Source organism: Sapajus apella, unplaced genomic scaffold (assembly GCF_009761245.1).
Source record: "Sapajus apella isolate SASKATOON/1434 unplaced genomic scaffold, GSC_monkey_1.0 scaffold19, whole genome shotgun sequence".
NCBI classification, from domain to species: domain Eukaryota; kingdom Metazoa; phylum Chordata; class Mammalia; order Primates; family Cebidae; genus Sapajus; species Sapajus apella.
The window spans coordinates 7,702,938-7,775,026 of NW_022436959.1; the positions used below are offsets into that span (position 1 = coordinate 7,702,938).

At 40.2% G+C, this 72,089-nt stretch overlaps 1 protein-coding gene and 1 pseudogene across 1 annotated transcript; both read right to left on the bottom strand.

Annotated features, from left to right (window-relative positions):
• Positions 1 to 18,570: 18,570 nt before the first annotated feature.
• Positions 18,571 to 22,070, bottom strand: PRR15 (proline rich 15). The gene is made up of 2 exons (XM_032286905.1): positions 21,498 to 22,070; positions 18,571 to 19,657 (listed from the first exon to the last, which is right to left on the bottom strand). The coding sequence occupies exon 2, from the start codon at positions 19,511 to 19,513 to the stop codon at positions 19,124 to 19,126; it is 390 nt and encodes a 129-aa protein (XP_032142796.1). The 5' UTR covers positions 19,514 to 19,657; positions 21,498 to 22,070; the 3' UTR covers positions 18,571 to 19,123.
• Positions 22,071 to 34,702: 12,632 nt separating this feature from the next.
• On the bottom strand, positions 34,703 to 35,330 carry LOC116557281 (annotated as a pseudogene).
• Between the last annotated feature and the right edge of the window lie 36,759 nt (positions 35,331 to 72,089).

Below are 72,089 nucleotides of genomic sequence, written 5' to 3' on the forward strand. Positions count from 1 at the left end.
TATGTTACTAGGCAAATGACTCAAGTAGGACTGGATATTCTTATCTGTAAAGGTTGAGGTTGAATGGAGTATGCTTTTTTAAAAAAATTTATTGTTATTTTAATATCTTTAGGGGTACAAGTGGTTTTTGATTAGATGGGTAAGTTGTATACTAGTAAAGTTTGGGCTTTTAGTGTACTCATCACCCAAATAGTATGCATTGTACCCAATAGGTGATTTCTTTTTTATCCCTAACCCCCTCTCATCCTTCCCAATTCTGAGTCTTCAATGTACATGATACCATTCAATCTGCCTTTGAATACCCTTAGCTTAGCTCTCACTTATAAGTGAGAACATGTGGTATTTGGTTTTCTAGTCCTTAGTTACTTCACTTAGGATTATGACCTCCAGTTCCATCCAAGTTATTGCAAAAGACATTATTTTGTTCTTTTTCATGGCTGAGTAGTATTCCATGGTGCACACACACACAGATGTATATGCACACACACTACATTTTCTTTGTGCTAAATTAGTCTTTAAAGTCCCTTTTAGGTGAAAAAATTCTCGATTCTATGCTTCTATCTGGACTACTTGGGAAAATCTTGAGGTTTTTCAGGTTCTCTTGACATTAAGATGACTTCTATCTAATATGCTGTAGACCTTGTAAAATTTTTAAAACAATATAATACACATCTTATTGGATCTGGCAATGGTCTCATCCAGTACTATTTGGCTGACGAATATGTTAGTTTTTCTCTGCATCATCCTCAGACGTCTTATATATTGGTAATCTGTTAATTCATGCATTCAGTGAATGTCGCTGAGCCCCTATTATGGTTTAGGCACATCATAAATAAGAGAAGGTCTCTATCCTTAAGCAACTCCAAGATATGTGGGTGCCCTGAGTTAGATAATAATTTAGTTCTCAAAGTAGATGAATAATTTGATATCCTGTGAAATTATAATTGCTGAATATGCTCAACGTTTTTTGAAAAGAGAAAGATGGGCACCAAAGAGATTTTTTTAATGTAACTCAAAGGTATAGAGCTACTTTTTATCAACTATATGAGGAATTGTGTGTGGCAGTCTGAGTTGATTGACATTGTATTTTTTAGATTTATCCTAGAATTGCTTTTAGAGAACATTGAAAACTGCCTCCGTGTAAAGCAGCTACTTCTGGCCCCTACTGTTTAACCTGTCCTGGTGGTTATGGCCTTTTTATTTTTTTTCTTTTCAGTAATAAGCAGGCAAAAGATATCAGAAAGTGTTTATTAAGTAGCTTACTATGATTTTTTTTTTTGCCCTTGGTGGCTAAATATTGATTTTATTCTTTTTGCAATTTATATAAGCTCTTCAACACCTCCCCCTACAAACTCCCACCCTTGTCCCAGCCCGAGACAGAGTTTTGCTCTAGCTGCCCAAGCTGGAACCCGTGTTCAGGTGATTCTCCTGCCTCAGCCTCCTGAGTAGCTGGGGTTATAGGTACCCGCTACCACGCCTGGCTAATTTTTGCATTAGTAGAGACGGGGTTTCACCAGGTTGGTCAGGATGATTTCGGCCCTGGCCACCCAAAGTGCTGGGATTACAGGCATGAACCACTATGCCTGGCCAACACCTTTCTGATACAAGGTGAAAATAAGCTATTAGCTTAATTAACTTTGTGAGGTCTCTATGTTCCAAATTAGCTAAAGTTATTTGTGTCTGTTTGTATTCTGCCCTGAGTAAATTTTGTTTTTGGAGAGGGCAAAGTCTTCTAGACATATAATCTGCTATTTAAAGAATTATGTAATTCCTTTTATTAGATTTTATACCATTTCCTATATAAATCAATGTTTGACAAAGCAAATCAGATTTTCCCATTAGCTTACATTATAATGGTAAAGCATTTTTGTTTACTTATAAATTTATCTACTATTTGGGGGCCTCATCATCTTCATTTTGGGGCCTTTTTCATCAAGTATTCTCTGCACCTGCAAACACTATGATAATACAAAATCCAAGAATATTTTTGGTGAATCTTTTTGTGAGCTAAAGAGTGTTTTGTTAATAAAAAATAATTTCTGTCTCTAAGTGATCTGTTCTGTACATTCAGATTTTTCTTACAGTTTATTAATTTGAGGGCATATCTATAAATATATAGATTTAATAAGTAATGTTTCCTGGGAGTCTTGAAATACAGAAGTTATGATTTCACAATAAAAATATTTTAGTCACTTAGGATACCAGATGTGGAAGAACAAGACCCCATATCTGTATAATCTTGCTTCATGGAATCAAATAAGTAAAATAAAAAATTTTAAAATAGTCAACATGTTATTCTTTTCTTATAAAATAAAACAAATGCATTTTGTATAGAAATAGTGCTTCTTATGACTTATTTTTGTCATTTAGCTTACTGACCTATGGAGTTCACTGTGAATCTACAATCTACAACCCTCCTTAGATCTACTTAAACAGAAGGAAAATGAATATTTCTTCCCAGGTTTTAATCTTCCAAAGAAATTTGTCTTAAGTGTATTTCTAGATTATATTGTGTATTTAAGATTATTTGTCTTAAGTGTATTTCTAGAATTAGTCTAAAGAAAGTAAGATTTTGCTCAACAGTTCAGCTGATTTTTTTTCTGCTTCAGAAAGTCAAGATTTTAAATCAGAAGTCACTTAGTGTGATCTTCCATTATCTTAAAACTCAATTATAATTAACTTGCCTTTCCAAAGAAGAGAGAGCCATTCTTACAAGAGACCTTTGCCATTTAATGCTGTGTTCAAACATAAGTTAGAGAATTAGAAAAGATAAGGATCCCTATTACAAGCTATTCATCAACTAAGAATGTATCTGTTCTTGAGATTGTTAAGGTGCGGTCCAAGTTAAATGATTTGCTCACAGAAAGACATTTTTAAATACATCTGGTAATCTTTGACCTTTACTATATTGAGTCAACTGAGTACAAGAGTAACTTCCATTCACTTTTGTTTTTCTTCTCAAGATAAGTATCAGATAATCTGGGAAGAAAATGTCACTCAGAAGTTTATGTACACATGTGGATGCTAACTATTTTACATTTTTTCTTTTTTACTTGTTATCTTATGATGATAAGTTATCAAAGAGAAGTAGCTGCATTTCACTTTGAGTTTGATTATGTGCTCAGAAATATAAATTTTGGTGAAGAAAATGAGAGAGAATATTAAATAATAAAAACTCCTATTTATTGCTGTCAAGTAGATGCCATGCTTAGCATTTTATGTAAACCATGAATGTATTCAAACACAATGATGGTGATGATAATCATGGTAATAATAGTTAACATTTACTGGGCACCCATTATGCGCCCTATGTGCTAGGGACCTGAGATACAACAGTGAGGAGATAGGACATGGTCCCTGACCTTGTGGAGCTTCAGGCTAGTGGTGAAATGTAGACAAATCGACAATTATATAATGTAATGAGGCAGTGATGAGAGAAGTATGGGGTGCTATAAAAGCATGTTAGGATGATGTCCGGATCTTACAGGGGCAGCAGGACAAGGTGTGTATTACAAAAGGCTTCTTGGATGAATGGATATCAAAATAGAGCTAAAAGGATGAGTTGGCCATACAAAGGGCAAGAGAATTCTCAGAAGAGGAGTGAGCATGAAGAAACATCTAGAAGGTAGAAATAGTATGGCATTTTTAAATAACTGAAGACTTTTCAATATAGTGGGAACAGAGAATGCAAACATGAAACTAATGAGACACAAGCTTGGGAGGAAAGTTGGGGCTGCTCATAAAAGTCACATGTGAGGAGCTGAAACTTGGGGTCACAGAGGATAGTATCATAATCAGATATGGATCTTAGAAAGGTTATACACTGCTACTGTATACATAAAGGCCGAGAGGGGGCAAGATAGGTGGCAACAAAGCAAGTTAGTAAACTTAGAGTCATTTGGCAAAAACCGAAAACAAATCAAAAGGATAATCTTACATTAGAGGTATCACCATGGAAATGGCCAAAATGTGATTTGATTCAAGAGACTTTTAGGATGTGGACATGATAGGACTTGATGTAAATCAAATGTGGATGTGAGGATATATATGGAGGGAAAAAGATATTTGCCAAGTATTTGGCTTGGGTTCCTGGGGAGAAGAAATTGACATTTAATGAAATTTGGAGCAGAGGAAGAGGAACAGGTTTGAGAGTGAGGAAAAATATAGCATTTAGTTTTGATGTGCTGAGTGTTAGGTGGCCATTGGCTGATTAAGTATACCCAGAATTTATACATGAGGAAACCAAAACTTAAGGGGTTTAATAACTTGTTCAAAGTCTCATGGCCAAGATTTGAGACTAGGTGGTCTGGCTCTAGATTTCCTGCTCTTATAGACTACACTATACTGCTCCTCAAATCTCTGAGCAGACTTCTCTCCAAAGAAAGATCTCAAAGATCTGCGTTCTCTCAATATCTCTTTTTATCTGATCTTATACAACAATGTCAGGATTCTGGATTCTAATACAGCTGTGCAAATAACTGCTTGACCCTGGGCAAATCATTAATCTTTCAGGTCACTGTCTCTAAAAGGAAGGAGTTGGAGTAGGTCAGTATTTCTCAAAGGGGCTTTGGGAGTAGGACTGGAAGAGATTAGAAAGAGGTGAGCATGAGCAAATGGGGTTTATTTCAAGAATATAAAACTTGTTCAACATTCAAAAATTAGTCAATGTGGGCTACATTGAAAAAAACACATGATCATATCAATAGATGCACAAAAATTATTTGGCAAATTCAGTATGCCCGTATGTTGAAAACTTTCAAAAAACTAGGAACAGAAGGGAACTTTCTTAATGAGATAAAAGGCATCTACTTAAACTTATAGCTAAATAACACAGTGGTGAAGATTGAACACTTTTTCTTTAAGATTGGAACAGGGTTCAAGATTAGAATAAGATTCCCATCACTCCTATTTAAGAGAATATAAGAAGTCCTAGTCAGTCCAATGAGGCAAGGAAAAGAAATAGAAGATATGCAGATTGAAAAAGAAGTAATAAAACTGTCACTATTTGCAGACAATATGATTTTCTACATAGAAAGTTCAAGTAATGTACCAAAAGAAAACAAAAGCTCCTAAAGCTAATAAGTGAATTCAACAAAGTCACAGGCTACAAGATCAATATTAAAAAACAAATCACGTTTCTATATACTACTAATAAAAAATTAGAGGTTGAAATAAAAAAATACAATTTATAATAACTCCAAAAACAAAATACTTAGGTATAAATATCACAGAATGCTTACAAAATCTGCATGTTGGAACGCTGTTGAATAAACTCAAAGAACTACATGAGAAATATATTGTACTTATGCAATAGAAGGCTAAACATTGTTAAGATGTTAATTCTCCCCAAACTGATCACTTTATTACAATCCCAATAAAAATCCCAGCAGAATTCTTTCATTGTTGACAAAATGATTCTAAAATTTGTATGGAAAGTCAAAGAAACTAGAATAGACAAAATAATTTGAAAAATGAAGCTGGGAGATTCATACTGCCTAACTTAAGACTTATGACGAAGTCACAGTGATCAAGACAGTGTGATATTTGCAAAATGATAGACACATAAATCAATACATAGAATTGAGTCTAGAAGTAGACCTATACAAATGTGTCCAATTTATTTTTTGACAAAGGTGCAAAGATAATTCAATGGAGGAAGCATAGGTTTTTCAACAAATCCTGATAAAACAACTGAATATACGTATAGAAAGTCAATCTATACTTTTACTACATACAAAAATTAACTTAAAATGGTGTGTAGATCTAAGGGTAAATTATAAAATTTAAAAACTGTTGGAAGAAAATGTAAGAGAGTATCTTCAAAATCCTGAGTTTTGCAATGAGTTTTTAGACATGACATCTAAAGTCTAATACATTAAAAAATTGCTAAATTGGAATTTAATTGCAAAATTAAAAACCTTTGCTCTATAGAAGACACTGTGAAGAAAACAACAGGCAAGCTAAAGGCTGGGAGAAAATATCTGCAAATCATATACCTGACAAAAGAATGTCTAGACTATATAAAGAACTTTGAAAATTCAACCAGAAAATGGACTCTAAAATAATGGACAAAAGATTTAGACACTTTACCAAGGAAGACGTATGGATAGTAAATAAGCACACAAAAAGATGCTCAACATTATTAATCACTATGGAAATTAAAGTCACAATGAGATACCTTTATGTATCTCTTAAAATGGTTAATACAAAGACCTCTCATACATTAGTGGTGGAAACACAATATGGTAAAGCCTCCCTGGAAAATATTTTGGCATTTTAAAAGTAATTTAAACATACACTTGTCCTATGCATTTACCATAGAGAATGAAAATTTAAGTTCACACAAAAACGGGTATTCAAGTAATTGTAGCAGCACTATTCATAATTGCAAACACCTGGAAACAACCCAAATGTTGCTCGCTGGGCAGATGGATAAACAAGCGGTGGTACATCCGTTAAATGAAATACTGCTCAACAGCGAAAGGAAACTAATGATACTCTTGACAAAACTGATGCATTATGCTAATCAATGCATTATAAGTGAAAGAAGGCTCAAAATGTTACAGATTGTGAATTCATTTATATGAAATGCTGCAAGAAAGAACCCTATAGGGATGAAAGTAATGTCAGGGGATCAGTGGTTACTAAGACTTACAGGTGGGGGATGATTTGATTAAAAGGGGCAGCTTGGGGGAAATTTTTGGAGAGAGGGAATCATCTGGTCTCCTGATAGGGGTGACTGATATACCAGTCTAAGAATTTGTTCAGACTCATAGAACTGTACACTACAAGGGATTTTATCATATTAAAATTTAAAATAGTTACAAAAATAATGGAATATCACAAACTGGGATATTCTTTAAAAAGGCTTAAAAATCCTCTCTAAAAATGATCAAAAATGCCTAGATGAAAACACAGGTAATTTTTCAAAAGTAGGTGAGAAATTTGTGAACAATGATGAAGTCAATGGGCAGTGGATGGCACTTAGGTCCCCTACATATGGTTTACAGCAAAAACAAAAAAACAACAAAAACAAAACAATAAACAAAAACAAAAAAGTCAACTGCCGTTGCTCCCGCAGCCTCTGCGTCCTTTAGGGGAGCACTCCTGGCAGCGACCACTAGAGGCAGCACAGAGAAGCTTAAAGCCCCCAATTAAACCCAGACGATAATCCCTCAAAATAATCGCAGACTCCTCCTCTGCCTTTGGAAATGTTTCTGAGGACACACTTGGCAGTTCTGGGCCACTTCCTCTGTTTAACTCACTCGGGTTGTGAATTACAGAGCGGAGTCATGTGACAGCAGAAACATTCCAAGTGGGTGCTTGAGGGTACATTTAGGGTATCTGCATGAGCCCAGGAGACCCAGCACTGTGAAGTGGCCCGGGTCCCGAGCCTCTCTTTAGGGTGACTGATGGGATGTGGAGCGGAGCTTTCTGGGCGAGCAAGAGCCTCTGCTCAGGCTTCTTCCCCTCTTCACTGGCGCCTGCAGATTGGAAAGCAGAAAGTGGGATGGGACAGGAAGTCGGAACAGCACAAAAATGAACTTCCTTAGTGTGGCAGGTGCATGGGGGACTGGGAGAGGCTGGGGGAAAGAAGGAAGAGAGGCTGTGTGTGGACAGATGAGGACAAAGAGAAGGTCAAAGGGTCTGAGCAGACGTCAAGCCATTTCTACCTCATTGCTCTTTTTTGTTCATTTTTTTCTTCTTCTCTTCGTTCTTCTCCTCTCTTTGACATTCTCTACCCCACTCCAATCCCGCCTTTTCCCTCTTCTCTTATGCTTTCTGTATCTCCTTCCTTCCTCTCCTCCTCTCACAACAGTTTGCTGAGTAACGTGTACTCACCGGATGTGATAGGGAGGGGACCATAGGAGATAAGGACGATGTTTTCGTTTCTTGTGGCTGCCGAAACAAATGATCACTAACTGGTGGCTTTAAAAGTCACAGTTTATCCTCACAGTTCTGGAGGCCAAAAGTCTGAAATCAAGGAGTTGGCAGGGCCGTGCCACCTCTGGAGGATACAGGGGAAAAGCCTTCCTGGCCTCTTTCAGATGCTGGGACCTCCAGTTGCTGCTGGGGCATCCAGGTTCTCCTGGGGCTCTGGCTCCTAACTCCAGTCCCTGCCCACCCTCTTCACTGGGCCTTCTCCACTTTGCTCCTTCTGTATTTCCTCAGCAATGGCAGTTAGTTGACTGTGTGTATGTGAATGATTCTCCAGGTCCCACCCAGATCCTTAACTTAGTTATAACTGCAAAAACCTTTTTCCCAAATAAGGTCTTATTCATAGGTTCTGGAGGTTAGGATCCATCTTTTTTAGGTCCATTCCATCCATTACAAATGAGATTCCAGTCTCCAGGTAACATTCAGTTCTTCTGTTTTCCTTCATTTAGTAAGACAAAGAAGTAAATATAATTCATTGGTCCTGTACTTAGGGAATTGAAAATCGGGTTGGAGATCCATAATAAATCCTTTAAAACACACACATGCGCACACACACACACACACACACACACACCCCAAAACCATAACATGAGAGTTGAAGAATATAATATTGCAATAATGTCATACATAAATCTGATTAAAAAGCAATCTAGTTGGATAAATAAGACTAGCATATGTCTCGTAATTAATGATTAATTAAACCAATAATGTGGTCAAAAAATGCACAAAGAATATCAAAGGAGTTTACATAAAACGATGTTCCAAGAGATGCTGATGCTCACTCATAATAAAATGTAAATTAAAACTACTGTGAGATATATACCATTTTTTGCCTATTAAATAGTTAAAATCCAAAAGTTTGATAAAACTCTTTGGCAAGGGTGTGAGGAAACAGCTCTTTCATACATTGCTTGTGAATGCTATAAATGAGTACAACCCTTATAGATACAATGTGGCCATATCAATAAAATTTATCTATAAAAAATTGTGGGCCAGGCAAGGTAGCTAATGCCTGTAATCCCAGCACTTTGGGAGGCTGCGGCAGGTGGATCACTTGAGCCCAGGAGTTTGAGACCAGTATGGATTGTGAAGTAGACATGTGAAATCCCATATCTACTAAAAATACTAGGGGTGCAGAGATGGTGGTGGTGTAGTGGTTAGCACAGCTGCCTTCCAAAAAGGACAAAAAGTAACCAGAAATGCTGGTATGCACCCGTAGTCCAGGCTACTCGGGAGGCTGATTTGGGACGATGGATTGAGACTGAGAGGTTGAGACTGCAGTGAGTCGTGATCATGCTACTGCACTCCAGCCTGGGTGACAGAGCAAGACTCTGTCTCAAAAAAATAAAAACAAAAATTGTGAAGTCTATATTCTTGGACCCAGGATGCCTTCTTTCTAGAATTTAATTTTACAGATAAACTTATCAGATGCAAAATCTATGTTCAAACTATTATATCTAGCGTTGCCTTAAAGAGCAGAATATTGGAAATGAGCCAAAGATTTTGCAATAGGAGGCTGGGGTTATGCCTGTTAGTGAAGGCAGAGAGCTCCATGGGCAGGAGTACAAGGGAAGTCTTCTGGAAGCGAGGAGTCCCAGGGCTCAGGAAACTTACCTCATGACAGAAGGCAAAGAGAAAGCAAGACACCTTCTTTACAAGGTGGCAGAAAGGGGAAGGAATGGAGGAAGAACTACCAAACACTTACAAAATCATCAGCTCTCATGAGAACTCACTCATCATCACAAGAACATCATGGGGGAAACTGCCCCCATGATCCAATTACCTCCACCTAGTCTCTCCCTTGACATGTGGGGATTATGGGGATTTAATTCAAGATAAGATTTGGGTGGGGACACAAAGCCTAACCATATCAGACAGCAAGCCTGAATTTTTATAGCTAGAAAATCTTAAAAATAAATATTTCAACAAGTATCTCAGTAAGTTTGAGAACAGGAAGTCTGATGGTCCAATGAACAGAAGAAAGGAAGAATGCAAATCAGATTGGATTTAATGAACTTGTCATCCACACTTACCACTTCCCTGAGAGACTGAGAGGAAAAGCAGGCTGCTGACTCAGGGGTAATCTGTGGCTACAGCCTTGGACTTTTTCCCATTGAAAGAGCTTCCCATGGGTCCTAAATCTGTGCCTGGGTTTACAAGCCGCCTTCTACAATAGACTGACTGCCAGAGGAAGAGAATATTGTCATTTCCCTGGTTATCTCCTGTCCTCACACAGAACTTACAAGCAGAATCCTTAATGATAATTATTATAAAGAGTGGTAATGCTGTAGGAACAGATAGACTGGCCAATTAATGCCTCTGTCCCAACTGAGAACAAGTTAACTTGCACAGCACAGCACATGTCAGCATTCTCCCCCTGGGGATGCTAGACGTGGCCTCTGGCTTTGGGATGGAAGCAACTGGTCCCCAGGAAGTGAATCTGTGTGCCTTGAGAAGTCAAAGAGGTTGAGAAGATGAGAGGGTAAGGAATAGGGCTTGCAGAAGAGAAAAATCCTAGCTTTGGCATGCGTCTAGGAACCCCAGGGAGATGTCCCACCCCATCTAGTGCTGCTTCAGACTCTTTACTGCTCTTGAACTCTAAAAACTTGATGAGTTAAGAGGCAGGGCATCACCCTCTGATGGTGATCTCTCTTACCTTTTGGCTCAGGTGCCTGTTGGCCCAGAAGCAAAGAGGGTGAGTTGCTTAGGATGTGGAGCGTCTTTAATGCTTCCAGGTAAATAACACTACCTGAGATGTAATTAATTAACCAAAATATCCTGAAAGGCTTCAGAATGATCTAACACCAGTCTCCAAATTATTATTGTTCTTATTATGCTGTACTGCAGGGCAAACTTAAGATTCTATTTTCTTTCTGCACCTATAGTTTAATTCATTGCCTAGTACCTAATAGGCACATTGAATAATTGAAAGAATTAATAAACTCAATAAATATTTGATGAATACATAAATAAATGAGTATTTCTTTCTATGCCATTCATTTATATGAATGACATAGCCAGGGCTTAAGCTTATGAAGCATGCGAAGCAATAACATCATCTCTGTCTTCACTTTTGGCTCCAAGACCCTCGTATAAAGGCCTCTGTGTACTATGTACTTAATAAGCAGTTGTTGAATTGCACTGAAATTATAGTGCCTTGAAATTAAATATTATAATACAAAAATATAACAGTGAAGTGTTCCCACAATTAAAGGTACAATGGGTAAAAGTCTACCCTTAACTCCTAAGAAGCCCTAGCTCTGTGTCCCTGTAGAATGAAAAGAACTGACTTTTTCCCTGCAAACAGTCTCTAGTTCCTATAGTCTTGGCTATGCTAGAGTCAGCAGCGGTCACAGCTCCCCTTTTCTGATTATATACAGCAAGGGAGTGTGTGGGATGCCATGTCCTTTCAGAACTCTCCTGCCTTTGGGACCCTCACTAGGCTACATCTCCTGCTCTGTGGTTGCCTAGGATCCCCCTGCCTCAACTTCTCCATGTAATTCCTGAGAACTGTCCTTATTATAAAAGAAACTTAGAATACATCCCAGGGTGAAGATGTGAGCAGCTGCCTTCAACCAAAACACGCTCTTCTGCAAACTCAGCCTGAGACAGACTCTGCAACAGAAAGCCTTGGTCAACCAAGGCACTAGGCTTTAAAACACCCCCAGGGACCTGCCAAGGGGCCACCTGAGGTCTGTCTTAATTTCTCACCCTCATTGCCTCTGTGAAGTCATCCCAAAATAAAGTTCCCACCCACTGTACTAAAGTAAAGAACTTGAGTAAACTGTGTGGATTGTGAAAATGAAGCTGCTTCTTTGTCTTTCTTCTGTTTCTAGGACAAGAAATGCAGGGAGAAGGGTGGTTCTCAGGCCTTTAGAGATTTTATTGCTGAGAAAGTGGTGTTCTTGTAAGTACCCTAAGCCATGCCTAAACATTGCTGAAACTCACTGTTGCATTTCCCCATAAAGCCAAGTGCCTCTTCATTTCTCTATTTCTCCACCTCCTTGGAAACCTGGCAACACTTTAAATGTTCGCTAAACAATCAGGCTCAGGATATATCCTTGGACATAAAGATGACAATGTAGAGTCCTATTCTCCTTTTTTGTTATCTCAGGGACTGAATGTATGGTCCCCTCTTTTCCTCCATCTCCTAGACCTTCTCCTGTGTCACCTGTCCTTGATTTTTTGGAGCAAAGTTCCAAATAATCACAGTTTTCTAAAAAGCAGACCTCTTGAGATTCCTAGGAAGTAGATCCTCCAAATTCTAGATCGTTTTTAAAGGAAAACACTGAAATAATCCTTTCAGGCCAACTTCAACCCATTATTCAACAGTAATAATTTAAACAGCTCTATTATTGAGGAATTTTAGACTGTGTCATTTGTCTTTGAGAAATGTGCTTTTATGTGCACTTAGGTCATGCAAACACCATGAAGTGGTGTTATCACATCCATTTACTAACAAGGGAAACAGAGCCAGAGAGACTAGTTAAGTCTGTTCAATTTCTGTTTATGTATGGTTGCTCAAGCAGCTGAAGCATCCTGAAAAATCACTGGAAGTCTGTGAAGAAAGGGCATATCTCAAGAGGCTCATCAAGCTCCTGAGCTCCTTTAGGAAAACCTAAACCCCAGGAAGGCTTCTAAGTGGTGGAAGGAATGTGTTCTAAGACCTGGAGGTAGAGGAGAGATGATGGTCAATGAACTGAAACGAGCCTACTTTCACTGGAATGGAGAGTGTTTGGGGAGATGGCAGGGATACAGGGAGAGAGGGAGCTGGAGAAGAGTGAGCAGAGGCTGGACCAAGCAGGGCCCTTCAAGAACTGTAAATGATCCTGAATTTCATTTTGAGGGTCTTGTCTCATAAAAGTGTGTTAAATAGAAGAAAGAGATGTCATGAAACTGGTGCAGCCTGGGCTACAGGAATACAAATTTCCTCCCCATACTGTATTAACCTAGTGATATTTCCTATGATGTTTTCATCCATAAGGCTCAAAGCATTTAATGATTAATCCTTTAGGACCTACTGGCATACAGTAACCAGCAACTTTTGCTAGTGGGGTACCATGGTAACTTCTCAACCAAACAGTGGGTCATGGCCATGTCACTTGCAATAAGGTTTGAGGGGTTGGAAGGAAGAGGGGGTCTTCTTTGAACACTCTGTCTCAGCTCTAGGGGTAGTGGCTGCTCGTTGGCATAAGCAATACATTCTTTAGGGTTCCTTTTACTTCTTACCAGCCAATCCCTGTTACTCAAATCCTTGTTACGTGTAATAGTTCTATTAAATATGCCCTGTTCAAATTACTATGTGGCTTCTCTGTTCTGACTGGACTCTGATTCACAACTCCCACACATTTATCTACCTGCCAGACATAATCTGCTTCCCCAGAGGAAAAAGATTGTGGCCCTACTGAGAGCTACATGCTAGGTATTTGTACTATCTGAAGGGTCCACTTCCTCAGAAATTAACCAGGAGTCCATGAAAATTCATAGGGAATGAACATTGCCTCCTGAATTTTCCTTAGCTCCACAACTAAAATGGCAGAGAGACATGAGATCATATTTATATACTAAATACTATTTATATACTATAGTTCCTGCTGGGGGATAACACAGGGTTGAATGTACTACGCATAGATGTGTCTCAACAGAGCGATCAGCTCTGCTTGGGAGAAGGAGGGCCCTGGCAGTTAAATAGAGATTCTTGAGTCTTGAAGGCTGATTGAGGATTTGCCAGGCAGGTGGTGGGGAAAGAACATGCCCAACAGAGGCAACAGGATTGACAGATGTTTGCCGACATGGCAAGGCACAGCCATGCACCAGGGGTTGTCAGTCATGTGGAATAGCCGGACATAGTAAAGGGGTTTGACCTTATCCTGCAGGATTTCAAACAGAGTATGAAGAAGAGTGAAGAAAGGATTGTCTTCAGGCCCCTGTGCCTGGAGAGGATGAATTCCTGACCTTGGACAACATCAATGGGAGTGGAAAAATTGAGTTTAAACAGAGTAGAAAATCAGGGGGTTTGACAGAATTTTGGACGCTGAATAGCTAGTTGTGAGGCACTCAAGTAATACATATGAAAGCACACTTTTTGATGCCAATTGACTATAACAAGATATCTCTTCCACAATTTGGTTCTGAAGATAAGTAATAAGACTTGATGTTCCTAGATAGCAGGATTACCCCAATCATTAGGCTAAATGGCAATACGGTGGTGGTAGCATCCATATTGCAGTTTACGCTTCTCATCCTCCCATCGCCCCACCTAACAATCAGTACTGGACAGCTGGTGCCTTTTGTTTTCAAAGTAAACAATGAACATTTCATGAGTTTACTTTTACAATGAGTTGTTCAGAATAGCAGAATACTAAGCCAGAGTTTTAGAGCTGGAATATAAATGAATTCCCCAGTTTTACAGAAGAGTAGACTAATAACCCTATCATCTAAGACTCACCTAAGAGCAAGTCAGAGAGAGAACTATATTCAGGTGTCTTGAAAACTGCAGTTTGCTGCTGCTATGCTTGTGGGGTATGAATCAAGGAGCATGCTTACTGACTGGCTACTAGAAAGAAACACATAATTCAGGATACTTATAACTCAAGGAAAATCCCTTCTTTTTTTTTTTTTTTTTTTTTGAGATGGAGTTTCACTCTTGTCATCCAGGCTGGAGTACAATGGTGCGATCTTGGCTTACTGCAACCTCTGCTTCCAGGGTTCAAGGGATTCTCCTGCCTCAGCCTCTAAAGTAGCTGGGATTACAGGCATGCGCCACCATGCTCAGCTAAGTTTTGTATTATTAGTAGAGAGGGGGTTTTACCATGTCATCCAGGCTGGTCTCGAACTCCTGACCTCAGGTGATCCACCCACCTTGGCCTCCCAAAGTTCTGGGATTACAGGCATGAGCCACCACACCTGGCCACAGGAAAATCCCTGCTTAAATGACACAGGGAGGTCCATTCCAGCATTGGTCCCATAATGACTACTCAATCAGCAGGTGAATCAGTGGCTGGTTCTTCTTAGGGTTAGGGATCTTCAGTTTCTTTAAACTGAACCTTCCTAATTTTATGGCCAGAGATTTTTATCTCCTGGGTAAACAGTCTTGTTTACCCAGGAGATAAAGAAATAAAGACACTCCATTCATGGATCTTATTATTATAGTTATTATGCCAACAACTTTGATAATTATGAGTCTATCATTTCATCATCTATAGTATAATTTTGTTTGAAAGCACAGCTGAATTCCTCACTGTCTGTCTTATTTACCACGGTCAACAGCTATTGCCATTTCTAAATCAATGGTCAGCTGTCTTCTTCTAAAGCAAGGTCTATATAGTTTCCTTATATCCTATCCGCTTAGTTCGTCTTCTCTCACCATAAACACTATTCACCTCATGTTCCAAATCTGCGTGATCATCTTCTAACAAAGCGATTGGCAACACACTGGGCCTACAGGAGTCTGGGAAGGCCCATGGGGCTCCTGGCAGCCCCTCTTCTGTGTCCTGAGCCTCATGGGAATGCATGTGCAATGGCTTGGAGGCAAGGTAAGAATGGGGTTAAGGAGTACAGAGAACAGGTGAGAAGAAACATGCTGCAATGGGATAGCCAGCCCCTCCGTGACAAGCCTTGCTGTGGGTTCCACATTTGTTTCTAGTCTATGATATTTGTTGTTTGTTTTGTTTTGTTTTATATTTTTGAGACAGGGTCTTGCTCTGTAGCTCAGGTTGGAATGTAGTGGCAAAATCTCAGCTCACTGCAGCCTGACCTCTGGGGCTTAAGCAATTCTCCCACCTAGGCTCCCAAAGTGCTAGGAGTACAGGTATAAGCCATCACACCTATCCTTAGTCTATGGTATTTGTATGTTGACATCCAAATGTATAAAATATCTCTGGTCCCACTTTTTACTTGTCATGGAGATAAACATGAATTTATCTCAGGAAACAATCTCCTACATTTCTGTTATAATGAAACCCTCTAAAAATAAAATAGACTTGACAAAATCAGTTTTCCTTACCATATCATGCTAGCTTTTTCTGTGTTTGTTTGTAGTCTGGTTGACACTGCTCAGCTGGGGAAAAATAATATTCTCTCTCTCTTTTCTCATAAAAGGTCTTTTGGGGTCACTTGATGTTAGTGTCCTTTCACTTTTTTCTTTCAAGTTTATCTTTCATTGGAAATTCTGTCTGCTCAGTATTTCCTTCTTTCAAGGCACCCAAATATGCTTCTGTGCATCTCAGGAAAAGCACCATTTTTGAAAAAACTTTTAGCCAATGCTTATTAGGTTTCTATTTCCTTTCTAAGGACTTGGCAGCACTAGAATTGGTGAGTTCACATAATGTTTCAAAGCAGAAAAAAAAATTCCAGGTGTTATACTAAAGCAGAACATCCTAACTGCATATGTAAAATCGGGTCTGCACTTTTGAAATACAAGTCAGAATAGGCTGAACAATAGAAGTACAGACACAAAGGGACGTTCAGGCGACCTGTAACATGAGTCACTGCCCAGCCACCGATTTTGCAAGGAGAGTTGCTGGGGCAAAAACTACCCTTTGTATATAATTATCGTGGTTACAAAAGTATTCAGCAAATACACTGCTAGAGTTTTGTTCCTTTTTCCCCATCTCTTTAGAAGCATAGTGTTAAAATTTCTGAAATGGCTTCCAAATTTGTGAGTGAAATTTCATTTGTAAGAGAATTTAAAGAAAAGTCTCTGACTCCAAATTTAAGTAACTTTTTTTTATTATAAATTATCTCAAGGTTAAAAATTTAAATCTGTGTATATTTTTGGAATGTAATTAAGTATCTGTAAAGCACATAAATCCCAGAAAGACACGTCATCAAATTCTCTCATCTCCCTTATGATCTTTCTATCCCACCAATTTTGTTTGGTTTCTGATTTCACCCAGTTGGGATTAAATCAGTGTATTCCTTCCACTGCATAATTTAGGACTGCTTTAAAACGATGTAATTACAAACCTCAATGGCAGATTGTGAATTGCATTCATTGTCATAACTGCATTAGCATGGTTTTAAATTCTTTCAGAACAGTGGGGTAGAGATGTCATGTTAATATGTTAATAAGTTTCACTGCTGTATTATATGTCTGTTGATTATCTGCAGCAATTGCAGATTTGGATGGGATCCAAAATGAGACATGGAACCTTAAAACTTGCCAATGTTTTGTTAATCTACAGTAACTTTAAAGAAAAAAGTTATTTAAAACAATAAAACTGGATGAAAGGGTTAGTATAAGATTTTGAAGTTATGTAATTGCAGACTTAATTTTATAAATTGGTATAGTCCTGATCTATTGGTCTTCCGGAAGGAGGGAGACAACATTTTGGGTAATTACCTACTCTAATTTTGATTACTTTCTACAGAGTGAAATTGAAATACTTTTTGAAGGTGTTCCAAAATGTTATTTGACAACATGTGCTATGTTCACTCGCATTGCTCTACCAACCCACAATCCCTTACCATGAATTCCTTTTTTATGCCAAGTCTCAATTTCCTCTTCTTTTTCTAAATCTAGAGATGATAGGCCTATTTAAACCTAGTGTAGTCTTCCTCATCCAGGAAGCCCACCTGGATGCGATTCTGGTCGCATACTTTCCAGTTTGAAGTATACAATGAAAATGTCTTTTCATGCTTAAAAAATCCCTCTCATAGAGTTTCTCTTTTAAGGTGTTCATAACCTCCAGATAAACACTTTTTGTTAGTGTAAGGCCTTTGGTATGCGGAAACTCATGTATCACACCATTCGCTCTATTATTCTGCTGGTACCAAAGCTTGATTCATTCATTTAAATTTGTTTTAGCCACCTTCATCAAATTTGTTAAATTTAACAATTGATGTTTTGCTACCTTATAAATTATAATTTGAGAGAAACAAAAAAATAGCTTGTCTATATATACAAATTGAGAAGCTATAATTAAGTTCCTGCTTGTCATTATCTACAAAGATAGACACTTTGATCAATATAATTTCCCTGCCATGCATTTCTGGGTGTTTACAAATAAACTGAATTGTGGTGGGAAAAGATCCCAGGGCCTCTTAACAACTACAATAACTCTTGTAATTTTCTCAAAGTAAATGGTATTTGTTTACTCTTTTTCTTGAAGTTCATAATAAAGCAAACATTTTTGTTAAGAATCTTCAGGTTGGTAGATCTAAAGGGTCTGAAACTAGATACATGCATACTTTAAAGAAATAAGCTTTTAAAGCAAAGTGTGAGAAAGCCTTCTACCTCTTTAGCTGCACAAACTGAGTTCAGTCCTTTGTTTTTTTAATTTTAGACAATTATTAGTAAGTTTAACAATGGATATGAAAAGGATATATTACTAGCATTGTAACTTACTATAGTCTATGAAAATGCACTGAAGTAAAAGGTGAATTTAGAAATAATGAATTGGTACCTCTTTCCCTTCCTCAAATATGGCTGATAAATAGGGATATCTGGCTAACGGGTTCCAGTCCGGGTGTTGCTGCTTTCCAGAAATGTTCTCCTCCCTGCAGCTTTCCAACAGTCACTGCTATGTTGTATGGCAAATGATTAACTCTGTCAGCTCGGACTTTGCATGCCTGCTAAGTATGATGGGTTTCAGTCTTGGAATGGAAAAAATACAAAAGTCACCTTAAGTCTTACAGTGCAACGGTTTTAATAGTCCACACTAAAATAGGCAGTACAGTTTTATAGTTGAACATTAAAAGCAATCCTGCCTTACTTTAAAATGCTTCTACTAAGAATGCTTCTTCCTCCCCCACTCCTTCACTTAAGGTGTAAGTCTAAGGAGGTACCCCTAAAGGGCATTTCTCAGGCATTAAAAATAGCACTGTGATTTGCTTTCCAATCCTAAATAACAGCCACCTTCCTCATTTGAGAGGCTACAGCATGACCTAGGGGCCAGGGCCCCAGAATAGCTTTTTGAAAAAAATTATGCCAACCTCCTCAGCGGCAGGTATCTTCTCTTACCACAAATAAATATTTAATGCATCCTTGAGTCATGAAATATTGACAACCCAATTGACACTTCAATTTCCAGAAAAATAAAATGAAGGCATTGTGTGAATATTCTGAATTTGGTAGAATTAGACAACATGTAAGAGGGCAGGCCTGAAGTCTCGGGTTTGAAACTGGGGGTTTAGGGGTAGTGCTGGGTAAAGAGACAGTCCTGGAGCGCGCAGGCTACTGAGGCTATTGCTTGTCTTCGTGGGGGTCACCAGGGAAACCCGCCTCCTCCGGGGACCTGCCCCCCTCTGGGAGCAGTGTGGCACGCACTTTCCTCTTCTCTTTAAAGCGGCCGGAGCGCGAGATCTTCAAATTGCGGCGGCTGTTGCCGGATTTGTCCCCGTACAACTTGTCTGGCCTGGGGGGCTCGCCGGTGCCCCCAAGGAGATTGGGGTGCTGGTTCTCCCGGGAGCTGCTGGTCCAGTCCGGGCTGGGCGGCGCAGGTGGCGTGGGCTCCCCGGGAGCAGGCTGGGCCGGAGGCTGCATCCCCACCGCGGCTTCCTTGCTTTTCTTCCTGCTGTTCGTGAGCGATTTCCACCAGGGGCCGGAGCTGCCCGCACCGCCGCTGTCAGCCATGGCCGGAGGGCCTAGGGGCTCCGGGCACCCGGATGGAAGGGCCAAAGCGGCCAGTCTCTCCACGTGGTCTCCGCAGTTCACTCCGCCCCTTCCCCGGCTTGTCCCAGGTGGGCTGCTGGGTGGGTGCCCAGGGAGCGGCCTGTACTGGGGGAAGGAAACAAAACTTGGTTACTGGGTTGAAGTCACGTGTCCCCGGGTCCCATTTCCTCCCTTGTGCTCCGTCTGGCACTGGATCGGCTGGGGTTGGAGTGACCCAACCCCCGAGCCACGAAGCCCACAGTAGGCTCCACTGCGCCCCAGAGGGTGCTGGCGAAGGTGTCTTCCAGGGCGCCACCACCTGGTCTCCAGGCTGAGCCTTGAACTCTTTGGCTTCAACCTTCGCCTTGCCTTCAGGGGAAGTGCAGTGCAGTGGTCAGCGTGCGCGGGGAGGGGGTGGGGGGGACCTAGGGGACGTTCCCGGCCATCTGGATCAACCCGTCTAGAGGGAAAATGACTCGCTCTGTCCACACTGCTTGACTGTAGATGGACGCCCAAAGGTGACCCATTCGCCCCAGAGTGTCCTCCCTTTGGATGTGCACCTGGGAGGAGGGCGCTGGGAACCAAGTACGTCCTCTCTACAGATGAGCAGTGAGGCTTAATTAGTCTATGGCAAACAGTCACGAAACTTCCCTCCAAGATTTGTCCCCACAGACTTTCATCTCAGCAGCCTTTTCGATGAGATACTTCGGAGAATTTATATTCCAGTAGGAGAGAAGAACAAGCTTTTGATATTTTTGTTTTGCATCATTTAAATTCTGCTTTTAACCACTTCTGCCTTGTGACTTTCAAAGAAGCATGTCTAGACTTAACTTCCCTTGAAAACCGCCATCCTAATTCTTCATTTTGTTACCCAGAGCCCAATCTTGCGTCTTTTTGAAGTCACCACCGGCAGACGGTTGAGATGAAGCCAAGTATCAAATGGCCTCTTCCCTTAGTTTTGTATTAAAAATATGCACCTAGTCTGTATGACACAACTCTGCACTCTGGAGAATTTCAGTTACAAATTAAAGGCTTCTCTTTTTTTCCTTGTGCATTTCCCTCCTCTCAAGGAGAAAAAACGCAACCAGAAACTCCGCAACAATGAGCTTCTTCCCCGAGCTTCTAAGACACCCCCACCCCCTGCGGAGCGCAAGGCCCCTTCTGAGCTCTTAGGTGCTGGTGCTGCAAACGAGACTCTCAGCCCACTTTCCGTGCGGGGTCTCTTGGGCGCTGCCACCAGCAACGCGCAGGATTCGCCTGCGCCGCGGCTCACTTCCAGGTTTCCGCTCGGCTCCTTCCCAGCCCACGCGCCGGGCGCTCCTGGGATTGGCGAACGCGCTGGCGAGGGAAACTTCGGCGGTGTTTGTTGTAGGAGGTTCTCCTCCCGGAACCGCCAGGGAGAGGAAGTCTGATCGCCTACGGGAGGCGGGGAGGCGGCAAGGCAGCGGAGCGGCCTGGGCTGCGCCCCGAAACAGCGGCACCCGCTCCTCCCCAGGATGCCCTGAGGACACTCTCCGGCACCGACTTGAAAACAATACAAGAAAAAAAAAAACGCTCAAAAGTTCCTTCGGTACAAAAGGCACCCACACCCTCAGGCACAATTACGTACTGCGTCTGCGAACATCCCATTCCCTCCTACTTTGCAGATCGGAAAAGCAACCCTATCTCCAAGTCATTTAGTAACAATGGTGGTTGGGTGTCCTGATGCTGCTTTCTGGCCTCTGACCTGCATTTTCTTCTTCACAATTAACTTTGTGAGCGCGGAAGGGCTTTGTACGAATTGCGCAAGGAAAAGATGGCAAATTACGCAAAAGCACAGAAAACGCAGTCCTGGAGCGTCAGTGGTTTGCAGCCTCTCTTAGCGCGCAGGGAGGCGGGGACCTGGGAGGCACCGGGCAGCACCCCGGGGTGACCCCCGGCGCCAGGCCTTGTCTCAGCGGACGCAGAACCACCCCCAGTAGCTCACCTGCTTGGACTTCACACGACCTAGAGTCCCTGCGCGGTAAACGCGGCCGAGAGCACGAAGGGGGCGCGCTAGGGTCAACCTGGAAGCCGGGGCTCCAGTCCCTCCCTGGGCTCGGACTTGGAGAGATCAGGCTTCTGGAAAGTGTGCGGGTCGGAATGCCTGCAGCCCAGCTAAATCAAGTGCTGCTGCTCGTCTCCTCTGGCACTTCCAATTTCTGCGCGCTGCGGCGGAAGCCCGGGGCTCGCAGCGTTGTCTGTTCTGGTCGGAGGGGGCGGCGGCGAGGGGCTGCCAGACTTGCTGCCCCCGGTGAAGGTCCAGGCCGGCTTTCGCAGCTAGTGGTGTTTCATTCTCCGGCGCGTCCCTCTTCCCTGCTAGCACCGCCTGGGAGTCAGCTGAGAGATGGGACCCTGGCTGTTCACTCTGGCTCATCGAACTTGCCTACGCGTTGGTAGGAATGCGAAAAAGACATCTGCCTACCTGCTCGTTATTCGCCAAGTGATTCGGGAAACCAGAACCCTGGGGCAGGTTGGGGAGAGAAAAAAAAATAACCCAGGAGGCGGTCACCGCTGCCACAGGTGCAGGTAGGAACTTCGCGTTCCCGCCCTCCGGGGGAGGAGATTGGATCAGGTCGCAGACGTGGCGCCAGCCTTGAGGTGTTTGATTGGAGAAAAGCTGTGCCGCGCCGCTCCCCGGATCGGCTCCTCGAAATGAAACGGGGGAGACCTGAGACCGGGAGGCCAAGACTGTAGCTGGGCTCCGCTGGGTAAAAGTTGCCCCAGCAGCTTTCCCTTGGCCTCATCCCCGATTTCTTTTCCCTCTTGCGGGTCCGGGGATCCCAAGTTTTGTAACTCACGGGAGCGAATCCACACCTGGGCAAAATGTTTGCGAGTTTCAGGTGCCCTTAGTTGAAAGGCTGTAACGTTATTGACAAGTTCGCTGTGTGCCAGCCAGGCGCCGTTACAGACGCCTTCTGTGGATTGTCTCTTCTCACAGCAACCCTGGGAGGTAGGTATTATTATATTATACTCACTCGACAGGCGAGGAAATCCGCGCACGAGAAAGTTAAATGGTTGCTCAGGGTTGCCTGTCTGGTACGTGGCAGAGCAGGGTTGGAACCCAGGAGGTCTGCCTCTAGCTTCCACGGTTTTAACCACCACAGCCTGCCAGTCTGGGACTTTTAATTAACATGACTCAGTGAGGATATGAATTTCCTTCTTTCTGGCCTAGAAGTCCATGGACAGCCACTCCACTAGGGCAGCGTAAATCCAGCCCTGAGCCACTGCAGGAAGCGAACCAGGGGATTGTACTCCTGGTCGCGCAGGGGTACTTTTTATTCGTTTGAAGTAAAGATACTGGCAAAGGGCATTTTCACTAATGAAGGCAGAGGTGCAGCTTGCTTCGTCTTCCAGGATGCTCTTCTTTTTCAAAAACTATTTTGATGTTCCTTGAGCTCATATACAAGCACAAGCATAACTCCTCTGAAGGACTGGGTATGGAGCAACTGAGCATCTTTGTTGTGAAAACTCTTTGCAGTATAAAAGCAGTGAAAGACAGTGGGACGAGATGGCTTAAGCCTGTAACCCTAGCACTTTGGTGGGGTCAGTGGGGGGATCACATGAGGCCAGTCGTTTGAGACCAGCCTGGTCAATATGACAAAACCCTGTCTCTACTAGGGAAAAAAAGCAAGAAAACAAACAAACATTAGGCGGGCGTGGTGGTGCACGTGGTGGTGCGTGGTGGTGGTGGTTTCTTGAGTAGTCCCAGCTGAGGAGAGATTAGCTGAGATGCAGAATGGGTGAGCATTTCAGATAGAGGAAGTAGCATGTGGAACAACTTGGAGGTGTAAAGAAATTGAGGTTTTTTGAGTAGTGCAGCTACTGGGGAGGCTGGGACATGAGAATCACTTGAACCTGGGAGGCGGAGGTTGCGGTGAGCCGTAATCCTGCCACTGCACTCCAGCCTGGGCCACAGAGCGAGAGACTGTCTTAAAAAAAAAAAAAGTAGTGAAAGACATATTGCCTAACTCAAGTAATTTGCAATATAGAATTAGTAGAAAAATTTTTATAGAATATTTCAATTTGTGAAAGATAAAAATATGAATATATGATTTACTTTTTAGTTTGGGATTCTTTGAATTTTTATGATATGCACACACAGGGTATTTGAAAGTCATGCATTTTTATATATTTCTTGGGATTAATTTTAGAACATAAACATTCCATCACAGCACCAGGATTGAATAAAGGCAGGCCACCAACTTTGAGGGGAGAATGGGACAATGTATCATAGTGCCATTACTTTACAGATGACATTGAATCATGGAGGAATGCTCTTGTCTGAGGCATCATCACCAGTAGGAAGCTATGGAGCTGGGTTTTTACATTGTTTGTTGAGCATATGGGTGAAAGAACAAAAAATTTTGGAAAAGAAAATAAGTTCTGCCAATTGGCTCCTCAAGTGTGATTTTAACAAAAGGGTCAATGTTTTACTAATAAATAAACCTCTATTAACTGCTGAAATTTAAAAAAAGATTATTCAGCCACTTCGAACTTAATGACAACATCTTATGAACCCTTGCATACTGGGAGGACATTTAAGGGGAGATGCAGAACAGGTGAGCATTTCAGATGGAGGAAGTAGCATGGGCAACAACTTGGAGGTGTGAAGAAATTGAGGTTTCTTGAGAGGCAAAGAGCAGGTGATCTGAGTGAGGAGAGGGAGCTGAAGCTGGAGAGGTGGGTGTGGCCAAACCGTTAGGGACCACAATCCACTGAAGAGGAGTAACATGGTAAGATTCGCAGTTAAATGTCGAGCAATGGTGTGTAAAGAATGAATGGGGCAGGCACAGTAGCTCATGTCTGTAATCCCAGCACTTTGGGAGGCTGAGGTGGAAGGATTGCTTGAGCCTAGGTATTTGAGACCTGCCTGTGCAACGTGGTGAAACCCCAATCTCTACAAAAAATACAAGAAATTAGCTAGGTGTGGTGGTGTGCACCTGTAGTCCCAGCTGCTTGGGAGGTGAGGCGGAAGGATCACTTGGGCCCAGGAGTTCCAGGCTGCAGTGAGCTATGACTGCACCACTGCACTCCAGCCTGGGCAACAAAGAAAGACCCTGTCTTAAATAAATAAATAAATCAGAGTGGATGGTAGAAGGGACAAAATGGGGCAATCAGGAAACCAGTTAGGAACTGTTGGAAGACTTCAGGTGGGATACACTGAAGCCTGTAGTACAGTGGTGGCATTTGATGGGGGGAGGGGTGGGGGTGAAGATAATTGGATAGATGCAATAGGGATATTGATCAATAGGGCACTATTTCATTTAATTCCTACAAATGAGATTGAGTTTGACTAGAAGGTGAAAAGGGAAATACTTTCACATCCTTCCCTGTGACTAGGAGTGGCCATGTGATTCAGTTTTGGCCTACAGGACTGTAAGGAAGATTTCTGGAGCTGTTGCTTCTCCAGATAAAGGACAGAACCTTCTGAGAGAACACCTTTTGCCATACCCTTGATGCTTGCATTTAAGCACAGCGTGAGGATGTGACATCTGGTGTGGCAGCAGCCAGTGAGGCACCAGGCATGTGAATAGAAGACAGCATGCTAAGGATGATGGCATGGGAGTGTGGAAGTGTCTGGGTCCCGATGACGCCATCCATTCCCTGAAGGAACCCTGGAACCACCTACCTGTGGACTTTTAGTTCAGCGAAATCATACATATCCCTGTGGTTTAACCACAGATTTAAACACAATTTTCTGTTGCCTGCAGTCAAACCCATTCCTACCTGGTAGGGACTATTTTAGAGACAACATTGTCCAAAAGGGAAAAAAGGTAATATCGTCACATTTTTTTGGACTAATATGAAAAGTATTTCCCAAAAGAAGGAGGATTTAGTGAAATGTTAAAGTGATGGGCAAGTTTTTAGAGGCTGAGAATGTATCTGTAAAATTTTGAGTTAAGGGAATGAGTAGATAAAAGCATATGTGTAGTGTATGGATGTGTAAACTAGGGGTAAGACCAAAAGGTGAGGTTCATCAGATTATCTGAGATATTAATATAATTTGACTTTTAAAGAGTGTTAAACATTAAAAGACTTATTTTTCCCCATTTTTGAATCTAGAACTGTTTTGATCTCTTGCTGCCCACCCCCTCCCCCCACAGTTAGTGCTACAAATATAGTTGTGTTCTGTAACTATTGATCCAGGAATCATATTGTTTGGTTCTATAAAAAGGACATGGGTTGAGCTAGACATCATACAGGATAGATGCATTTAAAAGTTGATTTATCTCCCAAAATCGGATGTCAAGAAGAAAAAAAAAAAAGTTGATTATTTAGTTAATAGTAGATGACTTTTAATGTTACAGTATTGATATATGCTTTAACTGGACAATGCTTATGTTTCTTAATAATTTATCTTGTCATTATTTTTCAAAAATGTGTTGATTTGGGTAAGGACATGTTTTTTCTTTTAAAAAATTAAATTGCTTCTTAGGTGAACTTTTAATGGTAATATTTATACTCAAAGACACTAGAGAATGAATTCTTAGAGGGCAAGCATTGCACTAGCAATTAAAATCAGAATTCTTTTTTCTTTTTTTAATTGCATTTTAGGTTTTGGGGTACATTTCGAAGAACATGCAAGATATTTGCATAGGTACACACATGGCAGTGTGATTTGCTGCCTTCCTCCCCTTTACCTATATCTGGCATTTCTCCCCATGCTATCTCTCCCCAACTCCCCACCCCCCCGTCCCTCCCCTATTTCCCCCAAACAGACCCTAGTGTGTAGTGCTCCCCTCCCTGTGTCCATGTGTTCTCATTGTTCAACACCCGCCTATGAGTGAGAACATGCAGTGTTTAATTTTCTGCTCTTGTGTCAGTTTGCTGAGAATGATGGTTTTCAGGTTCATCCATGTCCCTACAAAGGACACAAACTCATCGTTTTTGATGGCTGCATAATATTCCATGGTGTATATGTGCCACATTTTCCCTGTCCAGTCTATCATTGATGGGCATTTGGGTTGGTTCCAGGTCTTTGCTATTGTAAACAGTGCTACAATGAACATTCGTGTGCATGTGTTCTTATAGTAGAACGATTTATAATCCTTTGGATATATACCCAGTAATGGGGTTGCTGGGTCAAATGGAATTTCTATTTCTAGGTCCTTAAGGAATCGCCACACTGTCTTCCACAATGATTGAACTAATTTACACTCCCACCAACAGTGTAAAAGTTCCTCTTTCTCCACATCCTCTCTGTCATCTGTTGTCTCTAGATTTTTTAATGAAAATCAGAATTTAAAAGGTTAAACATGGCAACTGCTATCCTAGCATACCGTTGTATGGTAGATTAAGAAATGTGTTATCTTCCTTTAAGCGTCTGTATTAGGAACTGGGCAAAGAGGAAAACAAGATGAGAAATTTAGAGAAATATAGAAATGCAGCTAATCAAAATGAAGAAAATAAGAATCACCTATATTCTTTTCATTCAAGGATGACCCTGGCTAATGTTTTGGTATTGGTCCTTCTGAGGTTTTTACCACTTATTTTCATGTTTACTCTTTTTTTTTCCCCTTTCCCTTCCTTTCTTTCTTTCTTTTTTGGACTCCTTCATCATTTGGAAATTAGACATGTATCTCTCCTGTCCTTTTCCTTTATAGTCATCAATGTATGGATAGTTTATGATTTTTTTTCTCCCTTCTGTGTATTTACATCAGTGTTGTGGATTTAGAGAGTGGGGATTTTACCCATGCATGAAATTGGAATCCACTTTTTATAGCATCTCATCCTGTACCTTGTCAGGTTAACACAAATGCACATCTAGAAGTTCAAAAATTATAGTCACAAAACACTAATTATTTCAGTTCTATACATTTTCCCTGAGTACTACGTGAGCCAAGCAAGGCTGATTTATTTGCCCAATGCCACCTTTCTCTGCAATTCATCAACACCGGCTGACTCTTCCTGAACCCACTCCTAGTCCCTGTGTCTCACGAGTCCGTTCCCTGAATCATAGGTCTGCAAGTCATCAGCCTCTCTGTTCACCTGTCTTAAAAAATGGTCATCCAGTGTCTGTGTGAACAGGGCTGGGAATGAGGAACTCATGGTCTGCTGAGTCAGCCGTTCCACAGGAGAACAGTGGGAGATACCTGTCGGAGCCTCTTTCTTGAGTAACAGCCTCCCTTGGCCCTCCTTCCCCTTCTCCGTAGGAACCTATTGATATTTTCATTCTCCCTTTGTTAGTCCAACTCCCAGATGTGGCTTCTATACTTGCTGTCTCCATTTTCTCCCCCTAACTCCATTCTGGCATCTGCACCCCTATCCCTCTAACAGAGTTTCTCTAAGGTCCCTGGGTTTAGAGGACATTTATCAGTCCTCATCTTTTTGACCTATCTGCAACATCAGCACTACTGACTCTTCCTGAAGACATTCACTGTTCTGTCTGGTCTTCTTTTTCTCTCTGGCTGCTGCTTTGTCTCCTTCCCTAGTCTGTCCTCTCCTTTCCTGTCATATTATGAATAGAGCTAAGCTTAGGAGCTGTTACCATGAGACAGATGCCATGCTAGGTGCTCTCCATGTATTATCGCATATAATCCTCATAACAACCACTAACTGTTTTACAGAGGATGCCCGTGGTACTCAGGCAAAACAGCCTGCGGTTAGTAGAGCCAGGATCCAATGTCAGGCAACCTGACTGACTGCAGAGCTCCAGCTTCTCAACACTTCAGGATGTTAGAATTCTTGAGGTTCAGTCCTAAGTCCTCTTCTGGTCATTGTTGCTATGCCTGTGGCTTCAAGTGTCATTTCTGTGAAGTTGACTCTTGAATTTATATCTTTAGCTTGGGTTTCTCTGAATTCCAGGTCTAAGTATTTAACCAGTTCTTCATCATTTCTGCTTGAGTGTCTTAAAGTCATATCAAGCTAAATAAGTGTAATAAGTGTAAAATAGGATCTCCCAACATTGTCTCCTACTTCTGCTATCTGCCTTTATTGCAGGTCTAAGTGACTGGCACCCCATCTAGGCAGTAATGCAAACCATTAAGGTGTCTGTCTTGTCCATTTGGGCTGTTATAGCAAAATACCAAACTGTCTGAGTGGTTTATCAACAACAGAAATTTGTTTCTTACAGTTCTGGGGGCTGGGAATTAAGGCACCACTAGATTTGGTGTTGAGTGAGGGCCCATGTTCTGATTCATAGATGGCTGTCTTCTTGCTTTGTCTTTACATAGTGAAAAGGGTGAGGGAGCTCTCTGGGGTCTCCTTTATAAAGATACTAATGCCATTCATGAAGGCTCAGCTTTCATGATCTAATCCCCTCCCAAAGGCTTTGCCTCTGAATACCATTGCATTGGGGATTAGGTTTCAACATAGGAATTTTGGGTGGACATAAACGTTCAGTCTGCAGCAGTGTCTTTCTTGGTTTTTCCCTCTGCAGAGTCTCACATCCAATGTTTCCTAAAGCCTGTCAACTCGATTTCTTCGCCATCTTTTTTTTTTTTTTTTTTTTGGAGTATCAATCTGTCACCACGCTGAAGTGCAGTGGCGTGATCTTCGCTCATTGCAACCTCTGCCTCCAAGGTTCAAGTGATTTCCTGTCACAGCCTCCCGAGTAGCTGGGACTACAGGTGCACACCACCATGCCCAGCTAATTTTTGTATATTTTTAGTAGAGATGGGGTTTCACTATGTTGGCCAGGATGGTCTCAATCTCTTGACCTCATGATCTGCCTGCCTTAGCCTCCCAAAGTGCTGGGATTACAAGTGTGAGCCACCGCGTCTGGCCAACTCTATTTCTTAAATGCCTTTTGCGTCCAACTACCACCTTCCATTTCCATTGGTCCTCTGTAATCTAAACTATCATTGTCTCTCAATTGCAACCACAAAAGAAAAAAAGCAACCTAACTTGAAACCCTCTATCCACTTTTGCCCTGCTTCATCCTTATGGTACCCAGAATAACCATTTAAAATTATCTCCCTGCTTATAACCCCACAACAGTGCCCCCTTGCATGTGGGCTAAAATACTGACATGACTCACGAAGCGCTATGTAATTATATATGACCTATATAACCTAATTCTTCAGTCCCACCTCATTCTTCTCTTCCCCTCCAGCCACACTGACTTCTGTCACTCTCAGCAAAACGTTCCTTGATAATTACCTCACCCCCAGCCAAACTATATGGCACTTCTTTTTTTTTTTTTTTTTTTTTGGGATGGAGTTTCACTTTTGTTACCCAGGCTGGAGTGCAATGGCGTGATCTCGGCTCACCGCAACCTCCGCCTCCTGGGTTCAGGCAATTCTCCTGCCTCAGCCTCCTGAGTAGCTGGGATTACAAGCACGCGCCACCATGCCCAGCTAATTTTTTGTATTTTTAGTAGAGACGGGGTTTCACCATGTTGACCAGGATGGTCTCAATCTCTTGACCTCGTGATCCACCCGCCTCGGCCTCCCAAAGTGCTGGGATTACAGGCTTGAGCCACCACGCCCGGCCCCCTATATGGCACTTCTGTCGTGTTATTATTTAATGGAGATTGCTGTTCTTTATTTGGTGGTTTACATTTATTCTATTTTTGCTGTTTATTCCTTCTTGTATCTCACAATTTCTATCTGAGACTACTTCTCTCTGGAATACATCCTTCAGATTTTCTTTAAGTGAGGATCGGCTGTTGGTAAGCTCTTTTTAGCTGTTGTCTGCTATTTTGTAATTCCGGTATGATATTTTTGTTGTGTATAGAATTTTAGGTTGGCAGTTATTTTAGTACATTGAACATACATCATTTCACTGTCTTTAGGCTTACATTATTTCTGCTGAGAGGTCAGCTGTCAATCTGTTCCTTTTTTGAAGGTGACTGGTACTTTTTTTTTTTTTTTTTTCCCTCTGCTGCTATTAAGATTTTTTTATCTCCTTGACTTGGGTTTTCTTTAGTATCACTGTAATGTATCCAAGTATGGATTTCTTTTTATTTTTATACTGTTCAGGATTATATGCTGCTTTTTTTTCTCTTCAGAATTTAAGACTTTATTTTCTTGTTCAACTTAAAGTAGAAGTACATTGTAGTATAGATCAGTTTCTTTTGCAAAATTACAGATTTCAAGAATCTTCCACTTCTTCATACTTTGTTTTTTAAAAAAAAACATAGACACACCTGTAATCCCAGCACTTTGGGAGGCCGAGGTGGGTGGATTACAAGGTCAGGAGATCGAGACCATCCTGGCCAACATAGTGAAACCCCGTCTCTACTAAAATATAAAAATTAGCTGGGCGTGGTGGCACGCGTCTGTAGTCCCAGCTACTCGGGAGGCTGAGGCAGGAGAATTGCTTGAACCTGGGAGGCGGAGGTTGCAGTGAGCCGAGATTGCGCCACTGTACTCTAGCCTGGCACCTGGTGACAGAGCGAGACTCTGTCTCAAAAAAAAAAAAAAAAAAAGCATAAAGACAGGTGTCTTACTGTGTTGTCCAACTGGTCTTGAACTCCTGGCTTCAAGCAATCCTCCCGCCTTGGCCTCTCAAACTGTTGGGATTACAGGGATGAGCTACTGTACCTGGTCTACTTTTTAATATTTTTCATGTTTTTACAAACACATATGTAACAATTAGGATTAAGTTTGGCTATTACAGAGTGACTTAAACAAGAGAGTAGGTCATATCTCCCTCATATAAAAGGTCAGAGGTAAGCAGTGGCAATGGCTTTTCTGCCTGAGCAGCAGCAGTAGTCACAGATTTAGAACGACAGTGCCACTCACAGGACCCAGTCAGCCTTGTGGAATCCAATCTGATACCCTGTTCACTTAGCAAGATACAGAACAAGAAATAGCACAACAACATGGCAGCATGAGGCTTATTTCAGCAAGAGGCTTTAAGTGTCCAGCCTGCCAAGTGTCAGCTCAGGTATAAGGAAACAAGATTGTCCAGGTGGGTGCAGAAGCCACCTGGCTTGGAAGCTTCATGCTTCATGAGAACTAATACCTGTTGAGGCAGCCCATGACTGTAACTTCCAGGAATCTTTGCAATAAAGAACACTACACGTAAGGATCCCCAAACTCACTTTTTTCAATGGGCACTTATAGTATGTGTCACAGTCCAGATACAGTTTATCAATAAGGGATCTTCTTTAATCATAAACAGTATTGCCTAGTATCACAGTTGACATTCCGTTATTACCTTGCCTAGCAGGCTTCCAGAGAAATGATGAAAGGTAAACTCAAGGTCCTTTTACCGGGGAAGAGAAAGGGTTTTGTTAACCATTTACTCAGAGCAGTCCAGGGCAGTCTCACAGAATCAGGACCCAATCTTCCATCCTGCTGCTCTGCCACCCAAGGCTTTATTTCCAAGGTTGCTTTAAAGTCCAAGAATCCTGCTGGATTTGCAGCCACCACATGCATGTTCTAGCAGGAAGAAAGAGAAGATGAGCCTACCTGCTTCCTCTTATGCCTTTAAGTTTAAGGAAACTTTCTGGAAGCATCACTCAACACTTCTTATTTTTTTATTTTTACATTTTTTGAGGCAGAGTCTCACTCTGTTGCCCAGGCTGGAGTGCAGTGGTACGATCACAGCTTACTGCAGCCTCAACCTGCCAGGCTCAAGCAATCCTCCTACCTCAGCCTCCAGAAAAGCTGGAACTACAGGCATACACTACCATGCCTGGCTATGGTTTGTACATTTTTGTAGAGACAGAGTTTTGCCATGTTGCCTAGGCTGGTCTTGAACTTCTGAGCTCAAGTGATCCATTCATCTTGACCTCTCAAAGTGTTGAGATTACAGGTGTGAGCCACCGGGCCTGGCCCGACACTTCTAATTCCATGTCAATGGCCAGAACTTAGTCATAAGGCCACATGGATCTATGGGGAAAGCTGAGCACATTGCTAATCTGAATAAGTTCTGGCATTCTGCTACAAAGAGGAAAAGAACAGATAATCAGGCAGTTAGCAGTCTCTCCTATGCATATATATGGTGGGAACAATAGATTTTTATTAAATGCTGACATTAGACTGGGCATAGTCGTTCAAGCTTGTAATCCCAGAGCTTTGGGAGGCTGAGGTGGGAGGATTGTTTGAGGTGAGGAGTTCAAGACCAGCTTGGGCAACATAGTAAAACCCTGTCTCTACAGAAAAAAAAGAGAAAAAAAAGAAAAAATTAGCTAGCATGATGGCATGTACCTGTAGTTCCCAGCTACTTGAGAGGCCAAAGCAGGAAGACTGCTTGAATCCAAGAGATTAAGGCTCCAGAGAACTACGATGGCACCACTGCACTCCAGCCTAGATGACACAGTGAGACCATCTCTCTCTCAAAAATAAATAAATAAATAAGTAAAATGTTGATATAGTTTGTCTGTGTCCCCACCCAAATCTCATCTTGAATTTTAGCTCCTATAATCCCCACGTGTCATGGGAAGGACCTGGTGGGAGGTAATTGAATTGCAGTGGGTTTTTCCTGTGCTGTCCTTAAGATTGTGAATAAGCCTCATGGGAGGTGATGGTTTTATAAAGGACAGTTCCTCTGCACACACTCTCTTGCCTGCTGCCATTTAAGATGTGCCTTTGCTCTTCTTTCACCTTCCACCATGATTGTGAGGCCTCGCCAGCCATGTGGAACTGTGAGTCCATCAAACCTCCTCTTCTTTATAAATTACCCAGTCTCAGGTATTATCTTTATTAGTAGTGTGAGAATAGAGTAATACAAAGCTGAGACTAAAAAAGTCATATAAAAACTGGGAAGAGATATGTGCTTATGATTTGAAAATGCTTTTTATCAAGGTAAGTTGTTTTCCAATTAAATACAGAACTTTTTGAAGAAAATAATTTCTTCTCCAGCACATTAGTTCTCTAACCTGTTAAATGAGTTACATCTCCATTAATTGTGAGATGTAATTAACGTAAGGTGTGTTTTAACTATTAATTTCACCTAGACTAAACTAGGTGAAATTGCTGTGTTTTATAGTCAGATACAAATAGTGACAATTTCATACAGCTCAACCTATAATAAAGTATATTTGTGAGTAATTTACTTAAAAAATACAAATGATGACAGATTTAGGTTACTTCCCCTAATGAAATCATGATTACAGTTGAATTCCAGCCATCTTTCTCAAGTGGAAAAAGAGAGAATTGACAGCTGAACTATTAGGAATTGTACCTTTAAGTACTTCAAAATTCTTTTTCTGTTTCTAGATAAAATACATTGTGTAGTAGACTAAAAAATGGTCTCTCAAAAGATTCCTATGCCTCACTCCCTAGTTTTATGCTTGTATATGTTAAATTATATAGCAAAAGAAACTTTACAGATGGAAATAAGGTTATAAACCTTAAAATAGATTATCCAAGTGAGCCCAATATAATCATAATCAAATGCACCTTTAAAAGTGGAATGGAAGACAAAAGGTAGGTCAGAGAGAGGTATGATGAGGAAGTAATGGGAAAGGGGACATGACCCACCATTGCTAGCTCTGAAGAGAAGGGGACCAAAAGCCAAGGAATGTGGGCAGCCTCCGGAAGCTAGAATTGGCCCTCATCTGGCACACAGCAAGGAAACAGGACTTTGATTCCTCAACTGCAAATAATTGAATTCTGCCAACAACTGAGTAAGCAAGGAAATGGATTTATGTTCCCTACCCTGCCCCCAGCCTCCATAAAGGAATGCAGCCCTGTCATCACCTTGAATTTAGCTCAGGTAAGACCCATGTCAGATTTCCAGCCTTCAAAACTATGATGATACATTTTGTTGTTTTCAGCCACGAAGTTTATGGTCATTTGTAACCGTTACAATAGGAAACTTAGGTACTTACCTTAGTAAAACCTTGAATTTAAAGGACTCTTCAGAGAAGTGTCCCTAAAGTCATTTAAGATGAATTTTTAAAAATTCAATTCATGTCTGGTCCTGAGTTAACAAGCCGTGATGAGACTGGATATGTGTGTATAGCTAACCACAATAAAATAGTGAACAATTGAAAGCTATACAGCTGGAATGCAGTGGCGTTATCTCAGCTCACTGCAGCCCTGGGTTCAAGCGATTCTCCTGCAAGTAGCTGGGACTACAGGTGTATGCCACCATGCCCAGGTAATTTTTGTATTTTCAGTAGAGACAGAGTTTCACCATGTTGGCCAGGATAGCCTCGATCCTTTGACCCTACGATCTGCCTGCCTTGGCCTCCCAAAGTGCTCGGATGACAGGCATGAGCCACTGTACCTAGCCCTCATCTAGGAGTGATTTCTAAGGCAACATCTTGAGTTTCTGTAAACACAGAACCTCTGTCTCAGAAGGGATGTCATGAAGAGGACCAGAATCCTCTATGTCCACGTGCAGCGACTTCTCCTGTTCACAACTCAGGTTTGAACTGTCTTTCATTTGAATCTTTCTTCCAATGCCAAAGGTTTATCTGAGGCTGAAGCTACTACTTCTTCATTTTTATATAGAAAGCTACAAATTATGTCGGGTCTAGAGGAGAAATCCTTATCCTCGATTTGCAGCCATTCCCCCCCATCTGCTCTCTCCTCCCTCCTCCTCTGTCAGAAGAGTTCTTGCCGTGCTGACTTCTTCCCCGCATGGCACTTGTATTTTAGCACTGTGTTCTATCTTGCCCTCTGTATCCACATGTTCAACATTTTCTTCAAATATAACACAGGTCCCAAGAGTGTCTTCTTACTCCCCAGCCAAGACATATCTGTCCACTTGGAGAAAGGGCTGCTTGATGTCTATCCTCAAAATTTTGCATTTATTTTCACATTTTGAAAGAAAGTTTGAATCAGTAATTTCTGACCATTCCATGGGAACCAACTGTTTTCCTTTCTTTTTCCTCCTCTTCTCCATCCTCCGGATTCTGTTCCTCTGCTGCTGCCATGGTCCCACAGCTGTGGATTATATGCTTCTTATTTAAGTTTGAGAAAATTCTCAGCTATTATCTCTTCAAACATACTCTCTGCCCCATTCTGTTCTATTTTTTTGAGACCGAGTCCCACTCTTTCACCCAGACTAGAGTGTAGTGGCGCTATCATGGCTCACTGCAGCCTCGACCTCCTGGGCTCGGGCGATCTTCCCACCTCAGCTTCATGAGTAGCTGGGACTACAGGCACAAGCCACCATGCCTGGCTAGTTTTTTGTACTTTTTGTAGAGACCGGGTTTTGCCATGTTGCCCAGACTGGTCTTGATCTCCTGGGATCAAGGGATCTGTTAGCCTTGGTCTCCCAGAGTGTTGGGATTACAGGCGTGAGCCACCCAGCCTGGCCCTCTTTCTTTTCTCTTTCTGGAGTCCCAATTAGACATTTGTTATACCTTCTCAGTCTACCCCACCTTGCTTCTTAACCTACTCTTTTTCATTTTTTGCCTTCTCTGAGGCATTCTAGAGAATTCTTTCTGTTCTATGTGACAATTCATTAATTCTCTGTTCTGCTGCATCTGAATGTCTGTTAAATCCTTTCATTAATTCATACATTGTAACTTTTCTAAATGTTCTATCTAGTTTTATTTCAAATATATTAGGACACTATACTTTTCCTTGAAAATATTTTTAAACTTGAAATATACTGAACGCAGTTGTTTTATAATCTTTGGCTGATAATTCAAAAATCTCAAGTCTTTGAAGGTGTTTCTTCGGTCTGTTTTTTTTTTTTTTTTTCCTGCCAGTTTCCACTCAGAGGGTCTTGTTTCTTGATATTCCTGGATGCTATTGTGTGTTCCTCATTCTACCTTAAAAATTATTTTTGGAAAATGTAAGGCCTAAGACAGAGGTGACTTAGGTTTTTATAGCTTAAGTCTAGAAAGAATTTTCAAGAGGTCAGGGGAGTTACCAGACATGAACAGACTAAGTTCATGGCTTGACATTTCTTGGAAGAAACAACCAATCTATAGGAGCACTGCTAGCCCATAGTCACACTCTCCCAGGGATCAGTCCATTCATTTTTCCCTCCCTGACAACCTCCAGATCTTTTTTGTGCCAAAGTAACTTAACTGTCCATGCAGTCCTGTGGGAGGATATAGGTATGGTTTACTTCTGGTTTGCCCGTACCCTGATTTAGGAGAATCTCCTATTAATCTAGTTTTGGTTAACTTTGGGTTTGGCTTGGTCCCTTTACCTCCAGTGACTGTCAAAACTGGAGTTGTTTCTGTGCCCAATTGTTTTCAGCAGGATAATTCATCCACATAACCTAGCCGACCACTGACAGAAATGAGTGTGTTTTAATTATATCGTAAATGGTTTTCTTGGCTTGTCCTATTGACTATAATCTTATTCATTTACTATTTATTATGAGACTCCCTCACTAGGAAGTGAGTTTCATTTTATTTAATGATCATTTACATGATGCTTCCTATGTATCAAGTACAGCTCCATGATAAACTGTAAACATAATAAAACATAACGTAAATATTAACTCATTTAATTTTCCTAAAAACCCTATGAAACAGACACTACTATTATAATAGATGAGGAAACTGAGAATCAAGAACGAACTTTACGTTCCTAAGATCACACAGCTGGGAAGCTTCAGGACCAGCATTTGACCCCAGAAAGACTGGCTTCCGAATCCAGGGACCTAACTAATCAGTGTGCTGTGTGTTTCTCCATGAGTGCTAAGACATCTCACTAATGAATCTTTAGCACCTGGTGTGGTACCCAGCAATAATGGTTTTCAGTATTGTTGAATGAGTTACCATATAATGCATATAGGTGAATGATTCGTTGATTATAACACTACTAAATTGTAAAAGGAAATGTAATTAAAATGGCAATGACATACAATTCCAATTTGCATTACCTGTAATAATAGCTTGATTTTCTTTAATTTTGAAATGTGAGTATAGCACATAGACTAAAGTATCAGATACGTTTTTGTTTTTGTTTTTAACCACATTGGAAGAACATTATCATATTGTAATGCCTTTGAAGGAGATAAAGTTGGGTGGTAGGGTACAGACGGGGCAGAATAATGAAATATCAGAGAATGGCTATGGAGATTTTCTTAAATATTATACTTAGGTAATCAATGAATGATTTGGAGGGTTTCACAACATATCCAGACTCTCTCAGAAAACAAAGATAATTCAGCTTTGTTAGTTGCTAGAAAATCACTGATGTGAGTAGAAGTCATGTGTTACCCTTTAAGGCAATGTTCCCTAGCCGGTCACCTGGTTCCAGGTCAGAGCTGGGATAACCTAGCTCTTTTAGAAGGTGACCTGCTATCTGCTGTTGTTAATATCCCTTTTCAAAGCACTGATTTGGTTATGCTCTGTTTGCCAGGTCTTATTTTCTCTCTTGTGGTTTGTCGATGTGTCAGCACATTACGTCACGTGCACAGGTAGAAGGTTGATATCTGATGGAAGTGTAACATGATGCAGGAAGTGAATCTTTTGGTTTCCTAACCTGTATCAAGGCCAATGTCAGATGGACATAGTTGGCAAGCCTTAAAACATGGCTGCTTTCCTAAGTCACAGGCTGTCAGGGGAGGCTCAGCAAAGTTTTGGGAGCTCATCTTTGCTCAGTGCTACCACACCTGAATCTCTTACTGTGCACTCTCACCTAGCCTCAGGCTCATACATTTGGAGTAATTGTGCTTACATAAGGAGAGGAGATGCTTTAGCTGCACGGATAGACCTTTGATTATAATATTACATTTTGAATTCTTTTGATGGGCTTCCCATTTTAGTGGCCAGAGATACCATGAGAAATAGGAACTGCCAGTACTACTATTTTATCTGTGAACATTGAAGCGATTTGTTTACAGTTAAAGGACCAGAAGAGGTGGAGTTATGTTGGTTAGGTTTGCATTACTCTGCCCCGATATGGTGTTCTTCTAATATGGATATTTAAATTTCATGCTGTCTTTAGCTCTTCACCAGATTAATAAACGTTTGTTAATATAAATGCTATTACATCAAAAGAAATAGTAGTATTTTCAAAATTCTAGTAGGTCATTGTCTTCTAAATTTCTCACTGAAAATAATGCTAAGTCATATGTGGCTGATTAAGTATTAAGCCCTATAGAATCCTAGGGCACCCAAAACAAAGCTCAAATTAACTCTAGGAATTGTAATTACATACTTTTTTTTGTGTGTGAAAAGACTAGATGGTTGGTTTGAATTACTAGCTGTGTGGCTTTGGGAAAATTACTTAATATCTTCAGGCTCTGGTTTCCTTATCTGTAAAGTGGGTATGATACCATCTACTTTTCTGGGTGGTTGCCGGGATTGAAGTACATAATGCATTTATTAAAGTCCCTAGCACAGTACCTGACACATAATATGCAACAGTAAATGTCCATTCTCTTTGACTATGTCTTTCGTTGGGTGTGTGGGAAAATTATGTGAACAAACTCTACAAATCAATCCATTCTAAGTGCTCTTTGAAGGAATGGTAGAAAGTCTTACAGAACAGTCATTATTGCAATTTGGGCTAGTTTCCCCAACCTCCAAGAACATAATGTTAAAATGTACTGTAATATTTAATATACAACAATTTGCTATGAATCTGTTTTCAACAACACAACAATTAAATCAAGCAGAAGTTTTCTGTATGTGATTAAAGAATGCTCTTTATACTTTCAGCACAAAAATTGCATTACCTGTAGTTACAGAAGGAAGTGTGCTCAGTCAAGCTTGAAAGCAATGTTACAAGAAAAGGATTAACAAATTGCAAGACAAAATCCTTAGAAGTAAGGTCACCACCAGACTGTAGCTGGGGCACAAGCTGGGGAATATGTTTAATATGCACTGCTCCATTAGTTCCTGGAATCTCAGAATATAACTTGCCTCACTGAATCATACCAGAAGGAGGAAAGCAACAGGAGCGTCGTGTCTGCTTTTTCAGACAACATAGCGTTGTTTTATTTAAAAAAAAAAGTTTTTTTAAATTATGCATATACATTTAAGAGTCAAACGTTATTGAAGGGCTTAGAGCAAATTATAGGGGTTTCTCCTCATCCTTACCCTCAGTCTTCTTCTGCCATTACTTCCAACAATTTTAGCTTTTTATTTCTGGCATTTCCATATTTGCATATTTCTAAATTACTTGTGTGCCATGCTTTCTTTTGATTTACAATATTAGCCATTCTGTAAACATTCTTTAACGATATTTAAGAATTTAGTCTTCTCATCCCACCACGACTTCTGCCTCCCTTCTCCCATAATCCCAATAGAGAATATTATAACCTTTGCTTAATTGACAATTCTATGTTTATATTGCTGTGCCCATGTAAATACTGCTCAGCCTAAGCACCATAGTATGTAGATGTGTGTTTACTTTTTTTTCTTTTTTTGAAGTTAATGATGTCCTTTTTTTTTCCTTTCAGTTTACTTATCTTTGTCCCTATTTCTAATTCTTTCACAACTTAGAATGGCTTCTTGGTATTTTTTTTCCTACAAGTTCAATCACATCAATAATATACATGCAGCATTTTGGTTTCCTTGGAAGCATCACCCTCAAATACCTTTCTCTGGCCTGCTGCACAGCCTTCTCCTGGGAATTCCTTGAGCTGGGTTCTTTTTTTCCTGGATTTTGAGTGTTGCTTGGTGGGCTTGCTTGTTCTGGTGGAGCATGTCATCAGATGATACGGCAGCAGAAGACATGATGGTGGCATCCTCAGTATCTGTCTCTAATCACACAGTGACCAGGCTGGACTATTCGCCCTCCATGCTTAATACACAATTACCCTCCTGGGATCTCCTTTTACCCTCATTCTCAAAAGTCTCTCTGTTTCCTTCCTAATTTTGAGTTTCTTTCTTTGCTTCTCACATCTCACACCTTCCTGGTTTGCTCCCTTTGTTAGAATCTCTGTCTTGCTTTCTGGTTCATTCTCTCAGATTTACCTCTTCAGTAAAGGCCCATTTCTGTCTAATCAGGTCATTCAATATTTAATTTAACTGGCTTTAAAAAAATATGCTCATTTTCAACTTCATCTGTTTTATCATGTTTTTATTCTTTTGTTATAGTTTCTATTCTTTTGTCTCTTTAACCATTTTGAATGTATTCATCTTATATTTTAGATTATTGTTCATAGCCTTCACTTAGTTTAGGGCTAATTCTGTATTTACTACATTTCCTGTATCTGCTTATTCTCGCTCATTTTATTTTTATTTTTACAACTGATTTACATTTTTTTATTTGTAACTTTTGTGGGTACATAGTAGGTATACATATTATTTTGTTGCTGTTTTATTGTACTGTAGATTCTGGGGCACATGTGCAGGTCATGCAAGATTGTTGCACAGGTACATTCATGGCAAGGTACTTTGTTGCCACCATTTTCCCATCACCTATACCTGACATTTCTCCCCATGTTATCCCTCCCCCACCCGTCCTCTCACTATCCCTCCCATAGCCACCCCCGACGGACCCCAGTGTGTGATGCTCCCCTCTTTGTGTCCAAGTGTTCTCATTGTTAAACACCCGTCTATGAGTGAGAACACGCGGTGTTTGATTTTCTGCTCTTGTGTCAGTTTGCTGAGAATGATGGTTTCCAAGTTCACCCATGCCCTTACAAAGGACACTAACTCATCGTTTTTTATGGCTACATAGTACTCCATGGTGTATATGTGCCACATTTTCATTGTCCAGTCTATCATTGATGGGCATTTGGGTTGGTTCCTGGTCTTTGATATTGTAAACAGTGCCGCGATGAACATTCATGTGCATGTGTCTTTATAATAGAACAATTTATAGTCCTTTGGGTGTATACCCAGTAATGGGATTGCTGGGTCAAATGGAATTTCTATTTCTAGGTCCTTAAGGAATCGCCACACTGTCTTCCACAATGGTTGAACTAATTTACACTCCCACCAACAGTGTAAAAGTGATCCTATTTCTCCACATCCTCTCCAGCATCTGTTGTCTCCAGATTTTTTAATGATCACCATTTGAACTGGTGTGAGATGGTATCTCAATGTGGTTTTGATTTGCATTACTCTAGTAACCAGTGATGATGAGCATTTTTTCATATGTTTGTTGGCCTCATATATATATTCTTTTGAAAAGTGTCTGTTCATATCCTTTGCCCACTTTTGAATGTTTTTTTTTTTTTTCTTGTAAATCTGTTGCAGTTCTTTGTAGGTTCTGGATATTAGCCCTTTGTCAGATGGGTAGATTGCAAAAATTTTTTCCCATTATGTTGGTTGCTGGTTCACTCTAATGATTGTTTCTTTTGCTGTACAGAATTTCTGGAGTTTAATAATATCCCATGTGTCTATTTTGGCTTTTTTTTTTTTTTTTTTAGGGGATCTCGCGCTTGTTACCCAGGCTGGAGTGCAATGGCGCGATCTCGGCTCACCGCAACCTCCGCCTCCTGGGTTCAGGCAATTCTCCTGCCTCAGCCTCCTGAGTAGCTGGGATTACAGGCACGCACCACCATGCCCAGCTAATTTTTTGTATTTTTAATAGAGACAGGGTTTCACCATGTTGACCAGGATGGTCTCGATCTCTTGACCTCGTGATCCACCCGCCTCGGCCTCCCAAAGTGTTGGGATTACAGGCTTGAGCCACCGCGCCCGGCTATTTTGGCTTTTGTTGCCATTGCTTTTGGTGTTTTAGTCATGAAGTCCTTGCCTATGCCTATGTCCTGGATGGTTTTGCCTAGGTTTTCTTCTAGGGTTTTTATGGTGTTAGGTCTTATGTTTAAGTCCTTAATCCATCTGGACTTAAATTTAGTGTAAGGTGTCAGGAAGGGGTCCAGTTTTTGTTTTCTGCACGTTGCTAGCCAGTTTTCCCAACAACATTTATTAAACAGGAAATCCTTTCCCCATTGCTTGTTTTTGTCAGGTTTGTCAGAGATCAGATGGTTGTAGATGTGTGGTGTGTGCCCCTGTGGCCTCTGTTCTGTTCCAGTGATCTATGTCTCTGTTTTGATACCAGTACCATGCTGTTTTGATTACTGTTGCCTCGTAGTATAGCTTGAAGTCTGGCAGCGTGATGCCGCCAGCTTTGTTCATTTTGCTTAGGATTGTCTTGGCTATGTGGGCTCTCTTTTGGTTCCATAAGAAGTTTGAAGTGGTTTTTTCCAGTTCTGTGAATAAGGTCATTGTTAGCTTGATGGGGATAATGTTAAATCTATAAATTACTTTGTGCAATATGGCCATTTTTACGATATTGATTCTTCCTAACCATGAGCATGGAATGTTCTTCCATCTGTTTGTGTCTTCTCTTATTTCCTTGAGCAGTGCTTTGTAATTATCCTTGAAGAGGTCCTTTACATCCTTTGTTAGTTGTATTCCTAGGTATTTTATTCCCTTTGTAGCAATTGTGAATGGAAGTTCGCTTTTGATTTGGCTCTCTGTCTGTTATTGGTGTATAGGAATGCTTGTGATTTCTGTGTATCCTGAAACTTTGCTGAAGTTGCTTATCAGCTTAAGGAGAGTTTGGGCTGAGGCGATGGGGTCTTCTAAATATGCAGTCATGTCTTCTGCAAATAGAGACAATTTGACTTCTTCCTTTCCTAATTGAATACCCTTTATTTCTTTTTCTTGCCTGATTCCTCTGGCTAAAACAACCAATATTATATTGAATAGGAGTGGTGAGAGAGGGCATCCTTGCCTAGTGCCAGATTTCAAAGGGAATTGCTTCCAGTTTTTGCCCATTCAGTATAATATTGGTAGTGGATTTGTCATAAATAGCTTTTATTATTTTGTGATAGGTTCCATCGATACCTAGTTTATTGAGAGTTTTTAGCATAAAGGACTGTTGAATATTGTCAAAGACCTTCTCTGCATCTATTGAGATAATCATGTGGTTTTTGTCTTTGGTTCTATTTATGTGATGGATTACATTTATGGACTTGCATATGTTGAACCAGCCTTGCATCCCTGGGATGAAGGCTTCTTGATTGTGATGGATAAGCTTTTTGATGTGCTGTTGCAATCAATTTGCCAGTATTTTATTGAAGATTTTTGCATCTATGTTCATCATGGAGATTGGCCTGAAGTTTTCTTTTTTTGTTGAGTCTCTGCTGGGTTTTGGTTATCAGGATGATGTTGGTCTCATAAAATGATTTGGGAAGGATTCCCTCTTTTTGGATTATTTGGAATAGTTTCTGAAGGAATGGTACCAGCTCCTCTTTGTATGTCTGGTAGAATTCGGCTGTGAACCCATCTGGACCTGGGCTGCTTTTGGTTGGTAGGCTCTGAATTGCTGCCTCAACGTCAGCCCTTATTATTGGTCTATTCAGGGTTTCAACTTCTTCCTGGTTTAGGCTTGGGAGGAGGCAAGTGTCCAGGAATTTATCCATTTCTTCCAGGTTTACTAGTTTATGTGCATAGAGTTGTTTGTAATAATCTCTGATGATGGTTTGAATTTCTGTGGAATCTGTGGTGATATCCCCTTTATCATTTTTTATTGCATCTATTTGGTTATTCTCTCTTTTCTTTTTTATTAATCTGGCTAGTGGTCTATTTTGTTGATCTTTTCGAAAAACCAGCTCCTGGATTTATTGATATTTTGAAGGGTTTTTTGTGTCTCTATCTCCTTCGGTTCTGCTCTGATCTTAGTTATTTCTTGTCTTCTGCTAGCTTTTGAGTTTTTTTTTATCTTGCTCCTCTAGCTCTTTCAATTTTGACGATAGGGTGTTGATTTTAGATCTCTCCTTGCTTCTCATGTGGGCATTTATTGCTATGTATTTTCCTCTAGAGACTGCTTTAAATGTGTCCCAGAGATTCTGGTATGTTGTGTCTTTGTTCTCGTTGGTTTTGAAGAACATCTTTATTTCTGCCTTCATTTCATTGTTTATCCAGTCAACATTCAAGAGCCAGTTGTTCAATTTCCATGAAGCTGTGCGGTTCTGAGTTAGTTTATGAATTCTGAGTTCTAACTTGATTGCACTGTGGTCTGAGAGACTATTTGTTATGATTTCCATTCTTTTGCATTTGCTGAGGAGTGATTTACTTCCAATTATGTGGTCAATTTTAGAGTAGGTGTGATCTGGTGCTGAGAAGAATGTATATTCTGTGGATTTGTCGTGGAGAGTTCTGTAAATGTCTATTAGGTTTGCTTGTTCCAGCTCTGAGTTCAAGTCTTGGATATCCTTGTTAATTTTCTGTCTGGTTGATCTGTTTAATATTGACAATGGGGTGTTAAAGTCTCCCACTATTATTGTGTGGGAGTCTAAGTCTCTTTGTAAGTCATAAAGAACTTGCCTTATATACCTGGGTGCTCCTGCATTGGGTGCGTATATATTTAGGATTGTTAGCTCTTCTTGTTGCGTTGATCCTTTTACCATTACGTAATGTCCTTCTTTGTCTCTTTTGATCTTTGTTGCATTAAAGTCTATTTTATCAGAGACGAGAATTACAATTCCTGCTTTTTTTTGCTCTCCATTTGCTTGGTAAATCTTCCTCCATCTCTTTATTTTGAGCCTTTGTGTATCCTCGCATGTGAGATGGGTTTCCTGGATACAGCACACCAATGGGTTTTGGCTTTTTATCCAATTTGCCAGTCTGTGTCTTTTGATTGGGGCATTTAGTCCTTTTACATTTAGGGTTAATATTGTTATGTGTGAATTTGATCCTGCCATTTTGATGCTAGCTGGCTGTTTTGCCCATTAGTTGATGCAGATTCTTCATTGTGTTGATGCTCTTTACCATTTGGTATGTTTTTGGAGTGGCTGGTACTGGTTGTTCCTTTCTATGTGTAGAGCCTCTTTCAGGAGCTCTTGTAAAGCAGGCCTGGGCGTGATGAAATCTCTGAGTACTTGCTTGTTCGCAAAGGATTTTATTTTTCCTCCACTTATGAAGCTTAATTTGGCTGAATATGAAATTCTGGGTTTAAAGTTCTTTTCTTTAAGGATGTTGAATATTGGCCCCCACTCTCTTCTGGCTTGTTGGGTTTCTGCTGAGAGATCTGCTGTGAGTCTGATGGGCTTCCCTTTGTGGGTAACCGGACCTTTCTCTCTGGCTGCCCTTAGCATTTTTTCCTTCATTTCCACCCTGGTGAATCTGACAATTATGTGCCTTGGGGCTGCTCTTATTGAGGGAATATCTTTTTGGTGATCTTTGTATTTCCTGGACTTGAATGGTGGCCTGCCTTGCTAGGTTGGGGAAGTTTTCCTGGAAAATACCCTGAAGAGTATTTTCCAGCTTGGATTCATTCTCTCCATCACATTCAGCTACACCTGTAAAACATAGATTAGGTCTTTTCACATAATCCCAATACAAAAAGCTATTATTTGGAATAGTTTCAGAATGATTGTACCAGCTCCTCTTTGTACATCTGGTAGTATTCGGCTCTGAACCCATCTGGACCTGGACTTTTTTTGGTTGGTAGGCTGTTAATTGCTCCCTCAACTTCAGCCCTTGTTTTTGGTCTATTCAGGGTTTCAACTTCTTCCTGGTTTAGTTTTGGTAAGGTGTAAGTGTTCATTAATTTATCCATTTCTTCCAGGTTTGCTGGTTTATGTGTATAGAGTTGTTTGTAGTGATCTCTGATGGTAGTTTGTATTTCTGTGGGATTGGTGGTGATATCCCCTTTATTGTTTTTTATTGCAACTATTTGATTGTTTTATCTTTTCTTTTTTATTAATCTGGCTAGTGGTCTATTTTGTTGATCTTTTTGAAAAATCAGCTCCTGGATTTATTGATTTTTTTGTAGTGTTTTCTATGTCTCTATCTCCTTCATTTCTTCTCTGAAGTTAGTTATTTCTTCTGCTAGCTTTTGAGTTTTTTTGATTTTGCTCTTCTAGCTCTTTCAATTTTGACAATAGGGTGTTGATTTTAGATCTTTCCTCATTTCTCATGTAGTCATTTATTGCTATAAATTTCCTTCTAGACACTGCTTTAAATGTGTCCCAGAGAATCTGGTACATTGTGTCCTCATTCTTGTTGGTTTCAGAGAACATCTTTATTTCTGCCTTCATTTCATTGTTTATCCAGTCAACATTCAGGAGCCAGTTGTTCAGTCTCCATGAAGTTGTGCGGTTTTGAGTTAGTTTCTTAATCCTGAGAACTAATTTGATTGCACTGTGGTCTCAGAGACTGTTTGTTATGATTTTTGTTCTTTTGCATTTGATGAGGAGTGATTTGCTTCCAACTATGTGGTCAATTTTAGAGTCAATGCGATGTGGTGCTGAGAAGAATGTATATTCTGTGGATTTAGGATGGAGATTTCTGTAGTTGTCTACTAGGTCCGCTTGTTCCAGTTCTGCGTTCAAGTCCTGTATATCCTTGTTGATTTTCTGTCTCATTGATCTGTCTAATGTTGACAGTGGAGTGTTAAAATCTCCCACTATTATTGTGCAGGAGTCCAAGTCTCTTTGTAGGTCATTAAGAACTTGCTTTCTATATCTGGGTGGGTGCATATATATTTGGGATAGTTATCTCTTCTTGTTGTATTGATCCTTCCACCATTATGTAGTGTCCTTTATTGTCTCTTCTGATCTTTGTTGGTTTAAAGTTGATTTTATCAGAGACTAAAATTGCAAACCCTGGTTTTATTTGCTCCCCAATTGCTTGGTAGATCTTCTTCCATCCCTTTTTTTTTTTGAGTCTATGTGTATCTTTATGTGTGAGATGAGTTTCCTGAATGCAGCACACCAATGGGTTTTGACTTTTAACCTTGTTTGTCAGTCTATGTCTTTTGATTGGAGCATTTAGGCCATTTACATTTAATGTTAATATTGTTATGTGTTAATTTGATCCTACTAATTTGTTACTGATTGTTTTGCCCATTGGTTGATGCAGTTTCCTCATTGCGTTGTTGGTCTTTACCATTTGGTTCATTTTTGCAGTAGCTGGTACTGGATGTTTTTTTCGGTGTTTAGTGCTTCCTTCAGGAAGGTAGGGCAGGTCTGGTGGCAACAAAATCTCTCAGTAATTGCTTGTCCATAAGTATTTTCTTTCTTCTTCGCTTATGAAGCTTAGTTTGGCTGGATAAGAGATTGTGGGTTGAAAGTTCTTTTTTTTAAGGATCTTGAATATTGGTCCCCACTCTCTTCTGGCTTGCAGGGTTTCTGCCAAGAGATCTGCTGTGAGTCTGATGGTCTTTCCTTTGTGGGTGACCCAAACTTTCTCTCTGGCTGCCCTTAGCATTTTTTCCTTCATTTCAACCCTGGTGAATCTGATGATTATGTGCCTTGGGGTTGCTCGTCTTGAGGAGTATCTCTGTGGTATTCTTTGTATTTCCTGTATTTGAATGTTGGCCTGCTTTGCTAGGTTGGAGAAGTTCTCCTGGATAATATTTTGAAGAGTGTTTTCCAGCTTGGATTCATTTTCTGTGTCCTCTTCAGGTACGCTAATCAAGTGTAGATTAGGTCTTTTCACATAATCCCATATTTCTTGGAGGCTTTGTTAATTTCTTTTCACTCTTTTTTCTCTTTTCTTGCCTTCTCTTTTTATTTCATTGGGTTGATCTTTGATCTCTGATATCCTTTCTTCTGCTTGATTAGGCTATTGAAACTTGTATATGCTTCATGAAGTTCTCGTGCTGTGTTTTTCACCTCCCTCAAGTCATTTATGTTCTTCTCAAGGCTGGTTATTCTAGTTAGCATTTCATCTAATCTTTTTTCAAGGCTCTTAGTTTCTTTGCATTGGGTTAAAACATGTTCTTTTACCTCAGAGAAGTTTGTTATTACCCATCTTCTGAAGCCTGCTTCTGTCAGCTCATCAAAATCATTTTCTGACCTGTTTTGTTGCCATGCTGGTGAGTCACTGTTATCTCTCTGGAAAGGAGAGGCATTCTGGACTTTGATGTTTTCATCCTTTTTGCGTTGGTTTCTTCCCATCTTCTCTGAGTGGACATCCTCTGTTAAAGGTTGGGTTATTTCTCCTGTATTAGGCTTTTTTTTTTTTTAATGCAAGTGTCAGTGTGCCACTTGAGACAGTCTGTCTGTTGTCTGCCTGTAGAGGCACTGCTGGGCTGCCTCGGTCTCAGCCAAGCTGTTGTTTATTCTTCATCTGGTTTCCGTACTGGTGGGGTTAGCCCCACCTTCCCAAAGGTGGGCTTTTTCCCTCTGCCAAGCCCTCTGTTCCTGGATGGAGGATGTGTTAACTGTGAAACTCCTGGGAGAGGGACTCTGGTTGCTGGATCTTGTTGGGGAGGGGCCTGTCTGGTTTTATCACCCTCCCTGCTTTCTACTCTCCCTTCTGTGGAATGGGCAGTTCCTTTTTGCAAGGTTTCTCAGTATTAGCCCAAATCTCCGCCCTGGTCTGCACTAACAAGGCACTGGTTTGGCCAGGGCTGCCAGCCTGGGCTGTCGCACGGGTCTGCACCTCCAGGTGATTCTCAGCAAGGTGGTGTTTTCCTGATCTGTTTGCTGCCGAAGTCTTGGAGTGAATTGTTGTATCTGATTCAGAGAACCGAGGCAGCGATGCCCTCACCCCCGATCCTCCATGCCTGATACACTTTCCAGGTGGGGCAGTGCCCCTCCTTGCCTTGGCTGGATGCCTTTGGGCTGCTTTCACTGCCTTTTTGGGGGGTTAACCCCACTGTTCAACCAGTACCTTTAAAACACAACTGATAACTCACTCGGAGATGCAGATATCACTCTGGTTCTGTCTCAGTGGTAGCTGTACTCCAGAGTAGCTTCCTTTCAGCCATCTTCCCCACTTCTAGTAGGTATATATATTTATGCGATATATGAGATGTTTTGATACAGGCATGCAATATGTAATAATCACATCATGGAGAATGGGGTGATTCCCTCAAGTATTTATGTGTTACAGATAATCCAATTACATTCTTTTATACTTATTTTTAAATGTACATTCAAGTTATTATTGACTATAGTCACCTTGTTGTGTTATCAAAAGCAGGTCTTATTCTAACTATTTTTTTGTGCCCATTTACCATTCTCACCTCCCTCCTCAACCCCCACCCACGACTACCCCTCCCATCCTCTGGCAACCTTCCTCTCTAAGCCCATGAGTTCAATTGATTTGATTTTTAAATCCCACAAATAAATGAGAACCTGTGATATTTGTCTTTCTGTGCCCGACCTGTTTTACTTAAAATGCCCTCCATTTCCCTCCATGTTGTTGCAAATGACTCAATCTCATTCTTTTTTATGGCCCAATAGTACTCCACTGTGCGTAAGTACCACATTAAAAAAAATTATTTTTATTTTTTAAATTTTACTTTAGGTGTATACTATATCTAGCATTTCTCCCCATGTTATCCCTCCCCACCCCCCCTGTCCCTCCCCTACCCCCTACAGCTGCCCCCAGTGTGTGATGTTCCTCTCCCTGAGTCCAGTTGTTCTCATTGTTCAGCACCCACCTTTGAGTGAGAACATGGAGTGTTTGGTTTTCTGTTCTTGTGTCAGTTTGCTGAGAATGATGGCTTCCAGATTCATCCAAGTCCCTACAAAGGACATGAACTCATCGTTTTTATGGCTGCGTAGTATCCCATGGTGTATATGTACCACATTCTTTGTCCAGACCATCATTGATGGGCGTTTGGGTTGGTTCCAGGTCTTTGCTATTGTACACAGGGCTGCAATGAACATACAAATTCATGTGTCTTTATAGTAGAACGATTTATAGTTCTTTGGGTATATACCCAGTAATGGGATTGCTGGGTCAAATGGTATTTCTATTTCTAGATCGTTGAGAAATTGCCACACTGTCTTTCACAATGGTTGAACTAATTTACATTCCCACCAATTGTGTAGGAGTGTTCCTATTTCTCCACATCCTCTCCAGCATCTGTTGTCTCCAGATTTTTTAATGATCGCCATTCTAACTGGCATGAGATGGTATCTCAATGTGGTTTTGATTTGCATTTCTCTACTGACCAGTGATGATGAGCATTTTTTCATATGTTTGTTGACCTCATATATGTCTTCTTTTGAAAAGTGTCTTTTCATATCCTTCACCCACTTTTGAATGGGGTTGTTTGTTTTTTTCTTGTCAATCTGTTTTAGTTCTTTATAGATTCTGGATATTAGCCCTTTGTCGGATGGGTAGACTGCAAAAGTATTTTCCCATTCTGTTGGTTGCCGGTTCACTCTAATGATGGTTTCTTTTGCTGTACAGAAGCTCTGAATTTTAATTAGATCCCATTTGTCTATCTCAGCTTTTGTTGCCATTGCTTTTGGTGTTTTGGTCATGAAATCCTTGCCTATGCCTATGTCCTGGATGGTTTTGCCTAGGTTTTCTTCTAGGGTTTTTATGGTGTTAGGTTTTATGTTTAAATTTTTAATCCATCTGGAGTTAATTTTAGTGTAAGGTGTGAGGAAGAGGTCCAGTTTCTGCTTTCTGTGCACTGCTAGCCAGTTTTCCTAACACCATTTGTTAAACATGGAGTCCTTCCCCCATTGCTTGTTTTTGTCAGGTTTGTCAAAGATCAGATGGTTGTAGATGTGTGGTGTTGCTTCTGGGGCCTCTGTTCTGTTCTATTGGTCTACATCTCTGTTTTGGTACCAGTACCATGCTGTTTTGATTACTGTAGCCTTGTAGTATAGTTTGAAGTCTGGCAGTGTGATGCCTTCTGCTTTGTTATTTTTGCTTAGGATTATCTTGGCATGTGGGCTCTCGTGATTCCATATGAAGTTTAAAGTGGCTTTTTCCAGTTCTGTGAAGAAGGTCATTGGTAGCTTGATGGGGATAGCATTGAATCTATAGATTACTTTAGGCAGTATTGCCATTTTCATTATATTAATTCTTCCTAACCATGAGCATGGAATGTGTTTCCATCTGTTTGTGTCCTCTCTTATTTTGTTGAGCCGTGCTTTGTAGTTCTCCTTGAAGAGATCTTTTACATCTTTTGTTAGTTGTATTCCTAGGTATTTTATTCTCTTTGTAGCAATTATGAGTGGGAGTTCACTCTTGATTTGGCTTTCTGTTTGTCTGTTATTGGTTTACAGGAATGCTTGTGATTTCTGCACATTGATTTTGTATCCTGAGACTTTGATGAAGTTGCTTATCAGTTTGAGAAGATTTAGGGTGAGGCAATGGGGTCTTTTAAATGTACAATCATGTCGTCTGCAAATAGAGACAGTTTGAATTCTTTCTTTCCTATTTGAATACCCTTTATTTCTTTTTCTTGCCTGATTCCTCTGGCTAGAACTTCCAATACTATATTGAATAGGAGTGGTGAGAGAGGGCATCCTTGTCTAGTGCCTGATTTCAAAGGGAATTCTTCCAGCCTTTGCCCATTCAGTATGATGTTGGCTGTAGGTTTGCCATAAATGGCTTTTATTATTTTATGATACATTCTGTCGATACCTAGTTTATTGAGAGTTTTTAGCATGAAGGGCTGTAGAAATTTGTCAAATGCCTTCTCTGCATCTATTGAGATAATCATGTGGTTTTGGTCTTTGGCTCCGTTTATGTGATGAATTGCATTTGTGGAAGCCTTGCTTCCCCGGGATGAAGTCTTTCTGATGATGATGGATAAGCTTTTTGATTTGCTGTTGCAATCGGTTTGCCTGTATTTTATTGAAGATTTTTGTGTCAATGTTCATCATGGATATTGTCCTGAAGTTTTCTTTTTTAGTTGAGTCTCTGCCTGGTTTTGGTATCAGGATGATGTTGGTCTCATAAAATGTGGTGAGGGAGGATTTGCTCCTTTTGTATTGTTTGATACAGTTTTAGAAGGAATGGAACCAGCTCCTTTTTGTATGTCTGGTAGAATTCGGCTGTGAACCCATCTGGACCTGGACTTTTTTTTCGTTGGCAGGCTATTGATTGCTGCCTTTACTTCGGTCCTTGTTAGTGGTTTATTCAGGGTTTCAACTTCCTCCTGGTTTAGTCTTGGTAGAGTACAAGTGTCCAGGAATTTATTCATTTCTTCCTGGTTTACTGATTTTTGTGCATAGAGCTGTTTATAGTAATCTCTGATGGTAGTTTGTATTTCTGTGGGCATGAGTACCACGTTTTCTTTATCCATTCATCATGGATGGTTACGTTGCTTCCAAATCTTGGCTAGTGTGAACAGTGCTGCAGTAAACATGGGAGTGCAGAATAGCTCTTCAATATGCTCATTTCCTTTTTTTTGGGTATATACTCAGCAGTGGGATTGCTGGATCAACTTTTAGTTCTTTAAGGTATCTCCATGGTGGTTATATTAATTTACATTCCCACCAAAAGTGTACAAGAATTCCCTTTCCTCCACATCCTTGCCAGCATTTGTTATTGTGTGTCTTTGGGATAAAAATCATTTTAACTGGGGTGAAATGATACCTCATTGTAATTTTCATTTGCATTTCTCTGATGATCAGTGATGTTGACCACCTTTTTATATGCCTGTTTGCCATTTGTATGTCTTCTTTTGAAAAATGTCTATACAAATTTTTGCCCATTTAAATCAGATTATTAGATTTTTATAGAGTTGTTTGAGCTCCTTATATAGTCTGGGTATTAATTCCTTGTCAGATGGATAGTTTGCAAATATTTTCTCCCATTCTGTGGGTTGTCTCTTCACTTTGTTGATGGTTTCCTTTGCTGTGCAGATGTTTTTAAAACTTGATGCAATCCATTTTTGCTTTGGTTGCCTGTGCTTGTAGGGTACTCAAGAAATTTTTTCCCAGAACAATGTCCTGGAGATTTTTCCCAAAGTTTTCTTGTACTAGTTGCATAGTTTGAGGTCTTACATTTAAGTCGTTAATCAATTTTGATTTGATTTTTGTATATGGCTAGAGATAGAGGTCTAGTTTCATGCTTCTGCATGTAGTTACTCAGTTACCCAGTTTTCCTAGCATCATTTATTGAAAAGACTATCTTTTCCACAGTGTGTGTTATTGTCACTTTTGTGAAAAATGAGTTCACTGTAGGTGTATGGTTTTGTTTCTGGGTTCTCTATTGTGCTCAATTGATCTATGTGTCTGTTTTTATGCCAGAACCATACTTTTTTTTTGGTGACTGTAGCTCTGTAGTATAATTGGAAGTGTGATTACTTCAGTTTTGTTTTTTATTTTTGCTTAGGGTAGATTTGGCCATTCTGGGTCTTTTGTGGCTCTATATAAATTTTGAGACTTTTTTTTTCTATTTCTGTGAAGAATGTCATTGTTATTTTGATAGGGGTTGCATCGAATCTGTAGATTGCTTTGGATAGTATGAACATTTAAACAATATTGATTCCTCTAATCCAAGACCACGGAATATCTTTCCATTTTTTGTTGTTCTCTTTATTTCCTTCATTAGTGTTTCATAGCTTTCATTATAAAGACCTTTCACTTCTTTTGTTGGTTCCTAATATTTCACTTTATTTGTGGCTATTGTAAATTGGATTACATTTTTTGATTTCCAGATTGTTCACTGGTGGCATACAGAAATGCTAATGATTTTTGTATTTCCATTTTTTATCCTGCAACTTTACTGAGTTTATCAGTTCTAATAGTTTTTTTTTTAATTGAGTCTTTCAGTTTTTCCAAATAGGCCAGATCATCTGCAAACAAGGATAATTTGACTTTTTCCTTTCCAATTCCCTGCCCTTTATTCATTTCTTTTGTCTGATTGCTCTATCTAGGACTTACGGTACTATGTTGAATAACAGTAGTGAAAGCGGGCATCCTTGTCATATTTCAAATCATAGAGGAAAGATTTTCAGTTTTTCCTCATTCAGTATGATAGTGTCTGTAGGTCTGTTTTATATGGCTTATATTATGTTGAGGCATGTTCTTTCTATACACAAGTTTTTCAGGGCTTTTTTTTTTTTATCATGAAGGAATGTTGAATGTTGTCAAATGCTTTTCTAGCATCAATTGAAATGATCATATGGTTTTTGTCTTCATTCTGTTCATATGATGTACTACATTGATTGATTTGCATATGTTGAATTATCCTTGCAACCCAGGGATAAATCCCACTTGATCATGATGAATAATCTTTTTATATATTGTTAAATTCAATTTGCTAGTATTTTGTTGAGGATTTTTGCATCAATATTCATAAGAGATACTGGCTTGCAGGTTTTTTTTTTTTTTTTTTTTTTTATGTGTTTGATTTTGCTATCAGGGCAACCCTGTCCTTTTTGAACGTGTTTGGAAGTATTCCTTTCCCCTCCATTTTTTGGAATAGTTTGAGTAAGATTGGTGTTAGTTCTTTAAATGATTGGTAGGATTCAGCAATGAAGCCATCAGGTCCTGGGCTTTTCTTTACTGGGAGACTTTATTACAGCTTCAATCTCATTACTTGTTATTGGTCTTTTCAGGTTTTGGATTTCTTCCTGGTTCAATCTTGGCAGGTTGTGTATGTCTAGGAATTTGTCCATTTCTTCTGAATTTTTCAATTTATTGGCAAATTAGCCAATAAATTTGTTGTTCCAATTTATTGTTCATAGCAGCCACTAATGATCCTTGCATTTCTGCAGTATCAGTTGTAATGTCTTGTTTTTCATCTCTGATTTTATTTATTTGGATCTTCTCTCTTTTTTTCTTAGTCTGGCTAAAGGTTTGTCAATCTTGTTTAGTTTTTCAAGAAACCAACTTTTTGTTTCATTGATCTTTTGTATTCAATTTCATTTATTTGTTCTCTAATTTTTATTCTATTTTCAGTTTGGTTTGCTCTTGCTTTTCTAATTCTTTTTTTAATTTTAAAAAGAGAGGAGATTTTATTTCTTATAAAGCATCACAGCCTGCATGATGATTTTCTAGTTATTTAAGATGCATTATTAGCTTATTTGAAGTTTTTCTTCTTTTTTGATGTAGACACTTATAGATACAAACTTTCCTCTTAGTACTGCTTTTACTGTATCCCATAGGTTTTGATTTGTTGTGTTGTTATTATCATTTATTTTAATAAATTTTTCATTTTCCTTCTTAATTTCTTTATTGACCCACTGGTCATTCCAGAGCATATTGTTTAATCTTAATGTACTTGTATAGTTTCCAAAATTTCTCTTGTTACTGATTTCTAGTTTTACTCCACTGTGGTCAGAGAAGATATTTAATATTATTTCAATTTTTGTTTGGAATGTTTTAAGACATATTTTGTGATCTAATGTATGATTTATCTTTGAGATTGATCCATGTGCTGAGGAAGAGAATATGTATTCTGTAGCCATTGGATGTAATTTTTTGTAGGTATCTATTCTATCCACTTGATCTGTAGTGCAGATTAAATTAAATATTTCTTTGTTGATTTTCTGTCTGGAAGATCTGTCCAATACTCAAAGTGGTATATAGAAGTCTCCAGTTATAGCTGTACTGGAGTCTCTCTCTCTCTTTAGCTCAATAATATTTGCTTTGTATATCTGGGTGCCCCAGTGTTGAATGCATATACCTTTAAAATTGTGACATTTTCTTGATAAATTTACCCCTTTATCATTAGTGACATTTTCTGTCTTTTGTAGTTTTTGTCTTGAAATCTATTTTGGCTGATATAAGTATAGATACTCCTGTTTTTTCTTTGTTTCCATTGGCTTGGAATATCTTTTTCCATCCCTTTATTTTCAGTCTGTGTGTCTTTATAGGTGAAATGAGTTTCCTGTGGGCAACAGATAAATGGGTCTTGTTTTTTTAAATTAATTCAGCCACTCTTGTCTTTTGATTGGAGAATGTGATCCTTTTCATTCAATGTTATTATTGATAAATAAGGATGACGTTCTGCCATTTTGTTTGTTTTCTGATTGTTTTGTGATCTTCTTTCTTCTTCCTCTTTTAGTGAAGGTGACCTTCTCTGGTGATATGGTTTAGTTTCTTGCTTTTTATTTTTTGTGTATCTGTTAAATGTTTTTTGGTTTGAGGTTACCATAAGGCTTGCAAATGCTATCTTATAACTCATTATTTTAATCCGATAACAAGTTAACACTGTTTGTATAAACAAATAAGAAAAAAAAAAGAATAAAAACTCTATACCTTAACTTTGTCCCCTCACTTTTAACTTTTTGTTGTTTCTGTTTATACCTTGTTGTACTGTCTCTGCCTTGAAAAGCTGTTGTAGTTATTTTTGATTGGTTCATCATTTAGTCTCTCTACTTAGTATAAGAGTAGCTTGCACACCACAGTTAGTGTTATACTGTTCTGTGTTTTTCTGTGTACTTGCTATTACCAGTGGGTTTTGAACCTTCAGGTAATTACTTATTGCTCATTAATGTCCTTTTCTTTATGATTGAAGTACTCTGTTTGGCATTTCTTGTAGGACAGGTCTGTTGTTGATGAAATTCCTCAGCTTTTGTTTGTTAGGAAGTCTTTATTTCTCTTTTGTGTTTTAAGGATATAAAAATATATATACATATACATTTAAGGATATATGTATATGTATTAACCAGATATACAATTCTAGAGTAAAAGTTTTTTGCCTTTATCACTTTAGATATGTCATGCCACTCTGTCTGGGCCTGTAAGGTTTCCACTGAAAAGTCTGCTGCTGGACATATTGGAGTTCATTGGGTGTCACTTGTTTCTTTTCTCTTGCTGCTCTTAGGATCTTTTCTATATCCTTGATCTTTAGGAGTTGATTATTAAATGCCTTGAGATTGTCTTCTTTGGGTTAAATCTGCTTGGTGTTCTATAACCTTCTTCTACTTGGATGTTGGTATCTTCCTTTAGGTTTGGAAGGTTATCTGTTATAATTCCTTTGAGAAAACATTCCATCCCTGTCTTTTTCTCTACATCCTCTTTGAGGCCAATAACTTTTAGAGTTACCATTTTGATGCTATTTTCTAGATCCTGTAGGCATGATTCATTGTTTTCTTATCTTTCTTCTGTCTCCTCTGACTATGTATTTTCAAATAGCCTGTCTTCAACCTCATTAATCCTTTCTTTTCTTTGATCATTCCTGCTATTAAAAGACTCTGATGCATTTTTCAGTGTGCCAATTTAATTTTTGTCTGCAGAATTTCTGCTTTTTTTTTTCTCTCTCTTTTTTATTATTATACTTTATGTTTTGGGGTATATGTGCAGGTTTGTTACATAGGAATACATGTACCAGGTTGGTTTGCTGCACTCATCAACCTGTCATCTATATTAGGTATTTCTCCTAATGCAATCCCATCCCTAGCCCCTTACCCCCAAACAGGCCCCAGTGTGTGATGTTCCCCTCCCTGTGTCCATGTGTTTTCATTGTTAAACTACCACTTGTGAGTGAGAACATGCAGTGTTTGCCTTTCTGTTTTTCATTAGTTTGCTGAGAATGATGGTTTCCAGCTTCATCCATGTCCCTGCAAAGGACATGAGTTCATTCTTTTTTGTGGCTGCATAGTATTCCATGGCATATGTGTGCCATATTTTCTTTATCTAGTCTATCATTGATGGGCACTGGGTTGATTCTAAGTCTTTGCTATTGTGAACAGTGCCACAATAAACTTATATGTGCATGTGTCTTTATAGTAGAATGATTTATAATTCTTTGAGTATATACCCAGTAATGGGATTGCTGGGTCAAATGGTATTTCTGGTTCTAGATCCTTGAGGAATCATCACACTGTGTTCCACAATGGTTGAACTAATTTACACTCCCACCAACAGTGTAAAAGTGTTCCTGTTTCTCCACGTCCTCTCCGGCATCTGTTGTCTCCTGACTTTTTAATGATTGCCATTCTAACTGGCATGAGATGGTATCTCATTATGGTTTTGATTTGCATTTCTCTAATGACCAGCGAGGATGAGCTTTTGTTCGTATGTTTGTTGGCTGCATAAATGTCTTCTTTTGAGAAGTGTCTGTTCATATCCTTTGCCCACTTTTTGATGGGGTTGTTTGTTTTTTTCTCTTGTAAATTTAAGTTCTTTGTAGATTCTGGATATTAGCCCTTTGTCAGATAGAGAGATTGCAAAAATTTTTCCCCATTCTGTGGGTTGCCTGTTCACTCTGATGATACATTCTTTTGCTGTGCAGAAGCTCTTTAGTTTAATTAGATCCCATTTGTCAATTTTGGCTTTTGTTGCCATTGCTTTTGATGTTTTAGTCATGAAGTCTTTGCCCGTGCCTATGTCTTCAATAGTATTGCCTAGGTTTTCTTCCAGGGTTTTAATGGTTTTAGGTCTTACATTTAAGTCTTTAATCCATCTTGACTTAATTTTTGTATAAGGTATAAGGAAGGGATCCAGTTTCAGTTTTCAGCAGATGGCTAGGCAGTTTTCCTGACACCGTTTATTAAATAGGGAATCCTTTCCCAATTGTTTTTTGTGTGTGTGTGTGTCAGATTTGTCAAAGATCAGAGGGTTGTAGATGTGTGGTGTTAATTCTGAAGCCTCTGTTCTGTTCCATTGGTCTATATATCTGTTTTGATATCAGTAGCATGATGTTTTGGTTACTGTAGCCTTGTAGTATAGTTTGAAGGCAGGTATCATGATGCTGCCAGCTTTGTTCTTTTTGCTTAGGATTGTCTTGGCTATGTGAGCTCATTTTTGGTTCCATATAAAAATTAAAGTAGTTATTTCCAGTTCTGTGAAGAAGGTCAGTGGTAGCTTGATGGGGATAACATTGAATCTGTAAATTGCTTTGGGTAGTATGGTCATTTTCATGATATTGATTCTTCCTATCTGTAAGCATGGAATGTTTTTCCATTTGTTGTGTCCTCTCTTATTTCCTTGAGCAGTGGTTTGTAGTTCTCTTTGAAGACATCCTTCACATCCCTTATAAGTTGTATTCCTAGGTATTTTATTCTCTTTGTAGCAGTTGTGAATGGGAGTTCGCTCATGATTTGGCTGTCTGTCTATTATTGATGTACAGCTTGTGATCTTTGCACATTGATTTTGTATCCTGAGACTTTGCTGATGTTGCTTATCAGCTTAAGGAGATTTGGGGCTGAGACAATGGATTTTCTAAATATACAATCATGTCATCTGCAAACAGAGACAATTTGACTTCCTCTCTTCCTTTTTGAATACTGTTTATTTCTTTCTCTTGCCTGATTGCCCTGGCCAGAACTTCCAATACTATGTTGAATGGGAGTGGTGAGAGAGGGCATCCTTTTCTTATTTCTTGTTATTATATCTATCCTATATCTTATTATTTTAACATACATTCCATCAATATCTAGTTTATTGAGAGTTTCTAGCATAAAGTGGTGTTGAATTTTATCGAAGGCCTTTTCTGCATCTATTGAGATAATCACGTAGTTTTTGTTATTGGTTCTGTTTATGTGATGGATTATGTTTACTGATTTGCGGATGTTGAACCAGCCTTGCATTCCCAGGGATGAAGCCTACTTAATCATGGTGGACAAGCTTTTTGATGTACTGCTGGATTCTGTTTGCCAGTATTTTATTGAGGATTTTCTCATTGATGTTTATCAGGGATATTGGCCTGATTTTCCTTTTTTGTTGTGTCTCTGCCAGGTTTTCCTATCAGGATGATGCTGTCCTCGTAAAATCGAGTTAGTGAGGATTCCCTCTTTTTCTCTTGTTTGGAATAGTTTCAGAAGGAATGGTAACAGCTCCTCTTTGTACTTCTGGTAGAATTCGGCTGTGAATCCATCTGGTCCTGGGCTTTTTTTGGTTGGTAGGCTATTAATAACTGCCTCAGTTTCAGAACTTTTTATTGGTCTATTCAGGGATTTGACTTCTCCCTGGTTTAGACTTTGGAGGGCGTATGTGTCCAGGAATTTATCCATTTCTTCTAGATATTCTAGTTTATTTGCATAGAGATGTTTATAGTATTCTCTGATGATAGTTTGTGTATCTGTGGGATCAGTGGTGATATTCCCTTTATCACTTTTCATGTGCCTATTTGATTCTTCTCTCTTTTCTTCATTAGTCTGGCTAGCAGTCTATCTATTTTGTTGATATTTTCAAAACACCACCTCCTGGATTCACTCATTTTTTTGAAGGGTTTTTCGTGTCTCTATTTCCTTTAGTTCAGCTCTGATCTTAGTTATTTCTTATCTTCTGCTAGCTTTTGAATTTGTTTGCTCTTGCTTCTTTAGTTCTTTTAATTGTGATGTTAGGATGTTGATTTTAGATATTTCCTGCTTTCTCTTGTGGACATTTAGTGTTATAAATTACCCTCTAAACACTGCTTTAGCTGTGTCCCAGAGATTCTGGTACATTGTGTCTTTGTTCTAATTGGTTTCAAAGAACTTTTTAATTTCTGCCTTAATTTCATTATTTACCCAGGAGTCATTCAGGAGCAGGTTGTTCAGTTGCCATGTAGCTGTGTGGTTTTGAGTGAATTTCTTAATTCTTAGTTCCAATTTGAGTGCACTGTAGTCTGAGGGACTGTTAATGATTTCTGTTCTTTTGCATTTGCTGAGGAGTGTTTTACTTCCAATTATGTGGTCAATTTTAGAATAAGTGCAATGTGATGCTGAGAAGAATGTATACTCTGTTGATTTGAGGTGGAGAATTCTGTAGTTGTCTATTAGGTCCACTCAGTCCAGAGCTGAGGTCAAGTCCTGAATATCCTTGTTAATTTTCTGTCTCATTGATCTGTCTAATATTGACAGTGGGGTGTTAAAGTCTCCCACTATTATTGTGTGAGAGTCTAAGTCTCTGCGTAGGTCTCTAAGAACTTGCTTGATGATTCTGGGTGCTCCTGTATTGGGTGCATATATATTTAGGATAGTTAGCTCTTCTTGTTGCATTGATCCCTTTACCATTATGTAATGCCCTTCTTTGTTGTTGTTGTTGTTTTGATCTTTGTTGGTTTAAAGTCTGTTTTATCAGAGACTATTATTGCAACCCCTGCTTTTTTTGGCTTTCCATTCTTGGTAAATATTCCACCATTCCTTTATTTTGAGCCTCTGTGTGTCTTTGCATGTGAGCTAGGTCTCCTGAATACAGCACACTGATGGATCTTGACTCTTTATCCAATTTGCCAGGCTGTGTCTTTTAATTGGGCCATATAGCCCATTTACATTTAAGGTTAATATTGTCATGTGTGAACTGGATTCTGTCATTATGATGCTAGCTGTTTATTTTGCCCATTAGTTGATGCCATTTCTTCATAATGTCCATGGTCTTTACAATTTGGCATGTTTTTTCAGTGGCTGCGATTGGTTGTTCCTTTCCATGTTTAGTGTTTTTTTCAGGAACTCTCTTAAGGCGGGCCTAGTGGCGACAAAATCTCTCAGCATTTGCCTGTCTGTAAAGGATTATATTTCTCCTTCATTTATGAAGCTTAGTGTGGTTGAATATGAAATTCTGCGTTGACATTTTTTTTTTGTTTAAGAATGCTGAATATTGGGAACCACTCTCTTCTAGCTTGTAAGGTTTCTGCAGAGAAATCCGCTGTTAGTCTGATGGGCTTCCCTTTATGGGTAACCTGACCTTTCTCTCTGGCTGCCCTTAATATTTTTTCCTTCATTTCAGCCTTGGTGAATCTGATGATTATGTGTCTTGGGGTTGCTCTTCTCAGGGAGTATCTTTGTGATGTTCTCTGTATTTCCTGAATATGAATGTTGGCCTGTTGAGGAAGGCTCCTGGATAATATCCTGAAGAGTGTTTTCCAACTTGGTTCCATGTTCCCCACCACTTTCAGGTGCACCAATCAAACGTAGGTTTGGTCTTTTCACATAGTTCCGTATTTCCTGGAGGCTTTGTTTATCCCTTTTCACTCTTTTTTTCTCTAATCTTATCTTCTTTGCTTTATTTCATTGAGTTGATCTTCAATCATTGATATCCTTTCTTCTGCTTGATCAGTTCAGCTATTGATACTTGTGTATGCTTCATGAAATTCTTGTGCTGTATTTTTCAGCTCCATCAGGTCATATACATTCTAATCTAAACTGGTTATTCTAGTTATTAATTTGCCTAACCTTTTTCCAAGGTTCCTAGCTTCCTTGCATTGGGTTAGAACATGCTCTTTTAGCTAGTACGAGTTTGTTATTACCCACCTTCTGAAGCCTACTTCTGTCAGCTCATCAAACTCATTCTCTAGTTTTGTTCCCTTGCTGGCAAAGAGTTGTGATTCTTTGGAGAAGAGGCATTCTGATTTTTGGAATTTTCAGACTTTTTGCACTGGTTTCTGCTCATCTTAGTGAAATTATCTACCTTTAGTCTTTGATGTTAGCGACCTTCAGATGGGGCCTCTGAGTGGATATTCTTTTTTGTTGACATTGATACTATTCCTTTCTGTTTGTTAGTTTTCCTTCTAACAGGCCCTTCTGCTGCAGGTCTGCCGGAGGGCCGCTCCAGACCTGGTTTGCCTGGGTATTACCAGCAGAGGCTGCAGAATAGCAAAGAGTGCTGCCTGTTCCTTCCTCTGGAAGCTTTGTCCCAGGGGAGCGCCCACCAGATGCCAGCCAGAGCTCTCCTCTGTGTGGTGTCTGTCGGGCCCTATTGGGAGGTGTCTCCCAGTCAGGATACACAGGGATCAGGAACCCACTTGAGGAGGCAGTTTGTCCCTTATCAGAGTTTGAATGTTGTGCTGGGAAACCTGCTGCTCTCTTCAGAGCTATCAGGCAGGGATGTTTAAGTCTGCTGAAGCTGTCCCCACAGCCACCCCTTCCCCCAGGTGCTCTGTCCCAGGGAGATGGGGGTTTTATCTATAAGTCCCTGACTGGGGCTGCTGCCTTCTTTTCAGAAATGCCCAGCCAGGACAGGAGGAATCTAGAGAGGCATTCTGGGCACAGTGGCCTTGCTGAGCAAAGGTGGGCTCTGCCCAGTTCAAACTTCCTGGCAGCTTTGTTTATGATGTGAGGGGAAAACTGCCTAGTCCAACCTCAGCAATGGCAGATGCCCCTCCCCTCACCAAACTTGAGTGTCCCAGGTTGACCTCAGACTGCTGTGCTGCTTGAACTCAGCTCTGGACTGAGCGAGAATTTCAAGTCAGTGGATCTTGGCTGGTGGTAGAATCCACTGAGCTAGACCACTTGGCTCCCTGGTTTGAGCCCCCTTTTCCAGGGGAGTGAATGGTTCTGTCTTGCTGGTGTTCCAGGTGCCAGTGGGGTATGAAAAACTCCTGCAGCTAGCTCAGTGTCTGCCCAAATGTCCACCCAGCTTTGCCCTTGAAACCCAGGCTCTGGTGGTGTAGGCACCAGAGGGAATCTCCTGGTCTATGGGTTGTGAAGACTGGGAAAAACATGGTATCTGGGCTGCAGTGCACCATTCCTCATGGCACAGTCCCTCCAGGCTTCCTTTGGCTAGGCTAGGGAGTCCCTGACCCCTTGTGCTTCCTGGGTGAGGCAATGCCCCACCCTGCTTCGGCTTGCCTTCTGTGGGCTGTACCCACTGTCTAACCAGTCCCAGTGAGATGAGCCAGGTACCTCAGTTGGAAATGCAGAAATCACCCGCCTTCTGTGTTGATCTCGCTGGGAGCTGCAGACCAGAGCTGTTGCTGTTTGGCCATCTTGCTACATTTCTGCTCCTGCTTGATTCTGTTTAATTATTTCAGTCTCTTTGTTAAATTCATCTAATAGAATTCTGAGTTCTTTCTCTGTGTTAAATTTCTTTGAATTTCCTCAGCACAGCTATTTTTAATACTCTGAAAGGTCACATATCTTTGTTTCTCCAGGATTGGTCCCTGACGCCTTATTCAGTTCATTTGGTGAGGTCATGTTTTTCTGGATTGTCTTGATGCTTATAGATGCTCATCTGTGTCTGGGCATTGAAGATTTAGGTATCTATTATAGTCTTCGCCTTATGGGCTTGTTCGTACCCATCCTTCCTGGAAAGGCTTTCCAGATGTTTGAAAGGACTTGGGTGTTGTGATCTAAGTGCATCTTATTTAGGGGGCACCCCAAGCCCGGTAATGCTGTGGTTCTTGCAGACTTGTAGAGGTACTGCCTTGATATCTTGGACAAGATCTGCGAGAATCATCTATGATTACTAGGCAGAGACTCATATTCTCTTCCCTTACTTTCTCCTGAACAAACGGAGTCTCTTTGTTCTGAGCCACCTGAAGCTGGGGGTGGAGTGACACAGCATCCCTGTGGCCACCACAACTATGACTGTGCTGTATTAGCACAGCACTGGGTCTCACCCAAGACCTGCTGCATCTACTTTCTGAATACTGCCTATGTTTGCTCAAGACCCTGGGGCTCTGCAGTCAACAGGTGACAAAACCAGGCCTGCATCCTTCCCTTTAGGGTGACGAGCTCCCCTAGGCCCCTGGGCAGGTCCTGAGGTGCAGTCTGGGAGTCAGGGACTAGAGCCAAAAACCATAGATGTCTACCTGGTGTTCTATTGTAGTGTGGCTGAGCTGGCACCGAAACCATAAGACGCAGTCCTGCGCGTTCTTCCCACCCCTTTCCAAAGGCAGAGGAGACTTACCCCTTGGCCACTGCCACTTCAGGCCCATGTGGAGTATGGCCAGACTACTGCTGATGTTCCCTTAAGGCCCAAGGGCTCTTCAGTCAGCTTATGGTGAACCTGCCTGGCCTAGGACTCACCCTTCAGGGCAGTGGGCTCCCCTGGCCCAGAGCAGGTCCAGAATGCTATCCAAGAGCCAAGTTTTGGAATTCATGTCCCAAGAGCCTGGGGAGTACTCCTGTGACCCAGCTGGGACCTAAAGTGCAAGACAAGGTCCCCTTTACTTTTCCCTCTTCTTTTCTCAAGCAGAAGGAGTCTCACCCTATAGCCACCATAGTGGGGAATGCGCTGAGTCTCATCTGAAACCAGTAAGTCTCAGTCTCACCCAAAGCCCTTGAGATAGTTTCTGGATATTGCGGGTGGTTATTCAGGACCCAGGAGCTCTTCAGTCAGAAGGTGATGTATGCTGCCAGTACTGTGTACTGCCTTTCAAGGCAGCATGTTCCCTTCTGGCCAGGGGTGTGTCTGGAAAAGTCGTCTATGAGCTAGAGCCTGAAATGGAGGCCTGATGACTCTGACCAGTGCCCTATCCTGCTGTGGCTGAGCTGGTATCCAAGATGAAGACAAAGTCTTCCGCACTCCTCACTCTCCTGTCCTCATATGGAAGTAAGGGGTCTCTCTTGGAGCCGTGAGCTGTGCAACCTGGGGTTAGGGGAGGGGCGATGCCAGCACTCCCTTAGTTGCTCCAACTGTTGTCTCAGCAGGTCCCATACCCCCTACCTACTCTACTGCCTCTGGGCCCAGATCAGCCATAGGACTTGCCTAAAAGTTGCAGTCCTTGTGGCCTAGACTGCCTTTCACATTTATTTAGAGCCCCAGAGCACCGTTAGCCTGTGGTGATGAGATCTGTGGGAACTCAAGTTCTAACTGCTAGGATTGGTGACTGTCCTTTGGTTAGAGCTGGTTTAAATGCTCCCTTTGTGGTCGGCATCAGCTGAAGTTTTTCTTTCTGCTATAAAGGGGCAGCACTGAGTTCATTGTCTCACAATTGCTGCATTCTCCTGCATCTAGCACACAGAAATGCTCTCTGCATCACACTGCTGCTGCCAAGGAGGGGTGATGTTGGCGGTTCAAGACTTTTTCCTACGTCTTTGGTGCCGTTTTCAGCAATGCAGAGTTAAAACCAGGTACTGTGAGTGCTCACCTGATTTTTGGTTCTTATGGTGTGTGTGTGTGTGTGTGTGTGTGTGTGTGTGTGTGTGTGTGTGTGTGTGTGTGTGTAGATGTTAAATTGGTGTCCTTTCATGGCGGTGAGGGTGCAATTGGTGGAGCCTTCTCTTCTGCCATCTTGATCTGCTTCCTCTTGCTCATTTTAGATCTTTTAAGCAGTTGTGAGTTTTTCATTGTGAGCTTATCTTCAGTGGGATTAAGTTTTTCCCATGGGAGAGTTGTGTGGTCTGTATTATTGTGTATCCCTTCTCTGCCAGCACCCAGAACATCAGTCGAGGACTAATTCTTACATTAGCTTCTCTACTTGGGCTCTCTCCTCCGGGCAATACAAATTAGGACTTCGAAGTTGCATAAGTTCTTCATTTGATTTTATATGGAGAAATAATTTTTAAAAATCCATTAGTATTCTTTTTCAAATGGCTAGGTGGCAGCTCTTTTAGAAGATCCCAGCTTTATGCTGTGGTTTCAATTCCATGTTCATACTTTGCACAGACATAAATTTCATCTCCTGTTAAAAACTAAGCTCTTAGTTGTGAAATGGGTCAGAACTTCCCCTTGCCCCACCATGGGTGCTGCTGCAGAGTCTGCTTAACCACCTCCCTTACTGGATTTCAGTTCTGTCTGGGATACTGGGATTCACTTTCTTTCTTATGAAATTAACTGTGCGGTTTTAGATATTAGTAATAGGGGAATATATTTTGTTCAACATTTTTAGATATTAGTAATAGGGGAATTTTTATGTTTCACTGTTCTTTCATTCATTTAACAACTATTTTTTTTGAGCACCTGTAGGCATCAGTCACTGAGATGTATCAATGAATGAAAAAGACAAAACTTTGCCCTCATGGGATTTACATTCCTGTGGGAAATTATGGCAGGTAAAGATAATAAATAAAAATGAATACTTATTAGGTAATAACCGCTGTAGAGAAAGCAGGAGATTAGAGTGTATATGGGGGCATTATAGTTTAAAAAGGGTGATTCAAAAGAAAATATAAAAATTAGAGTAGAAATTAATGAAATGGAAACCAGAAGGTAGAGAGAAGCAATTAAACAAAAAGCTCAGTATTTGAAAAAATCAATTAAGTTGGTAAACCTATAGGACTAGCAAAGATAAAAAAGATAGGAATTACCAACATCAGGAATAAAACAAGGGATGTATACAGCTACTGAGACTCTTAAAAGGATAATAAATAAGGGAATATTATGTACAATTCAACCTACATAAATTCTGTAGTTTAGATAAGTTGGACCAATTCCTTGGAAAGCACAAACTCTGAAACTCACCATATATGAAAGATATACACTGAATAGTCCTGTAGCTGTTAGAGAAATGAAATCCATAATTAACTTCCAAAAAGAATTTCTGCTTCGTTTTCCATTAAATAGTATGTATAACATACTCCCATCTACTTGGTCTATTAAAAAGCATTTATCTTTTTTATTATGATTTTTAACTTAAACAGTAGTTTTACCTCAGTCCTTCCTGCCTTACATGCTTTGGTTGCTGTTTATTTGTTAATGTCTTTTCCTCTATACTGTACCCACTGGATGGACATTTATGAGATTTTACATTTTGTTGTTGTATTTTATTTTTAATCTCATACTGGGCATTCTGTAGACAAATTTTCCTTAGTTAATGAGCACATCAATTAAAGTTTTATATTATGATAAAAAAAGAAATCAGACTGAGTTTTCCTGTTGAGTTCTGCACATTTAAAGAAAAATTCACACTAATTCTATACAACCTCTTTCAATAAATAGAGGAAGAAATGATTCCCAATTCATTTATGAGGTCAGCATTACCCTAATACCAAAACCAGACAAGGACATGACAAAAAAAAAAGAAGGAAAAGAAAGAAAAACTAGAGACCAGTTGTTTCTTTTAGACATGAAACTGTCTCAATAAACTCTTACCATGTCAAGTCCAGCAATGTATAAAAAGAAATATACATAAACACTATGTGGAGTTTATTCCAGGAAAGTAAGGTTGACTCAATATTTGAAAATCAATGTAATTTGCCAAATTAATGAACTAAAGAAGAAAAATCACATGATTATTTCAATTGATTCAGAAAAAGCATTTGACAAATTTTAACACCCATTTGTAATAAGAATCCTCAGATAATCAGGAATAAAGGAGAACTTCCTCAAATTGACTAACAGCACCTATGAAAAACCTACAGCAAACTTTCTTAATGATAAATAATGCATTCCCCTAAGAATGGGAACAAGGCAAGAATGTTCAGTCTTACCATTCTTCTTCAACATAATGCTGAAAGTTCAAGCCAGTACAATAAGGCTAGAAAAGGAAACAAAAGGCACACAGAATGGAAAAGAATAAATAAAACTGCTCTGTTTGCAGACAACATGACTATCTACATTGAAAAAGCCAAAGAATTCACAAAAATGCTCATAAAAATGTGAGTCCAGCAAAGTTGCAGAATCCAAGATTAGCACACAAAAATTCAGATTCATATTTGCTAGCAACAATCATGTGGATCCACAATTATGTAGAAACAGAAGTTAGAACAACATCATATACAATCACTCCCTCTACTCCCTGACTGAAAAAAGAGAAATAGGTATAAATCTAGTAAAACACACAAGGAACCTCTATGCTGAAAATTATAAAACACTGAAGAAAGAAAGAAATGAAGATCTAAATAAATGGAGAGACATACTGTGCTCATAGATTTAAAGTCTCAGTATAGTAAGGTGATTCTTCCTAAACTGTTAAACCTATATTAAATTATACTTTAAACAGATGTTTAAAATAAAAAACTATTCCAACAATTTTATTCTAAAATTTATGTGGATAGGCAAAAAAAAATCATACAATAATTATACTGCTTTTGAAAATGAAGAATAAAGTGGGAGGAATCACTCTAGCTGCTGGTAAAACCGTGGCTATATAACTAGAGTAATTAAGACAGTAAAGAATGGACACATAAGTCAATGGAACAGAAAAAGAGAACCCAGAAATAGACCAAAACAAAGATGACCAATTAATTTTTGACAAAGATACAAAAGTAGTTCAGTGAAGGAAGCATAGTTGATTCAATAGATGCTCTTGAGACAACTGGACACATATAAGCAGAAAATGAAACTTGACCTAAACATACGATATAACAAGTACTTTATAAATTTATAATGGATCGTAGACCTAAGTGTGAAATGTGTAACAGATAAACTTTGAGAATAAAATAGGAAGATCTTCTGGACCTAGAGCTAGGCGAAGGGTTCTTAGACATGACTAAGTGCGACCCATAAAAGAAAAAATTTCTAAGTTGGACTTTATCAAAATTAAGAAAAAAACTTTTGGTCTGGAAAAGACTCTAAGAAGATGGAAACACAGGCTACTGACCAGGAGAAAATACTTGCAAGCTTCATGTTTGACAAATGCCTTTTATCTGGAGTATATAAAGAATTCTCAAAACTCAGCAGTGAAAAAATAAATAATCCAAGTATAAAATGTCCAAAAGATATGAACAGACATTTTACTAAAGTAAATAGATGACAAGCACAGGAAAAGATGTTCAACATCACTAAATCTGTAGTGAATTGAAAATTACAACCACAGTGAGATAGCAATATTCTCCGATCACAATGGCTGCAATAAAAAATAGTATCAACATGGAATGCTGGTGAAGGTGAGCAGAGGCTTGATCACTCGCATATTGCCTGTGGGATGGTAGAATGGCACAGTGGCTCTGGAAAAGTTTGGTGATTTCTTAAAAATCTGAACGTGCAAATATAACACAGCAACTGCGCTTGCGGGCATTGATCCTAAAGAGATTGATATGGTTTGTGTCTGTGTCCTCCTACAAATCTCATGTTAAAACTGTAATCTCCAGTGTGGGAGGTGGGGCCTGGTGGGAGGCGATTGGCTCCTGGGTTGCATTTCCCGTTTGGTCCTGTTCTCGTAATAGTGTGAGTGAGTTATCGCAAGATCTGTTTCTTTAAAAGTATATAGCACCTCTCCTCCTTTCTCCTCCTCCTGCCCTGGCCAAGTAAGATACCTCTGTCATGATTATAAGTTTCCTGAGGCTTCCCCAGCCATGCTTCCTGTACAGCCTGTGGAACCATGAGCCAATTGAAACTCTTTTCTTTATAAATTATCCAGTCTCAGGTATTTCTTTACAGCAGTGTGAGGACAGACTAATACAGAAATGAAAACTCACATGTACACACAAACCTGTATGTGAATGTTCATAGCCCCTTTATTCATTCTATCCCCAAACTAGAAATAATCCAGATGTCCTTCAATGAAGGGATGCCAAAACAAACTGTGGTATTGCCATCCTGGGAAGTACATCTCAGCAATAAAAAAGGAACAAACTCTAGATGCGAGCCACAGCTTGAACTAATCTCCAGAAAGTTATGCTCAGTGAAAAAGAGCCAATCTTGAGAGGTTAGAGTATGTTTGAATCCATTTGTATAACATTCTCAAAATGACAAAATTTTAGATCTGAAGAACAGATGTTAGTGGTTGCTAGGGGACAGGGATGGGGAGCATAGAAGTGGGTGGGTATGAATACAAAGAGGGAGCAGGAAGGAGTGCTGTTGTGGTAATAGATTTTATATGCATAGAATCCAGATTTCCTAGGAGCATCCCTCCTGCAGAACTCATCTCTGGTCGGCATTCAGGTTGGTTCTATGAGGAAACAGTCATGGCCATAAGGCTGACCCCTGGTGACCCATGCTTCGTGGATCATGGCTCATGACCCCAGCGATCCACTCACCTGTGGTAATCAATGCCACATTAAGGCTAGAGTGTAGTGGCTCAATCATAGCTCACTGCATCCTCAAACTCCTGGACTCAAGTGATCCTCCCACCTCAGCCCCCTGAGGAGCTGGGACTACAGGTGTGTACCACCATGCCTGGCTTTTTTTTTTTTTTTTTTTTTTTTTTTTTTGGTAGAAATGGGGTCTTGCTGTTGCCCAGGCTGATCTCTAACTCCTGGGCTCAAGTGATCCTCCTGCCTTGGCTTCCTCCTAAAGCACTGAGATTAGAGATGTGAGCCACAATGCTTAGCCAGATTATATTTTGATTTTAGTGGTGGATGAATAAATCTATACATTTGATGAAATTGCATACAACTACACACACACACACACACACACACACACACACACACACACACGAGTATAGATTTAAGGCCTTGTGAAAACTGAGTAAGGTCTGTAGCCTTGTGAACTGGTCAATTTCCTGGTGTTGATAATATACTATAGTTATGCAAAATGTCACCACTGGGGAAGCAGGGTGAAGGTTATTCTGGACTCTGTACTATTTTTCCAACTTTGAATTATTTCAAAATAAGAAGTTAAAAAAAAAACCCAAACAACCCCCAGTGGAAGAAAGAGGGTTGTCTATTGATGACTCCAGGGCCCCCTCTCTTTCTCATATTGCGAGGGACTGTGCTTGGACTCAGCTTCTCACTGGATCAGGGGCTTCTAAGAATTCCAAGTGCAGGGCAAGCTGGCATTTTCTAGAATTTTCCCTCATCATGTGGCAACCAAGCTTGGAATACTTGGCACCTGAGTCTAAAATGTTAATTTATATTCTGTAAAGCCACTGTCACCTTTGCCTTATAAAATGAGTAACCCAGGGGAGTTCCATGCAGCCAACTCCAATGGTAGCCATTGGGCCCCTGCACAGGATGCGTCTCTACTGGGTATGCCAGTTTCCCTGATCCCTCTCACCATGAGTTGGATCAGGAAAATTAGCCTGCTAATTTGTGATACGTGTTGCTATGTGTCTACGCTTTAGTTACACAGACCTGAAGAGGGAAAGAGAGGTAGCCATTTAGATAAATGGCCAAAGAGCATTCCAAGCAGAAGGAACAGCAATGGCCAACTCCTTCAGGGCTTGAGTATGCCTTGCATGCTGAAGGAACAGCAGAATGGCCTGAGTGAGTCTGAAATACAGTGAGCCGAGGCCATAGTTGTATGAAAGAAAGTTGGGGGGACTCATGGGGATCTAGAAAAGTCATGTATGTAAGCCTGGGGCATCCACTGTAAAGACTTTGACTTTTATTCTGAGTAAGATGGGAAACCAGTGGAGGTTTTAGGCATAGCAATGACATGATCTAACTTTTATTTTAACAGGACCCCTCTACTTGCTGTGCTGGGATAGACTTTTAGGGGTGGGATGGGGGTTTGGAGAGAGGCAAGGATAGCAGTAAGGAGCTGAGTAAGGAGGCTGTTACAAGTGTCCAGTGAGAGATGATGGTGACTTGGACCAGAGTAGTGGCAGTGGAGATGGGGTAAGTGTTAAGGTTGTGAAGATATTCTGAAGCAAAACCAATAAGCTTGCTGATACTCTGCATATAGTGTGCAAGAGAAGGGGAGGAGTCAGAGAAACCTGACTCATGCCCGGAAGGGTTAAGGT

Coding starts and splice junctions, on each gene's coding strand:
- PRR15 (XM_032286905.1), bottom strand. CDS start 19,513: ATGGCTGACAGCGGCGGTGCGGGCAGCTCCGGCCCCTGGTGGAAATCG.